Below are 72,089 nucleotides of genomic sequence, written 5' to 3'. Positions count from 1 at the left end.
GCCCAATGTGGGACTCAATCCCGGGACCCTGGGACCATGCTCTGAGCCAAAGGCAGACACTGAACCACTGAGCCACCCAGGTGTCCCCAGAAGTTTTTAATACTACATTGAAAATCCTAATTTTTAAAGTCTCATCTCATTTAAATGAATGAATGAATGAATGAGTAACAATAGCATGTGGCCCATCACCATCTGGTTCAAACAAAACCCCCTGGGCCACTGGTTTCCAGCTCTGAAACCAGCTCCACCCTTCCCCTTTGGCTGACAGGTGGGAGCCAGCCCAGCGCACATGGTCCATGGGGCAAGTCATGTTTTCACACTCTTTCTCTATGTGACCAAATCATTTTCAGTCACAATCAGGAAATGAAATGAATAAGAATACTGACTGGAAAAGAAAGCCAGAAAGTGAAATTTTCAGTTCCTGAACATATTTTATACATTCATGCCAGGAAAAAAAATAAAAAATAAATCAGGGACACCCAGCTGGCTCATTGATAGAGCGTGTGACTCTTGATCTCAGGGCTGTGGGTTTGAGCCCCATGTGGAGTGTGGAGATTACTTAAAAAACTAAAATCTTTACAGAATATTTGGGGATTTTCTAGATATCTTTAAAAAATATTCAAGTACAAAAGGGAAAATTTTTATTAATGTTGAAAAAAGGATAAAACCCCCATGTCCCCCATAATAACCTATCACAGTAATGACTGACTTTACAGTGTTTGCTTCTGAGCACGACCTTCATTGTGATTGATCTCTGCATATTCGTGTTAAAATTTGTCAATCTTTCTTTATTCACAGTTAACTGAAGAACACTTTTTGTTAATTTTTTTAATTTTGAAAAATTTCTTTCACATGGAGCAATGCTTATACAAATAGTTAGGAAAAATCTTGAGCTTGGGGAGACTGTCAGAGTTGTGAAAAATTCCATTTCACATCAGTTTCAGAAATCACAATGTCATCCATGTCTGTTTCTTTGGGATCAATTTTATCATATTCCCTTTTGTTTCTATTGAAAAAAAATTAAATACAAATAAAACTTCCACGTTGCCACAGGGATGACAGAAATGATGGAGCTCAAATTCTGTTTTCTTGTCTTCATAATCCCATGTTCCCACCATTTTGAATGCAGGTGTGGGAGACATGGGTTTTGCCAACCTGAGCATGAAGCTCTGTAAAACCACTCTCAGGGGGAGTGTGTGAGGCTGAGCCCCCCATTGTCCAGAGCTCACTGTTGGGCTCCAGAGTCCCCTTTATGTGGGATGCTGTATCTACTAAAGATAAATAACTAACACGTGCTAACTGGAAGCATACATATTATTTTAAAGATCCAATGTCAGCATTTGTTTAGAACACACACTGAAACAAGATACTGTAGGAGGGATATTTCTTCAACGATATTGTTCAGAATTGCCGGCACACGGTGATAGGAGAAAGCAGACCGAGATTGGGTTGGAGTGCGTGTTACCTAGTGCTAGATACCAACAGGGAAAGCGCTGCAAGAGACGTGTCCTCAGGCCTTTAAAAGGAAATAAAAATAATGATTAATTACTTTACTATTATACCAACTGTTAATTTATTACTTATTATAAACTAGGCATTGTGTTAAGTGTTTGATCTAGATTACCTCATTTAATTCTCACATCAAAAATGCTATAATTATTATTTCCATTATACAAATGAGAAAACTGAGGCTTATTAGATATGGTAAAGGTGGGAGGAAGCATGCTGATCACAGGGCTGTCTGAAGGCTCTGAGCTCCTGCTGCTGCCGCAGCCCCCCACCTGCCCACGGCCCCTGTCTGCCCACAGTCCCCCATCTGATGTTCACCTTTCTGCTTAAGGATTCTGGGAGTGGAGGCTGGATCTGGCTTTTCATCTCTACTTTGACAACCTGGGAGTCTGCAGGTGTATGGTTTAAACTTCATCATTTGGTGAGTGAGGTGAGAGGGTGGACAGATGTCACCTGGGTCCTTCCTATGGGGAAACACAGCCCCTTATTATGATAGCACGCTGCCCGCAGTAGCCTCAGGGACGTCAGAGAGCAAGAGGGCAGCTCCCTCAAGCTGCAAAATCATCTCCAGCATTTTGTGATGATCTTTTAAAGTGCTGGTTCTCCCCACCCTGGGGGGACATAGCTGTGTTGATTTCTGCAAAGAATAGTGTCCACTTGGGTCTCAAAGAGGCACATTGTCCCCCAGGCTCTCCCCCTTGAGGGACTCCGGAGGCCCTGAGAAGGCCGCGTCAATGGTCTGCATCTACATGCTCCACCTGTGGGCTGCGGGAAGGTCGTCAGACAGCTGGGGGCTCGGGCACCCTTCCCAGCTTCACCTTCTGCCTGTGAGCTCAGCTCATCAAAGAGCCCGCCCGGCATGTGGAGAGGGATTCCCATCAGAGGTGAGGGAGGACAGACCAGCACGGGGAATGAGGAAGATGGGAAGAAAGTACCGCTCAGAATCAACAAACAGGGCCAGAGAACAAAGGGCGGAGCTCTAGAAAGAGATAGCAATAATCTCTTGTGGGAAAGGTGAAGTGTGTGAAACCACTCTTCCATGCAAATCCTTGGGGTCTGTATTATTCTGGGGAGAGCGCAGGGACACCAGACAACTGCTGCCAAGGGCGCTACGGTCTCCAAATCAGAGTCCTCGCTCTGGTGGCACCCACCACCCAGCCATCCTTCCCTCCCCCCAGGTCCTGGACTATCTCTTCACCCCAACTGCATTCTATAGACCCGTCTGCTCCCTTCCCACTGCAGGTGTTTCCAGGGCTGAGCAATGCTCCCCTTTTGCGTAGGACTCACAGTAGCTCTCCCTTCAGGGTAGCTGGGGAGGGTGTGCTTCCTCAGTGTTTGCCTGTGGGCCCTGCTGACCTCTTCATCTGAGAGTGTCCATCAGGGGCCTGCTGCTGGCTCTGCCCCTTTTCAGCCAAATGCCCAGGGCAGGTTCACTGAACTGAGAACAGAGACAGCAGAGATACCACCGCAGTGAGTTGTCCTGAGGATCAGAGGAAACACCTGTCAGGCATTCACATAGCACCCGGAACATCATAAATGCTCAGTAAAAATGATCACTCCCGCTGGAACTCCCACATGGCTGGGACGTTGCACATAGGACAACTGCTTCCCACGAGGGCTTGGGTAGATGTCAAAGCCAAACCTGTGCATAGCTGATGACCCAACAATTCTACTTGCGGGGCGATAGCACCCTAGTCTTTGTTAGTTTCTAAGATCGCTGTTATGGGAGATGCAGTCTGAGTTCCAAAAAGCCAACAGGCAAAGCTTTGAAATACAACCCAGTTATAACTTGGGGACTGTCTGTACCATATTGTAATAGGTCTGTGGTTCGGTGCTTGTTGGTACTCAAATTCTTGAGCTTTACCACCCGCAGTTCTTGGCACGGCATGGCCAGGTTAGTCATGTAGTCATGTTTTGGAATTTTGGGCTCTGTCATTAGAAGAATAATTAAATCTTGGGTAGGAATTGGCTGACATCTCCAAATAGACAAGGGCAGGTCCCATGATGTGAGGCCCCGAGGCTCAGTTTCTTGGTATGACCCTGAAATTTAACCGTCAGGACACTATTACCTGCATCAGAATAAACTCTCATTTGGGGAAATTCAACTCAATGGTTTTTTTATTCTCCACTCAGTAGACTTTTTACAGTTGTTTGCAATGTTTAAAGAGCGGACAGGTGTGGCAGGTGTGGATAGGTGCGGGGCTCCTGTTACCCGGGACAGGACGAGCCTGCAGGGAAGCTCTCCTTGCCTGTCTCCCACCCGGGGCTGCCTATGGTCTGTCCCCCCCTGCCCTCATGTCCCCTGCAGCCCTTCCCTGTCCTGGTGTCCAGGGACTGGTTTCAGATTTCACCAGGAAGCACTCCCCAACCCCCACAACTTTCCAACCAACCACTAGGTAATACTTCCTTTACTCTGAAGCTCCATTTTTTAAAAAAAATCCCATTTTGTAAACTGCATTTTAAAACTATTGAATAAAGTCAACCTCTTCAGTTTGATTTTCAGGATCCTTCATGATGTAAGCCCAATGTAACGGTCTCAATGTCTCTCATTTGTCTTAAAGACTTAAAACATTTTCTCTTTGTTGTCTATTTAAGCCACTTCTCTTCCCAGAGTGTGTTCTCTGTTTATTTGTAAATGTACTCTCCACGTCGTCATGAATATTTATTCAGCATTTACTAAATGCTGGGAGGGGTCTCCACCACACACCTGCTCCCTGGGGCGCCTTCAGTCCTGCCTTCTGTGAGGAGCAGTGGGAGAAAATACTGATACTCTCAGAGGAGAGTCGAGAGATTCAGGTGGGGCCTCAGCTGGTTGGGTCACTTCATCTCTTGAGTTTCATTTGTGTACTTATCTGTAAAATGGGGATTATAGTGATCTTTTCCTTGAAAAGATTCATTTAAAAAAAATGATGAGGCAAAACCGCCTGGCATAACATATAACACACTCCATGTTATTTTATTCTTTTTCCTATGAAAAAATTTTGCTCTTTATTTCAATCCACTATGGCTGTCAGAGGGATATTCTTTTCTGTGTTACACTGAACATATTCTACACGAGCTCCTTTCCTTTCCTACACTACTGCTGGTGCCATCTTTCTAGCCCAACTCCCCTGTTTTCTGGGGGGCCCACTCCTGCTTTCCCATCCACCCTTATCCTATATTTCTTTCAGGATGGGATTCAAACCCCACCCTTTCATAATTATTAACAGGTCCTTACTCTTCTAGCATTTTCTTTTTCCTTTTTTTTTTTTTAAAGGATTTTATTTATTCATGAGAGACACAGAGAGAGGCAGAGACACAGGCAGAAGGAGAAACAGGCTCCCTGTAGGAAGCCCGATGTGGGATTCTTCCCAGGACCCCAGGGTCACAACCTGAGCCAAAGGCAGATGCTCAACCACTGAGCCACCCAGGAGTCCCTTAATTTTCACCTTAAATATGTTGATTTTATTTGTAAAAATAACTTCCAGAAAATAAAAAAAATGAATACAAAGTCCTACTATAATCTTAGGAACTAATATTAGAATTAACTTTTCAAATAGCGTTACCCATCAGCTAATTGAATGCACATGATGTTGCACTGCTGACGTCTTAGCCAAGATGGACATAGGACAGCAGACTGTCAGCCCAGGGTCAGTGAGACAAAGAATTAATTCTTTAGGACAGCACATACTCATATGGGGAGTTTCATTTTTGTTATTTATTTTACATTTTAGGAATAATGATCAGACTTGGAAATGGGTAAAAACAGAGAGAGCACCGAGTGTTCTTTTGGGCAAGCAGTCCTGCACGCAGTCTAGCTGATTGTCCAGGGAATTTGGGGCTGTTTCTTTATCTGAGGGTCTCCGACTGGTGGGGCTGTGTGATGGCTCTGGAGGGTAACGAGCAACGATGCAAGTTCTTCCTGTCCACAGTAACACAAACACTCTTGTCCGTAGAAATGAAAAGCCATATCGTCCCATAGAGATAAGGTATTAAGAAGTAAAAATGATATCTTATGATATTAACCAGTTTTGCACGTGTTAGCACAATCATATCAGCACTGCTAATTGCACGTACACATTCTCCAATATCTCTTACTAATCCCCCATTCATTAGTCAAATAAACACATTCTTTGACACATGTCCATTTCATGTTTGTTTGAGAGTCAAGATTTTACCTTTAAAGAAATTATAGCTTAGTAATATTGAAGGTTCCACCAAGAAGCTTGAGATTCCTTGACAAAACATCAAGTAAACTGTGTTTCTTGAATAGCTCACTTGTGTTTGCTCAATGGGGCCCATCCTTTCTTGGCTTCCAGAGTCAATTCCAAGTGACACCAGAACTTTAGCTTTGCTTACTCTCTGTTTCTCTGGCTTTTCCTCTCTCTCTACTGGTTTTGTGTTTTGTTTTTCTTCCGGACTTGCCCATAGCCAAGAATTTATTTTCACTTGGTTGCATCAATGATTGGGAATTTGGTTTTATAGCATAACCATTTGGTTAACTAGATGGTAGAAAGGAATTCTCTGTTGGTGAGAAACAATGTAGAATCTGGCTGATTGGTTTTTGTACCTTCTCAGTGAGACTTTCCCTGGCTTACCAGGCCTAACACTATAAGCTTTATCCCCAGGCCTCTAGCTCCAATTGACTGACACTGCTCTACAATTCATTTTTTTTTCTTAGAATTTATCATCTTTTTTCTCACTACATATTTTTAAAAAAGATTTAATTTTTTTATTTGAGAGATATTGGGGGAGGGGCAGAGGGAGAAGCAGACTCCATGCTGAGCAGGGAATGGAATGTGGGGCTGGATCCCAGGACCCTGAGATCATGGCCTGAGCCAAAGGCAGATAGATGCTTCACCTACTGAGCTCCCAGGTGCCCTTAACACACTATATAAACTTAAGCACTTGTTATGTCCACTGCGTATTGCCTCTCTGCCTTGGGGTCCAATGGAAGCTCACAAAGGGCAGGAGCTTTTGTTTTGTTTGCTGATATAATCCTCGGGTCAAGTAGATGCTCAACAATTAATGTGGAATTGATGCTGGCTGCGAGCACAGATAAGAAGTCACTACCAAGACAGTCAGCCTGACCAGTCTCTGAAAGATCCCCTCTCTCACTACGCTCCAGACTAGACAGTAGAAACATTATAGACACAGCAGCAGCCCCCACAAATCCACAGAGCCTAAGGCTGAATTTCTGAGATGATGCTCAGGCGAAGATGGTGGTGAGGATGAGAGATGAGGGGGGCTGAGCCCAGACATCATCACAGGGCACCCTCTCTGCCCTCTGGTCCTCAACTCCTTCTCGGTCTCTAAACTCAGCAAGGAAGCCAAGGGTGGGGGCCTTTGCCCTTCCCATTGCCAGAAACTGATAATCCCATGGAAGTGGGAGCTCACAGAGGAAATAAGTGAGACAGCTCTAGAGAGCAGGGTATCCAGAAACAGCCCTCACACTGCAAACCTATGTCTGAACACACAGAGAACATTTATAAAAATTAGATCACATAGTAAGTCAAAGGACAACTTGTCTGAAATGGACTGTTTCTTTGAAACATATAATTTCTAAAACGGACACTAGGAAGCCAGACAATCTGAATAGCCCTAGAAATTAAAGAATTAAGGAAATGGAGTTGGTAATTAAAACTTTCCCCAAAGGAAACCCCAGGCCCAGGTGGCTTCACTGTAAATTCTATTGAACATTTAAGGAAAAAATATTGATGATAGATAAGCTGTTTCATGTCATGGACAAGCTCCTAACTCGTTTAGTGAGACCACCATAAACCAAATATCAAAACCAGACAAACACAAGAAAAGAAAATCTCTGGATGAAACCCATCATGTACACAGATGTGAGTGTTTTAAACAAAATGTTAGCAAAACAAACCCTGCAACATATAAAGAGGATAATGTATCATGAGTAAGTGGGGTTTATTCCAGGAATAGTACAAGGTTCTACTGAAGATTTGGAAAGTCATTTTATTTAACTGATGATAAAAAGCAAAGGAGTAAATAAAAGAAACCTATTTAGTCTTTTTGGTATGCAGATAATCATTCTTCAAAATTCAGCGCCTGTTGGTGATAACAGAAGGCAAGTCCTCAGCTGGCTCCCAGAGACCTTCATTAGGATGCATGTAACCTGTGCAGCTTTCAGGCTTTTGGGGAGATTTGAGCTTATCTCAAGGCCAAAACTTATCCACATGTTTCTGTGACTAACTTGTAATTGACAGAGAAAGAGGGGCAGAGAGGGAGGGGCTGAGAGATTGATGATGCAGTTGTACTTCTTTTGGAAAGGGGTAGGTCCTGTTGGTTAAGCCCAACCACTGGGTGTACTAATGTGAAAAATGTGAGCTTCTTGTTCTTCTGTAGGAAGGAAACTCCAAGCCTTCTCTTCTCTTTATTTCCCTCTGGCCACGTCTAAGTGATTTGGGCTCCTGTAGCACGTGTGGTCCATGCTGCTCACTTGGTGGTCAGCACTGATTGTCCTTCCTGCACAAGCTAATGTGCATTCCTTTTCTTACCTATGACATGAAGGTAGCAACACCTGTCGGGGTTACTGTGAGTCTCCAAGCACGTTGGTATGTGGTGAGGCTTGAGGAACTCAAGTGTTGCATGCAATTCTGGGATACCAACCAAGTTGTGTGGGGATCAAAGCAGCATTAGAAACCTGTGTGCCGGGAGAGGAGACTGAGGCAGAGGCTGGGCCGCCCATGCCAGGTCATTCAGGAAAGAGATTCCTAGCTGGGATTTGTCCCGGCCCCTGGTGTGTGGGGCTGCTGGAGAGCAACAGGCTCCGCTGGCGAGCTGAGTGGGTTCCCAGCATGAATGTTGACTAGAACATTGATTTGGGGACCAGGACATGTCTTGGCCTGTGGTAGAGACACGGAAACTCTGGTTTTCAGGCAAAGACTGCGAAATGTGGTAGAGACCTTGCCAGTCACCATCTCTATATGGTCTGCTGACAACACAGGGTGTTTTCACTGTAGGAACAAATGGATATTTAAAAGTCTTGGGACATGGACATCTTTTATTGTTTTCAACTAATGTTCCCAGGTGACCAATAAGAGCAATGAGAGCAATCCTTAAGATTTTGTGTTTCCTTTTGTGATTGTGCTTTGATTTTTGTACCAAGAAAAAAGAAAAACCAAGCCTCTTGCTGAGAATTAAACCATGTTCTTGAAGAGGGAAGGAGAATGGGTTAGTAAATGGAACAGCACATGTGATTATAGACTGCTTGAGGTCATTTCCCCTGCCTTCTCATCCTTGTAGAATCCATTTTTGCCCAATTCCTGCGGCAGTCTGTGGGGGTGGAGCTCCCCAGGGTCATGGAGGGCAGCAGGAAGGCCATGACCCCTAGGGGCTGCCTCCAGCTCCACTTCCTCTTGGCACTCAGGAGACCTTGTCTGTCCACCTGGTCAGCCCCTCCCCTGGCCCATTGGATGGGCAGCTCACACCAGCTGATTCCAGATGGCATGCTGCTCTCACCCTGTCTCCTCAGCCCCGAAACCTCAGGGCCATTTTTTATTCTCGGCTTTAATTCCAACGTACTCTTTAGGAGCAAATCCTATTGGTTTTACCTGGAAAAAATCTTGTTCACCTGACCTTTCTTAGCATCTGTGCTGCTGCTTCCTTGTCAGTGCCATCCCCATCTCTACCTGGGAGAAGGCCACTGTTAGACGTCCTTGCACCCCTTGCTCTAGCAAGATGTTTGCTGGCAGCCGGAGTGATTCTCCCAAACATAACTGAGGTCATGTAATGCCCCTGTTCAGAGCCTTGCTTGTCTAATTAGCCAAAACTGATCTTCTTTGGGGGCCAGCAAGGCTCTTTGCAGTTGGGCGGGCTTTCCCCATCTCCTTCACTGCCTCTGGCCTTGCAGACCATCCTGCTACGCCTCCAACATGACTGGCCCCTTCTGTCCTCAAGGCCTCAGCCTGAACCTAGTGCCTCCATGCCTCTCGTTCCCTTTGCTCACATCCCTGCCTGAATATCCCCAGCTGAGCAAGTCCTCTCCCCAAACACCTTTAGTAAAATGGCACTCTTCCTGATATCAGGAAGGGAGACAGAACATGAAGACTCCTAACTCTGGGAAACGAACTAGGGGTGGTGGAAGGGGAGGAGGGCGGGGGGTGGAGGGGAATGGGTGACGGGCACTGAGGGGGACACTTGACAGGATGAGCACTGGGTGTTTTTCTGTATGTCGGTAAATTGAACACCAATAAAAATTAATTTATTAAAAAAAATGGCACTCAACACACTTTATCCCCTCCTCTGCTTTATTTTTTTCAAAGCATGTTCGATGTCTTTCAGTATATCTAGATCTGTTTATTCATTTGCCTACTGACTGTGTCTCCCATCAGAGTGTGTGTTTCTTGGGGGCCGAAGTTCACATAGGAATGCAGCTGAGCCTCGCTGGTGCCAGCATAAAGGAAACGCTTCATGAAAATGAATATTTCTCACTGGATTAAGAGTGGACATGAGGGTGGAGATGGTGGGTGGCCAGACCCTTCAGGAAGGCTGAAGTGGTTATTTTTGGAGATAAACTATTTTAGGGAAGAGATGAAATCTTTCAAAAGAAACTGCTGATAAAACCACTGACTTCCAGAAATGGCCAGTTCATATGCAGGTACCCGTCTACCGTGTGGAAAAGTAGTACTCCACTGTGCAGCCTGCAGCTCACCTGACGGGCTCTAGTCAGACTTGGGAAGCCCCAGCCTCCCCACCCCCCACCCCCCACCCCGCAGCTGTAAACATCTACTGCCCATCCCCCATAGCTCACATTGTTTATCCTTCCTTAAAAGCTGGGGATTTTCCAAGGATAAACACATTGCTGGCTGCTTACACAGACAGGCTTCCGTTCCTCCCTTCCCACTGTGGACGATCTAGAATGGATTTATGTTACATTTCTCAAGTGGTCTTTGCAAATGTTTTCTTACTGAGTCCCTCTGGTCCTTCTCTCTTCTGATCTCTCCTCCCACTCTTGTCAGGACAGCATGCAACAAAAGTTTAATTTCATCCCCAACCATTTAAAATGATGTCCCCAAATAAAGGGAAGGATTAATGGCAGAGAGACTAAGGACGTGTGCATTACAAGAATCCTCCTTAGAGCCCAGACTCTTTCACTGATTTCCTATGACCAATCATTCACCAGCCATCTTCCTGGTTCTGTTCTTATTCCAGTTACAGGAGCAAGGTAGGCACTGTGGCATGATGAGAACAATAGGATGTGCTTTAGTCTGGTCACGCTGACAGGTCACTGGGGGATGGGAATGGCATCGAGGATAGGCTCAGCAGATGAGAGGAGCAAAGGCTCTCTCTCATCCTTCTACTCAAGTCTATAGAGCAGACATACAGAAAATCTTTGGCTTGGACTTTCCTATGCTCTGGATGGGAGTCTGAAACTCCAATATATTGACCGGCATTATACATTTCTTCTCAAATGGCACTCCATTGGGTAATTTAGCTATGAATATTCACAAAGAACCTCCAATATCATTGTCTATAGAAGGAAATGGTGAAAAAATAGGAATAAAAAGAAAGCATCTGGATAATATAAACACAAGCACTTGAAGGCGCTGTGATAATTTAAATATATATCAAACACAATTCCAAATAAAAGCCTGCATAGTTTGTTTCCCATCTGCCATGTGAAAGGGGGTCTAAGGCATTTCCAAATGACCACGTGGAAAAGAAGGGAGACCTGACGGATGACGGGGGTCTGCCATTTCACTCTAGGCTAATGGCAAGCAAGCTTCGTTCTTGCCACAGAAAACTTGGTACAGAGCTCTTAGGAAGCTCCCCACCTGGGTGAATCCTCTCATCCTCTCTGGACCCTCTGGTGCTTTCCAGAAGCTTCTGGGCAGTCCATAAACAGTTATCACTGAGGTCATTGGGACAATGATAGAGGTCATGAGAAAGAAAACTCTGTTCTGCTTACTCTTGCTCTCAAGAGGAGTGGTTGAACCACATTGTGTTCAAAACTTACTTAACAAAACATGTTTGCCCCGAGCTACTCTGAAGCCAAGTGACAAATATATATGTATATAAATTATTTCTACACAAAATTCTTGTTTCAGGTGAGCACATAAATATCCCAATTGAGTTTTGACACAAACACAGTCCCTGTTTCTTCAGGTTTAGGGACTGTCTTTCTGGAATACAAATGACTGTATATCTCTTACCCAACAAAGGGATAATGATTTGTAAGAATTATTTTGGGGGGTATGGGAGGTAACAACAGTTAGTATAGCATCTAATTATTGATTTCATTTGGAGTTTGGAAAGGAAAACTTCCAGGTCGCTGGTTATCAATCCTTGTGGTGCCAATCCTCGTCATGTCTTCAGCTATCTTGAGGGATATATATACACATTCTCTGAAATGTCTCAAAACAAAATTATTTCTAATTGCTTCAAAACAACAAGTACAGAGTCCCTATCGGGCACCAAGGACTATCTAAAGGGCTTCGTATATTTTGACTTATATACTTAAGCCTCTAAATATCTCTAGGACATAAGAACTATTCCTATTCTAATTTTACAAAGGAGGAAACCAAGACAGAGATTAAGGAACTGACCAACATCACACAGCTAAAAATAACAGATCTGGGGGTTGAAGCCAGTCAGACCTCAAAGCACATGCTATTTTGCTTTCAGTAACATTCGTCTAGTTAGTGAAGTGTCTACACTGCATTGGGCCCTTCTGGCTGGTGGTGCTCAGCACCAGGTGTCTTGGGGATAGTGCTTCACTGCTGTGTAGGCCTCCCTGCTCCCACCCAGCTGGCCAGCCTGTGCACCCTGCAGAGATCATCAGGCCTCCTGCATCTCCTTGCTTATTATTAAGACAACAGGTTTATTGGGATGTAGTCACATACAATTTATCCACTTAAAATGTACAGTTCAATGGCTTTTAGTATATTCACAGAGTTGTACAACCCTCGCCATTGCCACTTGGAGACAATTGTCATCAGCCCACAAAGAAACCCGTTCCCCCCCTTAGCGGTCATTCCCGGCCCCTCCTCCAGCCCCTGGCAGGCACGCATCAGCTTTCTGTTTCTATGGATTTTCTGATTCTGAACATTTCATATAAACAGAGTCATGGAATACGTGGCCTTCCGTGTCGGATGTGTTAAGGTGCTGTTTGCAGGCTTCATCCACGCTGCAGCGCGTGGCATCCGTCTTACGGGCGCTCACCTGAGAGTGGAGCTGCTCGCTCAGACGCTAACTCTCTTTAACCTTTGAGGAAGCACCAGGCTGCTTTTCCTCCTTGCTTGTTGCCATTAAGCACTTCTCTTCTGCTGACTGTTTGCAAAAGTGACTTTTCTTCCTCAAAAATTAAGTTGACATTAGAAAGCAGGCATGCTGGAGTTTGTCTTCAATGGTCAAAGATTTAACATCTGGTGGGCTATAAATAGTCACTTTCGGTAACAGAAACCAAGTGGAAGGCCTACAGAGACCTCCAGGAATGGCCCCGCCATTTTCACACCATGACAGGGGTTCAATCATGATGGTGGCAGGAACAGCTAATGTGTGTTGAACACTATGGCCTATGAAGTATGCTAAATGTATTTATCATCTAATTTTAGATTCACTTAACCTTTAGATCCTTACATTCTAGAGGGTAAGATAAAAAAGTCATAAGAATGACAAACAGCTGTGGTTTCCATACTGAGGAGTAGATAAGAAAGAGAAAAGGCTCAGCATGAAGTCAGAAAAACTAAATAGAGAGACTCCCCTAAATGCAAAAGTGCTCTGAAGAGACTCACTTTGCCAGGTTGAAGGCGGTTTGCCCGCAGTATTTTATTGTCAGGAAGCAGGAAATGGAGCAAGTTACAGTCTTCTGGGTCTGCATGCTCAGGATACTATCTTGGGTTTTGAGTTTCCCCTAGCTACATAGAGTTTGTTGCCAAATAAAGTGGGATTGAAGCTAGTAAATATTAATTGAAAGAGAGAAATGAGGAACTGTTCTTATATAACATTTTTTTTAATTGGCTTTTGTTAAAAGTTTCCTGTTGCAGAGTGTCCATCTCTTGCCTAGTGTGAAAAGTCATTTGAGTGGATTTGCCTGCTATGAGCTGCTTCAAAGACCAGTGAGCACAGTTAAACTGCCATCAACGAGAAACAAGACTTACACAGTATTTTGTGATGTGTTCAAGGTAAAGATGGACAAATTTACAGTCATCACAATGAATGTAAAGGCCATGAAAGCCACTGCTTGCAAGGAGTGATTATAATTTGTATGCTAATAACATTTCCTATGAAAAAGAATTATAATAGATATTAGGAATAGATATCAGAAACCAAATAGGCCTCTTCTTGGCAATAAGAACGAAATTTATCAATTTGCTTCCGTATATTAGGTAAGGAAAAAAAGCAGTGGGTGTCTCATGGAAGAGAGTATTGTGTTGATTCTGATTTTATGTGATGCTGACCACATAGAAATTGCCCATTTAGATTAAAATTATGAATCTGCAACCATATAAAAATTTAAAAGCATAATAATTTTTTATGAGTTCTATGTTCCCCTTAGGATCAAGGCCATGGGAAGAAGCCCTATCCTACATTCTGCATTAGTCCTTGTGGTCCCGGGACCCGCTGCTTGCGGTTGTGTTCACTGCTCAGAAAACACGAGACCCTTCTGTTTAGCAGCCGATCCAGGAGCTAGATTTCAGCACACTGACTACATCTTCCTTCTCCGTGTCATACTTGTATGCTTTGGGTCCTGAAAAGAAGTAAATGTAGCCTACAAGAGACAAAGTGGAAAATGTTGTTATTGGAAATGGCTTGCAGATCTGCAAATGGAGGATTTGTAGGTGGCCTCAGGCGTAGCTGCAGTCCTGTGCATGGCTCTGGCAAGACCCTTATGACCTGGCACCCCTGGCTTCTCCGTCACTGCTCACCTTTCTTCCAGGGGCACTTGCCTGGGAATGTTTGTGCCTCTGCCCTCCTCCAGGAAGTCCTTCCTCCCTAGCCAAACCTCTAGCCTGTCCCCCAAACTCGCTGAAGTCCTGCCGTGCCATCTCCACTGTGGATACTGGCTTTCATCTTTCCTTTCTCAGCTTGCCTTTCGCTGGGCTGTGAGGCCTGTTGCACCACTCCGTACCACATTAGAGATAGTCAAGGTGACTAGTAATGTAATCTCTGCTGAAGGGGGCTTTTCCCAGGGTTAGTGGCCATTCTGCAAGCACAGAGAATGTGTCTGGAATCATCTGTGAACTTCTGAACAGAGTCCAGCTCTGTGCTCTAGGCTCAGGAAGGATGCGTTGACTGGTCTCCAAGATTTGGTCACATTTATCCTACCCTGTGTGCTTAAACCTTCCCCACGATGCATCATAGTTCAGGATCAGGTGATGGGGTGGGGAACAGGCTCTAGGAGGTGGACAGTGTGACAGTGTGTGCATTCTCAAGGGCAGAGAGGCAGTGTTGACCGGGTGGGCTTGAAGATGTACCTGGCTTAGGGACTCACACTCTACTTCTTAAGACTTTCTATTCACAGAGAGAGAGTCTTGATGGCAGACAGTTTTACATTCTTTCTAGACTCACTCTGGTTAGCTACATTTATAAGGGACTCAGGACCGAGGACCCCCATTTGGAAACCTGCTTTCTGTCATGTGAAAGCAGAGCCCAGATGTCTTGTTACGGTTTTTCCACAAAGGAAGTTTTGGGTGGAGATGCTCACCATTTAGTTCCACTGCAGCATCTATCTGGCCATTAACTCCCGAAAACTCCTCTTCAGTGTTCTTCGGGTAGTCTTTCTCCATTTTCCTTTTTCGCTCATCATAGCTGGAAGAAGTATTATTTCATAAATAATGTTAATAAGAGGTTTTTATTAATTGTAGGTGACAATGCGCTTGTCAGGCATCATTAGCCAGGGCTTACTTATGACTTACTTTAGATGCATATCTGTGTGTCTCTCTACCTCTCTGTGCCACACACATGCACCACACACACACACACACATACACACACACACTCATACATACATGCACACAGAGTTATCACTTCTCTCTCAAGTTCCTGAGATTCTAAGACTGCTCATTTGCTCCACATAGTCTGTGAACATATATATTCTTAGAATTAGTCTTAGAATTATTCTCTATATTATAGCAACATGTTCCTATAATTAAAAAAGATATGTTGCCTTTCAAAAGGAGCTCTACACATATTTTTACTGTTTTATTTACTGTTGCAATTATCCCCCACCTGCCTCCTAGGTAAAGAATTTCTGGGCTTGGATTATGCAAGAATCCATTGGAAGCCCTTCACAAGGGCTCTTATTCAGGGGCCCCTTGCTATGCATCTGTAGAGGAGGGATTGGACAAAAATGCACAATGAATGAATAAACACACATGTGAATAGTCAATAGATAAGTAGCAAGAAAGTCTCTGATGATTGAGCGTCTGCCTTTTACATTAGATGAATTGAATTAAAACATGCTTTTGTTTCCCAGAAGGATTATATAACTGACCAAATAGTAGATCAGGTTTCTTTTTCTGGATCAGCAACCACTGTGTGATGATAACCCCGAGGAATGTCTTGTACAGCTCTTTGCGATCCGCGCTGCCCCTTGAACAGAGGACTGGCTCATATGAATCAGCATGATGGCTGTGAGCTTGGCACGTAGGCACTTGGGCAGACTTGGTCTCAAGCATGACCAAGTTCCTTCTTCATCTGCACAGTGCCCTCGTCAGGGACATTTCTGGGGGGACACCCCACTCTTTTCCCACCAAAAGCTCAGACAGTTTCTGCTGGTGCCTGGGGCTCTGAGCTGTTTCCTGCAGCCACAGACGACACCCACCTTCTGCTGTATGCCTCTCCTATGGCCATGACCATGACCGTGCAGCCTGGGGACTGGTGTCCCTAGACGCTGAGCAAGCAGGACCGGACACAGGGCAGCAAGTATTCAGGCCAGCGTGACTAGTGGGTTGAGCTGCTCGGGGGAGTGTTGATGGGACTGTACGCTGACTGTCCCTGATGCCCTTGGCAGGAGGGTCAGTGAACCTTGCAGGCGCTCAGGGGAAAACTGTGGTGCAGGTCACTGTAGCGCAGACACAGATGGAGATCACTTCCTGTGTTTCCTTGTCCACAGAAGGGCCAAGACAGTGGTGGGGACAGGGCACCTGTGTCATCCCAGTGACTGCAATGGCTCAGGAGTGCAGTCAGGGACAAACTGGACAGAAAAAGGAGTAGCCTGGGCACATTGGCTCCCCGGTGACCCAGACTTGTTTCTTATTTTTTTTCCAGATATGTTTCATTCACTTCTTTCCAAAGCCTGAAATCTGGAGTCCTATATTAAAAATTGTTTACATATTTATCTTTGATCATGAGGCTGTTTTCTTCTCTCAGGTCTCCAAGACAGCTGTACACAGTGAACGGAGGCTCTGGCAGAGGGAGTGAGGAAGAAGATCCTTCAATATTGGTGGGTGGGATGCAGATGAGAGGGCAGAGTGACACCGAGGCTGCTTGCAGGTGCCGAGAGCTCAGGCAGGGCATTGGACAGCCAGGCCTGGACCCCAGCCTTTGTCTCGTGCTGCCCGCTGCTCAGGGAGAAAGGTGGCCTCACTTTCACGTCTCTGCTCTCTTCTGTCTGCACGGAACCGAAGATCCAAAGCTGAGCTTTCTAAACTAAGACTGCGCCTTACCTTTGAGCATGTTAAGCAAACATTTAGGAGGGATTTTAAGAACATAATCACCATTTATATTGTTTTATGGCAAAATATGTTCTCAGTTCCGAGCAGATGACGGAACAAAGACTATCTGGAGGGAGACTATTAAAGTAGGGTCTCCTGTATTCTGTTTAAATTGGATGGGGAAGACTGGAAGGAATCAAAGGACAGAGGAAATATCTTTTTATTCTTGAGAACAGAGAAACAGTTTAAATACAAGAGTGCATTTAAAAGAGAGAATAGTGACTATTAATCCAATAGAAAGATATGGAAGAAAGATTTTTTTTCTTTTATCTGTCTGCTTATTTCACTAAGGTGGGCGAGGGGGGGACACCAAAATATGATATATACCTGTTCAGAGGATAATGGAGGTCATACTATTATATATAAAATATATTTCATGGGGTGCCTGGGTGGCTCAGTTGGTCAAGTGGCTGACTCTCGATTTCAGCTTGGGTCATGATCTCAGGATCATGAGATGGACTCCACAGTGCATCGGGGCCCCTGCTTAGCGGGGAGCCTGCTGGAGAGTCTCTCCCCCTGGCTCTCCCCTCCATGCACCCATGCTATCTCTAAAACAAATAAAATCCTTAAAAAAATTTTAGGGAGAAATTTTAGAGAAGTAACATCTAGCTGGGAATTTTAATTCTCAATCACATTTATAAAAACCTGGGCAAAATCCTCAGGGAAATTATGAAATCACTGTTTCTTTTCTCCACCTCTTCTAACACTTATGTATTTAATAGATCCTTGCCTGTTGGCTAGCTTCCTCTCTGCCCTTTTCTTGTCCTGTAACTGCTTCCTAACAAAATCTATTTCAAAGTATCAGTCTGAAACACAAATCACCATTTTGGCATTAGATGATAACATAGAAATATTTCATTTGGACTTGTTTGGTAGGCATTACGTACATGGGACCTACAAAGTTACCATGGAGTTACCTATTTTTCATGGTACCAAGTAAGAACATTACCACCAAACCATCAAAAAAATTATCACTTATTTTCATTATCATTTCACAAAGAAAATAAACTTTATCACCAAAAAGGCAGAAAGGACACAATCTCAGCATAAAAGATGGTTCTTGCCAATAATGTGTCTTTATACTGACCCAGAATATACCCCCCTATATTTATAATATTGTTCTGTTCTTATTTTGCTGTGGATTGGTGGAAGCTTTGTGATAGTCTAGGCCTTGGCTTGTGGACAGGTATTTGAGGATTTCTGCTGTAGAGCAAAAAGCACACTGTACAATCAGATGGCCCTGGGTTTGAGCTGACTCTGTTACCTCCTGGCTCTGTGATCGGGGAAAGCACTCTGAGCTCTGATTTCTTTATCTGGAAAACAGTGCTCATGAGCCTGAGAGACAACTTATACACACACATGCACGCACACATGCACTCACAAGCCTGGCACATGTACACATCCAGGGCACCGAGAACCATTAACTGACCAGTAGGAGCTTGAGTAAACTTCATGATTCGATCTGAGCTCCTAAGTCATCAAGGAGTTTACTCTTTACCTAATCTTCAAACACACCTACCCTGGATAACATTCTGTAGTAGAGGTAAAGCTGAGAGGATGTGGAGAGAGAAGGGCTGGACAATGTGCAGGGAGTCCAGAGAATGCAGCCAAGAAGGGATTAGGATTGAGAAGGTCAACTGTTCTGTTGCAGATTTTGTGGAGGATAATAGAAAAGGAAGTTAAAAGACAGGGTGAGAATCATGAGTGGGGTATTTTGGTCAACAGCAAATTCATGGTGAAAATAATGAAGAAGACTATGTGTGCTGAATGGTGAGGGCCTCCACATCTGGACTCGGAAGGTGTGAAGTGCAGCCTCAGAAGGATCACTCGTTAGCTGAGTGACCTGAACTAATGATCTAAACTCTCTGAGATGCAATGTTTTTAACTGTTTCATGGAGATAGGAATTCTTCTTCTCAAGATTGTTGAGAAGGCATATGGGAGGATGACAGAATATGAGGATATACTCAGCAGGATTCCTAACACATAATAAAACATCAATAAATAATAGCTGGATTAGAATGTTAAGGAAAGAAATGCATTTTATTGTGTACCTACTACCTACTAGGGACTTGCTGAAAAGTGATTTCATTTGCTTGCATTTTCTCATGATTGACATCTTGTTTGTGAATCCTAAATACCAAGTAAAAACAATCGATCTGTAACTATGTTTATTTCCTTTATGGGCTTCTCTTTCATCATTGAATATTGATTAATGAGAATAGATATTATAGAAATCATTACTGGCAGTTAAACTTTACTGGCACTGTCATGGTGCCATAGATGTGAGGTGTTTTTTTCAGATTTATTATCTTACTCTCCACCTTGGTCATCTAAGGGCTTGGGCACTATTTTGGTAAAGTGCCTGCATGTTGTTTAATCTTATGCTCTGAATTTAGATTTATTAGGAATTTCTGGTGTGTCGATTATGAGGGTTTCTATCACAAATCACTGGCAAAACTGACCCCATCCTGCCTCCTTTGAAGTACTGAATAGAAAGTTGTGTCTGTGAAAGGAGGCTGAAGGAAAATGTGAGAAAGGATGGCAAAAGGAGGAATTTACTGGTAAGGTATCTAAAATACATGTTTTCAGAAAGTTTATTCAAGGAGACCTTTCTAGTGAAATGGAAACCTGGAGGTCCCTTATTCATAATCCACTTCCAGCCAGGAATTACATGGCTTTCAGGGAGGATGGGGCCTTTGTGATCTACACCAGAGAAGGAGAGAGGTCAGGGATAGGGGTGGGGGAGAATGAGAAGCTGCCATGTGCCATCCCAGATGCAGGTTAGGAACCCTGCCTAGAGGATTTTGAAACAAGACCATGTAACAATGTGAAAGACGTCGATGGCCTCAGTTACCACCTGATTGTGTGACAAAATGCAAATTTGTATTGCTCAGAATTCTCTGAGCCTACCACCTGAATAGAGAACTCTCTTCTGGACATTTCCATTCTTGGATTTCACCAACATAGCAACATAGCAAACTCCCCATGCACCAAGTGGAACTCCTGTTTATTCTTTTATTTGTGCTGTACTTTGTCATTGTATCACTTCCCCATTGAACGGCCTTGGCATCTCTCAGAAATCGGCTGAGCCTAGATATATGGGTTTATTTTATTCCATTGATCTCTATGTGTATTCTCATGTTCATATTATCCTGTCTTGATTACTCTTGCTTCATAGTGAGTTTTAAAATTGGTAAGTCTGAGTCCTCCAACTTTGTTCTTCTTTTTTAAGATATTTTGGATCCTGTAAATTTCCATATGAATTTTAAGATTAGCTTGTCAATTTCTACAAAGAAACCAGTTGTATTCTGATAGAGGTTGTGTTGAGTCCTATAGGTTAACTGTGGGGAGTATTGTCATTCAAAAAATATTAAGGCTTGGGGTGCCTGGTTGGCTCAGTTGGTGAAGCACCTGCCTTCAGCTCAGGTCATGATCTCCGGGTCCTGGGATTGAGTCTTGCATAGGGCTCCCTGCTCAGCCAGGAGTCTGCTTCTCCCTCTCCCTCTGCTCCTCCCAACTGCTTGTGCTTTTTCTTGCTCTCTCTCAAATAAATAAATAAAATCTTAAGAAATATATTAAGACTTCCAATCCATGGACATGAGATATATTTCCATTTAGATTGTTTAATTTCTTTCAGTAGTGTTTTGTAGTTTTCAGGCTATAAGTTTTCCACTTCTGTTAAATTTATTTCTAAATATTATTTTTCTCCTTGACACTATTAGAAGTGGAATTGTTTTCTTCATTTTTGGATTATTCGTTGAAGTATATGGAGATATAACTGATTTTTGCATATTGAACTCACACTCTGCATATTTGCTGATCTTAATCTTATTAGTTCTAACAAATTTTTTAGAGGATTCCTTAGGCCTTTCCTTACAAAAGATCACGTGACATAGGAATAGATTTACTTCCTTTCCAGTCTGACTGCCTTTTGTCTTATTCATTCTTGCTTAATTGCTCTAGCTGGAACTTTCAATATTATGTTGAATAGAAGTGGTGAGAGTGAACTTTTTTTTAAAGGTGTCTCAGAGGAGGTGACATTTATTTTTTTATTTTTAAAGATTTTACTTATTTATTCATGAGAGACACAGAGAGAGAGAGAGAGAGAGAGAGATGCAGAGACATAGATAGAGGGAGAAGTAGGCTCTAGGCAGGGAGCCCAATGTGGGACTCGATCCCAGGACTCCAGGATCACAACCTGAGCCAAAGGCAGATGCTCAACTGTTGAGCATCCGGAGCACCCAGGCATCCTGAGAGTGAAAATTTTTGTCTTGTTCCTGAATTTAGGGGGAAGGCATCCAGGCTTTCACCACCAAGTATGAGATCAGCTGTGGGTTTTTGTAGATACCTTTCATCAGGTTGAGAAAGTGTCCTTCTGTTTCTAGTTTATTTAGTAGTTTTTATTTTGTAACAGTGTTGGATTTTGTCAAATGCTTTTTCTGTGTTTATTGAGATGATCATATGGCTTTTGGTTTTTATTCTGTTGATACTGTGTATTACATTAATTGATTTTCAGAAGTCAAACCAATCTTGTATGCCTGGGAGAAATATTACTTGGTCATGGTGTGCAATTCTTTTTATATCCTGCTGGATTTGATTTGTTAGCATTTTTGGAGGATTTTCGCATCCATATTCACAAAAGATATTGCTTTGAAGTTTTATTTTCTTGTGATGCTGGTCTGGGTAATGCTGCCCTCACACAATGAGTTGGGGAATGGCCCCTCCTCCTCTATTTTTTAGATTATTATGTGATAAATTGGCATTAATTGCTCTTTAAATGTTTTGGTAGAATTCACTACTGAAGCATGTGGGCCTGGGGTTTTCTTCGTGCATAATTTTTTTTGATTATGAATTAAATCTCTTTACTTGTTTATAGATTGATTCAGGCTATTTCTTCTTGACTCAGCTTTATCACTTTTGTCTCCCTTGGAATTTGTCATTTCAGCTCAGTTATGAAATTTACTGGCATACAATTATTCATAGTGTTCCTTTATCATCCATTTAATGTCTGTAAGATTGCTAGTAATGTTCCCTTTTTCATTTCTGATTTTAATAATTTGAGCCATCTCTTTTTAACTAGGTCAATCCACTGAGAAATCTGTCAGTTTTGTCGATCTTTTCAAAGGACCAAACTTAGTTTTGTTGATTTTCTCAAATTGCTTATAATATTTTCTATTTCATTTATCTCCACCATAATCTTTGTTTCCTTCTTTCTACTTGCTTTAGGTTTCATTTGCTCTTTTTATACAGTGTCTTAGGTGGAAGGGCAAGTTATTGACTTGAGATCTTCTTTAATGGACGTTGAGAGCTATAGATTTCCCTTTGGTACTGCTTGCGCTGCATCCATGTTCTTAAATACTGTGTCCTTGTCTTCATTCATCTTTAAGTATTTTCAAATTTCTTTTGTGAGTTTCTCCTTGACACATTGGTTGTTTTAGAGTATGCTGATTTCCACATGTTTGTGCATTTTCCAGTTTTCCCTCTCGTATTAATTTCTAGCTTTATATCATTGTGATCAGAAAAGATATTTTGTATTATTTCAATTGTTTTTAATTTACTGAGACATGTGTGGTGGCCTAACATGTCACCTATTCTGTACTGTGTTCTATAAGTACTTGAGGAGAATGTGCATTCTGCCTTTGTGTGAGGTATTCTAGAGACACCTGTTAGGTGTCATTAGTTTACAGTGCTGTTCATGGCTCCTGTTCCTAATAGGTCTTGTTGTGTAGTTACTCTATTCACTACTAAAAGTGAAGTATTGAGGTTTTCAAATATTATTATTCAGTTGTTTTTTGTTTTCTTCCTTAATTTTTGTCAGGTTTTTGTTGTTGTTGTTTTGCTTCATGCATTTTCGGGGGTGTTGCTGGGTTGTTTTATCTTCTTGATAGATTGACCCTTTTATCACTAAAAAATGTCCCTCTGAATCCCTAGTAACCCTTTCTGTGTCCCCCCCCTTCTTTTCTAAAGTCTATTTTGCCTGATATTGGCTAAATATTAACATAGCCACTGTGGCTTTCTTATGGTTGGTATTTGCACAATAGATATTTTTCCCATCCTTTTGCTTTCAATCTATCTGTATCTTTGAATATAAAACATGTCTCACATTGACAGCATAAAGTTATGTCTTCCTTTTTTTCTTATCCAGTCCATTCTTATCTGCTGTTTGATTATATTGTTTAATCCATTCACTTTTAATGTTCTTGATATAATTGGATCTATACCTGTCACTTTACTTTTTTGTTTTTTACATGTCTCATGTCTTTTTGGTTCCTTTTTGCTCCTTAATGCTTTCTTTTGCATTAGTGAAAAATTTCAAATGTACCATTTTAACCTTCCATGATTTTTTCACTATATTTAAAAAAGTTATTTCCTTAGTGGTTGCTAGAGTTTATCAGATACCCTAACCTTCCATAATCTGCTTCAGATTTATAACAACTTAATTCCAGTGATATTCAGAAACATTACTCTTGTAAAGTCTATATCTTTGCCATCCCTTTGATGGTTGTTGTATATATTACATCTGTATGTGTTACAAACCCCCAACATACATTGTTCTAATTACTATTTTATACAATTTAATGTCTTCTTAAAAAGCTGAGAGAAGAAAGGAAAGTATACATTTATTGATTTTAATACATTAACCTTCTTATGTATCATTTCTATTTTCTTTTGTTGTTCCTGTGAATTTGAGTTACTGTTTGATATCATTTCCCTAGCTTAATACATTTTTCCTTTTCCTCACACCCTGCTCTTCTGTGCTGTTATTGGTAAATATACTATGTTTCTGAATGTTATAGGCCAAACAATACAATTTTACATACATAAATATATATTTTAAACAGTTAATTTTAAAGTTAGTTAAGAGAAGGAAAGAGAGGCAATACATCCTTATACTATCTTTCATGATTACATAATTTCATTTACTGGAGCTCTTTGGTTTTTATTTATGTGGATTCAAATTACTGTCCAGGGCCACTTGCCTTCATTCTGAATAACTTTATTTTGTATTTCTTGTAAGGCAAGTGTGCTAGCAACAGATTCTCTCAGATATTGTCTATCTGGTAATGTCTTATTTGGTCTCAATTTTTAAGATAGTTTAGCTGAATGTAGGATTCTTGGTTGAGAGTTATTTTCTTTGAGTACTTTTCTGATGTTTCCCACTGCTTTCTGGCCTCCCTGGTTTAGCCGACCTCCCATTTTATCCCCCTTTGCTCCAGGCACACTGATGCTAGAGGAATATTTTACAAACCTTACTGGGTTACTCCCTTATTTAGGCTACTTAAAGATATCCCTCTTTTTATATAAATTCATGCTGGTCTCCCTAGAAAGGTATAGGTCTCCATCATCTGCACCCTGCTTATCCTTGGGCCACATCTCCATTTTATCCACACTGCTATCACGCTGAACCATGTGAGGTCTTCCCCATGTATGCAGGTTATTTCATACACCAATGCCTTTGCTTCACTGCTGTCTCTGCCTGGAAGCCATGCTACCCTTCTGCTTCCTGCCTGGGAAACTCCTGCTCCCTTCTCAAGATGAAGGGCAGTCATCACTTCCTCTAAGAGTATGTTCTGGACATCTTGACTAGCGTTGGCCATTTAGTTTTTTCTTTGGCCCAATTTCCATCTAGTCTTCTCTCAGGTCACCTATCGTACTTGGATGGCTATTAATTATTTCCCTATACACATCCTCTCTGCTGTAGGCCTTATGGAGGGCATGGACAGCACCCAGTGTGAACTATTTATTGTGTGATGGGTGTCTCAGTTTTCTCACCCATTCCCACAGCCCTATGAAGAGATGCTATTTCTGCTTCTCTTGTGAAGATGATTAAACCAAAACAGAAAGGTAATCCAGATTGCCTGATGATCGCTGTGAGAGTTGAGGTGAACACTCTGTTACTCCTGCCCACATTCTCAGGCAGCAAACTCTGTGCTCTCTCTTGAGTGGTAAGGTCCTAGTACAGAGTCTGATACATAATCATGCCCAATATATGTAGATTGAAAGTGGTAGTTTGGTAATGCACTTTAAACAGTTTAAGATTAAAAAAGAAGATTTTAAACTCTACCCATCTTATTTCTATTACTTATTACTTATTTCTCTACAAAGTCTTTAAATAAACAGATCAATTTTCAGTATACTTGGGGCATCCAGGAAGGAGGGAACGTGTTCTGCTTTGCATTAATTATGTCTCCAGTCTGTCTGCATAGAAAGAGTGACTTAAGGATGGAAAGGGGCTGGGGCCTGTAGATCTGCATGTCATTTTACACAAAATTCAGAAAACACTGACTGTCTCCAAGGATGATGGAGTCTCTGGCACCCCTAGTCTCCAGGAACTCCCTAGTGTAGCCTCTGCTCTGCTGTTGCTCAGCAAGAGAGAATATCTATAGGGAGAAATTAGCCAAAGGTAATGGAAGTAATGTAAAGAAAGAGAGACTAGTTGGATCATTTGGGCCTGCCTGGAAGTGGAAAGGAAGGAGTAAAACCAAATGGATGTATAGGGAAGAAGCCCTTGTTGGTAAGTTTAAGCAGCACATCATGAAATGTGTGGTGGCATTAGCGTGGTAGAGCTCCCTTTTGGATTTCACCCTGTATTTCTCTGTGGCTGCTTCCCTATGAGTTACTACTGCATTGACATGGCTCTCACTCCTAGAGCCTGAACCAATCTGACCCCACACCAACACCCATCCTCAGTGGGGGGAGCTCTTCCATAGTTTTCTCATGGCACATCATTCACTAGAACTGGTCTCACCTTGGGAGTTCATGGAGACTCTCCCTGAAACAAGCATGTCCAGAGACTTCTCTTACCTTGGCACATCATTTGTGTCACACCCTGATGTAGCTTGAGGACCGAAGAAGGATGTGATGAATGACTAAGGGAAATAAGTCACACACTGTCAATTGAATTCTCAATCTATAACTTGAGGCTCTGGCCTTGTGAGTTTTGAGTATGACCATGTACTTTACTGACAGAACATTTGTCTCCTTTGGTTTTTCCTCCCATTTCCTCCTTCTTCCTGTTTAGAACAGGATGTAGTGACCAGATGTCACTGGCCACCTTGAGTCTTAGGGCAACCATGAGAGAGGCATCTACGTATTAACAGCAGAGCAAAATGTTAGAAGGAACTTGGGGCTTAGCGACCATGAGCTCACCTTGTCAGCTGTTAAGTCTGTTAAACTTCAGATATGTTAATATATAGAAAAACAGACCCTTAAGTGTTTCAGCCACAGCTACTTTTGGGTCTCTCTTATTATCTGCTGAACATAATTTCTAACCAATACATGGCTTCATGTGACAAGAAGATGTCATACATGTGAGGCTCTGCTAAAACAGGGCTATGAGGGTTATGGAGTTTGCGGGGACAGGGTTCACTATGGAGTGGCTAAAAACAGCCTTTTCTGAACTTCCAAGCTGTGGTCAAGGTTGTTTTATTCTTTAGTGCCTGAACAGTGCGTTGCAGTACATTTGGCAGAGGACCCTCATTGGTGAGAGGATTGTCTATGCTTTGCCAAAAGCTGGAGTTTCAGTGCAGTGTTGGGGCCTTTGGTCTTTAAAAAGGAAATTCCCTTTGAGCAGCTCTCTGCTCTCTTTTGCTGCTCAGAGTACCATTGAGGTTTAAATGATCATTTGTTAATAATCACAACTTTGTCAGCAGGATTTATTGATTACCATTTAAGTTCCTACAATTACTGAAAAGTTACTCTATTTGAGCATCTACTATGTGCCAGGCTCAGTGCTAGTGTCTACATGTGTTACTCACTTAATCCTCCCAATAACCTCAGAAATTTAATTTTAGAAGTGCCTAATACCTTCCCTTAATACCAAAATGAGTCTTTAACATTTGAGTTAATCCCCCAGACCAACTTTTTAATGAATCTGTCTTATCCAGATTACTGACTTTTCCTTAATAGACACTCACAAAAGCCTAGTTGGAAAGGTGCATTGTGATTTTCTTGGGGTGGAATCAGGCCTCATTAAAATCAGAGCCCCTCTCCCTCCTCAATCTTACATTTACAGAGGATTAAAAACCTCTCATCAAGTCTCTTGTGTTAGCTGCTAAGTCTCGCTTCTGCCTTGCTGGAGGTGCATGCTTTGCTGGTGAATAGTAGCTTAGCCCAAAAACCAGACGATGAATGGAGAACTGAAATAATGGGAGAGTGGATAATTCCCCCAGTGAGAGTCAGGCTGTGAGCAATCTTTAGGAAATTAACTGAATAATCATAATATAAATGTCTTCCCGCTCCCACACACATGCTTATACATGCATCTTTCAATCTCATTCTCTGAAAACTCACAATGGGAGGTGAGTTTCTTAATACCTATCTTCCTGTATGTCAGCACTGTGATTACAGCCACTTTATTTTAAAGAAAGACATGGGGGAATCTGCCCAGCAGATATTAGGGGCTTAATAAATACCATCAGGGTTTCAGAAAGGAAGCTCTGAAAGAAAAATAGCTGGCTTAGTGGTTTAATCATTGGACTGGAAGTGACATGTCAGGACACCACATGATAATGTGGGCAATGCTACCAGGGCTCTCAGTGGCCTGAATCAGCAGGATCTACATTTGTTTGGCATTCATTTCCAAAAAATAAATTTTCCATTTCATGAAATAGATATGTTCTCCAGTAATACTGTTTTCTCAGTGCCAAATTGGAGAAGATATCAGTCAGGTAGAAGAAGATCACACATGCTTATTTATAAATTTCTTTTATGCCATAGAAATGGCTATTGGAAATGGGTGATATTCCTGTAAAGCTATGATTCGGAATATAAGGAGAGTTGAAGAATTTCCCAGACAAACAAAAACTAAAGGTGTTTGTGATTACTAAACCAGCCCTTCAAGAAATATTGAAAGGGACTCTTTGAGTGAAAAGGAGACACTAAAGTGAAGGTATAAAGACAGCAAACACAAAAGCAGTAAAAATGAATGTTTTTTATAAATAATCAGTCAAGAAACTCACAAAAAAAGGATATAAAATACAGTCACATGTATCTAAAATGTGGGGAGGAGAGGACAAAAGAATGGGTTCAAACCTAATACAGACTGCTATGTGCTGAAAAGATCAGAGAAAACCTCCAGAAATAACCACAAAACAAATAAAATGGCACTAAATACATATTTATCGGTAATTACTTTGAATGTAAATGGAATAAATGCTCCAAGCATTTTTTAAAAGATTTTATTTATTTATTCATGAAAGACACACACACAGAGAGGCAGAGTCATGGGCAGAGGGAGAAGCAGGCCCCCCTGTGGAATCTGATGCGGGACTCCATCCCAGGACCTCAGGATCATAACCTGTCCCAAAGGCAGACACTCAACTACTGAGACACCCAGGTGTCCCAAAACACTCCAATCAAATGGATAAAAAAATAAGATTCATCTATATGCTGCCTACAAGGGACTCATTTTAGACATAAAGACATCTGCAGATTGAAAGTGAGAGGATGGAGAACCATCTATCATGCAAAAGAAAGCCAAGGTAGCAATATTTATATTGGACAAATAGATTTTAAAACAAAGACTGTAACAAGAGATGAAGAAAGGCACTATATAATCATCAAGGGGACAACCTGACAAGAAGACATAACAATTATAAATATTTATGCCCCCAAATTGGGAGCACCTGAATATATAAAACAATTCAAAACAAACATAAAGAAACTCACTGATAATAATACAGTAAGAGTAAGAGCTTTAACCCCCATTCCCAGTAATGTACAGGTCATCTAAGCAAAAAAATCAATGAAGAAACAAACGCTTTGAATGACACACGGGACAAGATAAACTTAACACACACACTGAGAGCATTTCATCTTAAAGCAGAATACACATTCTTCTCAAGTGCAGATGGGACATCCTCCAGCATAGATCACATACTGGGTCACAAACCAGCCCTCAACGAGTACAAAAAGACTGACATCATACCCTGCATATTATCAGACCACAACATGAAGAAACTTGAAGTCAACCACAAGAAAAAAATTTGAAGGACTACAAATACAGGGACATTAAACAACATGCTACTAAGGAAAGAATGCGTTGATCAGAAAATCAAAGAAGAAATAAAAGACTACACAGAAACAAATGAAAATGAATACACAGTGTTCTAAAACTTTTGGGATGCAGCAAAGGCAGTCCTAAGAGGGCAGTATATAGCAATACAGGCCTTCCTCATGAAGCACGAAAAATCTCAAATACGTACCCTAACCTTATACCTATGGGAGCTGCAGAAAGAACAGCAAGAAGTCTGAAGCCAGCAGAAGGAGGGAAATAATGAAGATTAGAGAAGAAATACATAATATAGAAACTAAAAAAAAAAAAAAAAAAGAACAGATCAATGAAACTGGGAGCAGGTTCTTTGAAAAAATTAATAAAATTAATAAACTGCTATCCAGACTTACCAAAAATACAAAGGACCCAAATAAGTAAAATCACAAATGAGAGAGGAGAGAGAAAATCTGCAACCACAGAAATACAAACAACTGTAAGAGAATATTATGCAAAGCTACGGGCCAACAAATTGGACAACCTGGAAGAAATGGATAAACTCCTAGAAACATATAAACTATCAAAACTGAAACAGCAAGAAATAGGAAAATTGAACAGATTTATAACCAACAAAGAAATTGAATCAATAATCAAAAAACTCCCAACAAACAAAAGTCCAGGGCCTGATGGCTTCACAGGTGAATTCTCTCAAATATTTAAAGAAGACTTAATACCTTCTTCACAAACTGTTCTAAAAAATGGAAAAGGAAAGAAAACTTCCAAATTCATTCTATGAAGCTAGCATTATCCTAATACCAAACCAGATAAAGACCCCACTAAAAAAAGAAAGCTACAGGTCAATATCCTTGATGAACATAGATGCAAAAATTCTCAATAAAATACCAGCAAACTGAATCCACAATATATTTAAAAAATTATTCACCATGATCAAGTGGGATTTATTCCTGGGCTGCAAGGGTGGATCAGTATTCTTAAATCAATCAGTGTGATATATCACATTAATAAAAGAAAGGATAAGATCCATATGATCATTCTAATAGATGCAGAAAAGGCATTGACAAAGTATAACATCATTCATGATAAAAACCCTCAAGGAAGTAGAGATAGATGGAACATACCTCAACATCATAAAGGCAGAGGCTACAAAAGAGCCAATGGGGAAAAACTGAGAGCTTTTTCTTTATGGTCAGAAACATGACAGGGATGTCTACTCTCACCACTGATTTTTTATTAAATATTTTATTTACTTATTTTTGGAGGAGAGGGGCAGAAGAAGAGGGAGAGAGAATCTTGAGCAGACTCCCTGTTGAGTGTGGAGCCTGATGAGGGGCTTGATCTCATGACTTTGAAATCATGACCTGAGCCAAAATCAAGAGTCGGATGCTTAACTTCATCTAGTGACCACTGAGTCACCTAGGTGCCCCTTACCACTGTCATTTAACATAGTACTGGAAGTCCTAGCCTCAGCAATCACACAACAAAAAGAAATAAAATTTATTCAGATCGGTAAGGAGTAAGTCAAACTGCTGCTATTTGCAGACAACATGGTGCTATATATAGAAAACCCAAAACTCCACCAAAAAACTGCTAGAACTGATAAATGAATTCAGTAAGGTTGCAAGATAAAAAAAAATCAGTGTATAGAAATGTGTTGAATTTCTATAAACCAATAATGAAGGAGCAGAAAGAGAAATTATAGGAACCCATACCATTTTCAATAGCACCAAAAGCAATAAGATACCTAGGAATCTACCTAACCAAGAAAGTGAAAGACCTTACTCTGAAAACTATAAAACACTGATAAAAGAAATTGAAGACACAAAGAAATGGAAAGACATTCCATGTGCATGGATTAGAAGAACAAATAATGTTAAAATGTCTATACTACCCAAAGGAATCTACATTAATGCAATCCCTACCCAAATATCAACAGCAGTTTTTACAGAACTGGAACAAACAAATGGAAGCACAAAAGACCCAAAACTGACCTTGAAAAAAACAGCAGAGCTGGAGGTGTCATAATTCTGGACTTCAAGTTATATTATAAAGCTGTGATCACCAAACCAGAATGGTACTGGCACAAAAATGGACACGGATCGATAGAATAGAGTAGAAAACCCAGAAATGAATCCACAACTGTGTGTCAACTAACCTTTGACAAAGCAGGAAAGAATATCCAATGAAAAAAATCTCTTCAACCAATGGTATTGGGAAAACTGGACATCCACATGCAAAGAATGAAACTGGACCACTTTCTTACAACATACACAAAAATAAATTCAAAATGAATGAAAGATCTAATTATGAGACAGGAAACCATCAAGGTCCTAGTGGAGAACACAGGCAGTAACCTTTTTGACATCAGCTGTAGCAACTTCTTATTAGATATATTTCCTGAGGCAAGGAAAATAAAAGCAAAAATAACTATTGGGACTTCATCAAAATTAAAAATTTCTACACAGAGAATTAAACAATCAACAAAACTAAAAGGTAACCTATGGAATAGGAGAAGATATTTGCAAACAACTGATGAAGGGTCGGTGTACAAAATATATAAAGAATTTATAAAACTCAATACCCCCAAAATGAACAATCCAATAAAAAATGGGCAGAAAACATGAAGAAACATTTTTCTAGGAAAGACATCCAGATGCTCAGTAGACACATGAAAAGCTCATTATCACTCATCATCAGGGAAATGCAAATCAAAACCACAATGAGATCCCACCTCACACCTGTCAGATCGGCTAAAATTAACAAGACAGGAAACAACAAATATTGGAGAGGATGTAGACAAAGGAGAACCCTCTTACACTGTTGGCAGGAATGCAAACTGGTGCAGCCACTCTGGAAAACAGTCTGGAGGTTCCTCAGAAAGTTAAAAATAGAGCTACCCTCGATCCAGCAATTGTCCTACTGGGTATTTACCCAAAGGATACAAAAATATGAATTTTAAGGGGTACATGCTCCCTGATGCTTATAGAAGCATTATCAACAATAGCTAAACTATGGAGAGAGCCCAGATGTCCATTGGCAGATGAATGGATAAAGAAATGTATACAGAATGGAATATTAGCCATAAAAAAGAATGAAATCTTGCCATTTGCAATGACATGGATGGAACTAGAGAGTATTATGCCAAGTGAAATAAACAAATATCATATGATTTAATTCACATGTAGAATTTAAGAAACAAATAAGCAAAGGGAAAAAAAAGAAAAGAGAGACAAATCCAGAAACAGACTCTGAACTACAGAGAACACACTGATGACCACCAGAGGGGAGGTGGTAGGGGGATGGGAGAAACAGATGGGAATGAAGGAGTGCATCTGTCAGGATGAGCACCAGGTGATGTATGGAAGTGTTGAGTCACAACATTCTAGACCTGAAACTAATATAGCACTGTATGTTATCTCACTGGAATTTAATAAAAATTCTAATAAAAGCTTAAATAAGTCACATAAAATAAAATGAAAACTCTTAGACCAAAGTTGGGTACTTTCCTGCTTCCAACCAGATCCTATCATGGACCTAAAGTATTTTGCATAGTCAAATACTTAGAATCTGTTTTGTTTTTACCTCTCTCTTCTGAAGTTCCAATGAACAAACACCATGACGTTAGAGCTGGGAGTAGGGGGGAGGTGTGCAGAAGCAGAGCCTGCCCACCCTTCACATAAGCCAGTTAAGGATAGGAACCCAGGAGGTGGGATGAGGTGAGCAGAGATTGGATGTCAGGGGGCACCTAACTCAGGTCTGCAAGATGGGCAGGGCAACTGTGTATGATCCGCTTCATGTAAGAAGAGTCTTCATGTGCTGGGTCAGATAAAAGGACTTTGCAATAAGGGCTTTACCTTTTGGCAGAGCTCTCCTTCAAAGATCCCCACAGTCATAACCACATCCTTTCTGCACGAAATCACAGAGTATTTTGGGATACATTGGTACCCACATAACAGCGAGTCAGTTCTGTGCTCAGGCAATCCCTGTGGCTAGTCATGTATTTGGGGATGCTGCATTCACTCTGTTAGGCCACTGGGGGTCCAGTTAATAAGTGCATGAAAGGCTAGGATGTTTCATGTGCCAGAGAACAAACAATGGGATTATTGAATGATGTCTCACTTATTTAGGTGGTTTCATGTCTTAGAGACCATGTCCACTGTGGGTAAAAGGCACCCCAGGAGCCAAGAGGAGCCAGTGGGCCTATAGCAAACTTGCTTTGCATTCTTTCCTGCAAAACGATTTTTCCTTCTTTTTGAATACATCTGGACTATCAAAAGGAGAAAAGCCATACCTGTAGTATTCATCTCCCACAAAGAAAAGGGTCTTCTGCACATCCTTGAGATAGACGGCAGCATCTATTCGCTGCACATACCTTGGGAAGCCAAAGTCATAAATAGTTCGAGGAGGACCTTGCATTTGGAATCCTCTTGTTATCCAGTAGTGGGGGCCTGAAAACAGTAATTAAAGTTTATAAAAACTCTGTACCACTTAATGATGCACTTCATTCATGAGAATTTCTAAGCAGGATCACAAATGGCAGTACTTTATGGGATATTTGCCACGGCTATAGCCCAATATATAAGTTTTTATTCAATTAAAACTACTCTGGAGGCAAAAATCTCTAGTGATGCCTTAGGAAAAGCAATAATTTTGATACCATTGTGTCTTAATTTAACACATTATTTTTTTTCAAGATACTTCTCATGTGTATAACCTCATTTCAGTCTCATGAAAGAGAAGCAGCTCATGACACACAAATGCTATGATTCTTTTTTTTTTTTAAATATTTTATTTGTTTATTCATGAGAGAGAGAGAAAGAGAGAGAGAGGCAGAGACACAGGCAGAGGGAGAAGCAGGCTCCTTGCAGGAAGCCCGATGTGGGCCTCGATTCACGGTCTCCAGGATCACACCCTGGGCTGAAGACAGCACTAAACTGCTGAGCCACCCAGGCTGCCCCTCAACTAGTTTTTTTTTTTTAAGATTTTATTTATTTATTCATGAGAGACACACACAAAGAGAGAGAGAGAGAGAGAGAGGCAGAGACACAGGCAGAGGGAGAAGCAGGCTCCATGCCGGGAGCCCGATGTGGGACTCGATCCCGGGACTCCAGGATCACGCCCTGGGCTGAAGGCAGGCACTTATCCGCTGGGCCACTCAGGGATCCCCAAATGCTATGATTCTTAAGCTGGGACTAGCCTGGGACCTTCATCCCTCAGCATCAAGAAAAATAAGCTGAAATTGACAATGACTACTTATTGGATCACGTCCATTGGCTAGCCACTGTCACATCTGTGAGGTTGACATTACTACAATCACTTCTCACAGGAGAGGAAGGCTCAGATGTTAGAGAACTCTCCACAATCACTCTAATAGTAAAGGGCTGGAGCCAGAGACTGACACTGTGCCCATCTCCTGACGTCACACGTGTCTTTCTACTCCCAGCTGTTTCCGAGCAGGACAGAGCAGCAAGGGCTTTGTTCTGCTTACTTGGGGCTCTCAGTAGGGGACACCATGCCACTCTGAGGGGCGGGGACAGCTTTGTAGCCCCCTGGGCACTGTGACTTAGCACGGAGCCTCTCTAGGGTAAAGCTTTGGCTCTGAGAGCATTTGAGAGCCATTGTCATTCCTGCCGTTGTTATAGTACAACAGAGTGATATTTCATGCCCATCCTGAGGAGGAGTGATGGGAGCACGCTCAGTGATCCCGGACCACATGCTGACAGTACTAGATGTTCCAAACCCGAACTGGGCACTGCACCCTGCTATTCCTTTCCTCTGGGGATCAGTAGGGTACCTTTGAAGAAGTACGCAGTGCCCCTCTCAGCCACTTCGTAAGCTGCGTCCACGTTGGACATAAGCTGGGGAAAGGAGCTGGTAATGGTGCTGGGCCGGATCCCTGCCATCAGGTGAACCTGCCGGCGCCAGAAAATCCTGTTGGGCAATCCACAAAAGATAGCAGGGTCAAGAGGTGATTCAGATCTTGGACCGACTGGACTTGGACTGACATATTCTACAAGCCACACTCCAGGGGCCATTTCTAAATGCCTCTTGCCTTTGCTTGCTTTTAAGGGTAATACATCATTTTTTGACCCGAGTTAACAGTTCTTTCCCCTTTTTGTTCTTCTGGCGCATCTGAAATCCCCTTTCCTTCATCTCCTTAAGGATGTTCAAAACATGGAAAGATATAGCAAGGCGATAACACTGGTGTTTTACACATGTAAGCTGTGCACCTTCCATTTCCAGGTATCCCTGGATACAGATGCCCTTTTCCTGTTCTGATCTTTTAAAAACTAAAATCTCACAAAGATAAAATGATCCTGGTGGACATTATGAATATTACAATTGAATCAAAACTGTAGTTGGGATATGTAAATTATTCCCAATAAAGCCAGCAAGAGCATTACCGATGATCAATTAAATTGCCTAAATGCTTATCTACCAAGGTGCTTATGTCCTTGAAATCGATGGCTAGCTAACAGAAAATCTGATACACACAAACTAACTCAAGTTTTAGCCACTCGTCCATCCACTCACCCAAAATTATGTCCATAAAACTGTGGCAGCATCACAAGGCTATTGGGCTGAAACATTCAATGTAAATGTGGTTCAGTTTGAATTTTGAAAATGAAAATCATTTTATAAAATATGAATAGTTTACTTGACTCTGTAGAAAGTAGAATCTATACATAAAATTATTTGTGGACAGGGAAACTATAATAAATTTTGACATTTAATTTCCTGGGTAGCTAGTGTAGGAATTCCAAAATCTTATGTTGCATTTTCCTATTCAGTTAATTTAACAAATATTTATAGGGTGCTCTCAGCGAGGACTGCAGCAGAGGTTGAGATGAGACGCAGAACAAGACCCAGGCCCTGCCCTCAGGGAGCTTACAGTCTGAGAGTGCAGACAGGACTACACTGAGGAAGCAGCTAGGACTACAGAGCTACAGAGGCAAGTTGAGGATGTGAACACAGAGCGTACCCCACAGGAGGGAGACTCCACTGCTGTCAGGGATTGGGTGACAGTGTCCCAGGTGAGGCTGTGTCAGCTGATGATGAATTTAGAAGAGCTGTATTGAGAGAGATGTGTCTTCATGTTTCCTAAAGCACATTGTGCTTTAGAAGATGTAGGCCTGAGTTCTAACTCTGACTGGCATCTCTAAAATCAAGCTTATCATCTCTTAGAAGCAAATAATGATACCTAGCCTGTCTCATGAGGTCATTCTGAGGACCCAAGGAGAGACGCATAGGAAAGTGATTAATCCATGAAGTGCCATAGTTTCAATGGACCATACTGTCCATTTGAAACATGATTATTTACGTAGGCCTTACCCACCTGCTAACTGGGCACCCACCATACATGATACACAGGGTGGCAGGCGTCTGTGTTGGGCATGCTGCCTCGCCCCATGCCCTACACATCACAGCCTTCTTTAGAATGTTTGTATTAACAGATGAAACACAGGCTCAGGGAGGCTGGTGGGCCCAAACATCGTCTGGTGGTTAGGGGCAGACAGAGCCGGCTTGGACTCCACCTGTCTCCATGTTCATCTTCACCTGATCTCATCTACTTGTTCAACCCCAGCCTTGTGATCTCTGCTTTCCTGTGTTCACAGCTTGACCAACCGTCCAGTCAGATCTAGGCTTCTCTGAAGGTGCGAGGGACAACCTTCCCCTTTCTCTTTGCCACCACGACATGAGCACAGGTTTGGAGAACCCAGCAGATCTGGGTAATGAAAACAGATAAACGCTTCATGTTCATAGCCTTTCATCTGGGTTTTGGTAATAATGGATTAATTGGGAACCTGATGAGAAATCCAAAAAAGCAAGTGTTTTTCACTTAATGCAGTATATGACTCTGAAATGCTTACTCTGTTCACGCCACTGTGCTAAGTGTTGACCCAGGCACTGAGGCGCATTTTGGGGGATGGCAGCAGCATGCATGAAGTGAGGAAGGCAGGCAGAGGAGGCTCTATCTGAACCACATCTCTGATGAGGTACAGCGGACTTCCTGCCCCTTTCTCCTTGGGCCCCTAAAGCAGGGAACTATTTTCTTTCATTTTTCATTTAAAAACCAACAGGTGGCTCTAGTCAAACTTCAGCCCTATGTTTCATTGGGCTTAACTAAGAGCACTGACATCCCAACGACCCAGTAGGAGAGGTGGTAAAATGTAATTAAGAGTGCTGCAAACTGAAAAGTATGCTTTTGGAAACTTTCACATGTAGTAGAATCTAAAATTCCTTCCTAAATGAACCTTGATTTAAGACATTGCAGGAATTATGAGGATTCAGTGGAAGTAGAGTGGTCCTTCTAAACCAAGAGTGATTTTATGGCCCTGGAGACACTTGGCAATGTTTGGTGACTGTTTTGCTTATCTTCCAATGGGTGGAGAACAGGGATGCCAATAAAACATGCCCCAGTGTGTGGGACAACCCAATCCAACACAGACTTAAAATATTAGCAATGCCAAAGTTAAGGAGCCCTGGTTTAAACAGTGTTATTATAACGTAAATAATTATAATGTATTATTATAACGTATTATAATGTATAACCATGAACATTAGGTAGAAATAAATACTATCCATCACTTATGTAAAGTAACACAAATTCCATAAGAATCTGTAATTATGAAAATTTTCAGTACCTAATGGTCAGTAACAAAACACCAGAACAATTTGGAGCTATAGATTACAATAATAAATTAAAATTGACCAAAAAACCTGAGTATAGTAACCTAATGCATCTGTAAATGGATTAAAAGAAAAACAATCTGAACTTATTGGAAGAGAGCAGCTGCGGGGCATGTTGGAACTGGTTGTGGAAATAGGTTTATCGATAGACTTTATCGATAGCGTATAATCTGATCTTTGGTAAGGAGGAAAAAACAATGGTGTCCATTGATAATAGGGATCTGCTGATTATATATTTAGTTGTTCTGTTGCTGTCTGTGCTCCCAGGAGCCAATACTGTGCCTGGATATAGTCAGTGCTCTATAAATATTTGTTGGCTCAATGAATGGGCACCAGGGAGTGAAAGCAACTCATTAGATCACCAATTTTCATGTTCGCTGAGATTTTCGTTCCTCTTTCCCAAAGAATAGCAGCTAACTCAAGGTTGAGATTAGTTCACTTGTGGCCTTCACCCGGGGCAGGGCCATGGATTATCTGTGTTTCTGTCCTCTGGCTTACATGGTGCCTGGAGCACCTGGGAACGTGACTTGCACTTGCTTCTTCCTGTGTCATGTGTAGTGCTCACCTCTCTTCCCTGCCATCTACGTAAGGAGCCTTTCACCTCCTTCTTGCTGGACCGTCAGGGTGATTCAGCTTGAGCTGAGTGGGGATCTTCATGCATCATCATCTTCAGCCCTTTACTCTCCTTGATCTGTTCTCTCTCATCCCGATCCCTGGTTTCAGGGGGAAGAAGGGTCTCTCTTCTTTTTGTTTTTGATGCTTGCAGTGCAATTGCTCTGCTGGGAGCTTGAAACCTGGTTTTATCATTGAATGTGTGACCTCGGGTGAGTCACTCAATTTTTGAGACTCAATTTCCTTCTGTCAAATAAAAGTGAGAATACTAATAACATGTGTTCTCATACTTTAAAGGATTAATTGCGATAATACATATGAAAGTGTCTTATAAGCTCTTGACTACTCTTACAATAATTTATATATCTTGTAAAAAGACATGTTTCACTCTACAAATGTATTGATTGGTGACTGGCAAAACTTAAAGTCTATCAATGGAGCTAAGTTTCTTTCTGAATTTGCCTCTCTGACATATTTTTGTCACTGGAAACTCTGAGGTACAAAGGGTCACGTCCTTGGCTGACATGCCACTCATTTTGGGATATTTCACTAACCAGGGCTGCTTATGTCAGAATGCTTTAGAGGCCAAGAAATCAGTTATCATTCATCTCATGGAGCCCTAGAAAAAAACAGCTTATGAAATTAAAATCCCAAGTGTAGGCAGTGCTTAAAAATAGTGAAAGCCGGGCAGCCCCGGTGGCCTAGCGGTTTAGCACCACCTTCAGCCCTGGGTGTGATCCTGGAGACCTGGGATCAAGTCCCACGTCAGGCTTCCTGCATGGAGCCTGCTTCTCCCTCTGCCTGTCTCTGCCTCTCTCCCTCTGTCTGTCATGAATAAATAAATAAAATCTTTAAAATAAAAAAAATAGTGAAAGCCATGCATAGTGCCCCTAACTTGTTAATCACGCCAGAGGAGGCTGTGGGGATCCCTATTTATTAGCCATAACCTGTGAGCTGTAAAGCCATAACCCCCAACCCTGGCCGGGAGGAGGGAGCTCAGAAGAGACAACGATGAGTCAGGGATTGTACCACACCTTCTGCCTGTTTGTCTGAATTCTTAATATATAACCCAGACTCAGTCTGAGCCAATACAGTGCTGCTTGTTGACTTTTTGTGATGCAATCTTACAGCCAGAAGAGACGTCCCCAGGGAGACTGACGGAGGACAAGGTCCCCTCAGTTGTGTGGGCTTCACTCCTGCCCGTGGACCCTGCAAAATGCCAGATTCCAAAAGTTCTGTCCACAGTAGGGGTTACTGATTTGCTGTCCCTCCATCCCCTGGTGCCATGCATTTCTGTGTCTCCACTGGCCCCTTGTCCTGTCTTCCCCAGGTCCAGGTATTTTCCAGTTCTGAAAAGTCCTCGTTGGACCCTGCTGCCTGCTGTAGCTCTGATCTGAACCCCCCTTCTCCTTGTTACAACACAACTGTCGGGTGAATGGTCTATACAGACCATTCCCTCCCGCTCCCTACCTTTTGCTCTTTGGCTCCTCAGAATCTGGATTCCTCCCTCAGTGCTCCTCTGACATGACACACGTACGTCGTCATGGCCAGTCTGTCCACCGGATGGTCCCAGCATCCTTTCCCACTATTGATTACTTTGAAGATTCATTTATTTATGTGAGATAGAGCACACATGAGCAGGAGGAGGGGCAGAGAGAGAGGGAGGAAATCCCAAGCAGCCTCCACATGGAGCACTGACCCAACACAGGGCTCAATCCCACAACCCTGAGATCACTACCTGAGCCAAAATCAAGAGTCAGATGCTGAATGGACTAAGCCACCCAGGATTCCTTGCACTATTGGTCATTTTGGAAAAAATGGCTTCTTTTCTTTGATTTATGTGAGGCCCCATTGAGGGATTCTGTCTCCAATGTCAAGTTGGTTAAAATTCCAGATGGAGAAATGACACTCTGGATGAAATGAGCAAGTGAAGAAAGCTGAGCACAGCACACAGCACATTGTAAGTGATCATGAAATACCAGCTCTTACTACTAGAGCTCATTTTCAGATCTCTACCTGCCTCCTCCATGTGAGAAGTTGGGCAGCCTGTGAAGCCTCCAGCTGTGAGTACTCCCCTGAGCGCTGGCTGCTTCTACAGGACCTGTTAGAATCGTCATTGTCTTGAATGCAGCATGTCTAATACTGAGTTTTTGTGTGTGCCCAGCAAATCTCCTTGATTTTCCTATCCATCTTTGACTCTTCTTTTGCAGTGTTTCCTGCACTGAATGAGCCTTCAAATCCTGCTGGCAGCTCCTTCAGGCCCCTCTTCATCCGTGTCTTCCTCTCCTACCTGCATAGCCTTAAAGATGCTCTCCTTTGCTGGCTAATCTAAGATGTATAACATCTTTCAAAATGTGACTGTTAGTGACTGACAGGTATTTTGAGAATAAAACAGAACGTGGACCAGCCTATCCAACAGTTTCAAGACACCACGATGATCTAAGAACTGTCTTCTCCTTGTAGCTGTTTGCCTGACTGGCACATGAGGGCCTGGAGCATCTGCTTTCCCCACAGACTCAAATGCATACCAGTCAGAAAGTTTGAGTTCATGCAAGTCAGAAAGCACTGCTTCTCTTAGGAGTTCCAGTGCAGGTTCAGGTGTTCTGAGTGACCCGACTGGCTCTAGACTAGGAGCCAGAAGACCCTCAGGAGGGGGTTCTGCTGGGCTGAGATGGATGGGGTGCAGCTTTCCTCTCTCCAACACAGGGATTTGGACAATCAGGCTTGATACTCATTCCTTCTGCAAAATGCTTTTACACTTCTGAGGTCTATTGCTGACTGTGATAATCTTGATTTTATGGGTAAAATTAAATTAGGTAAAACCCATGATGATCTGAGCAGGGCAACCACAGTTTTGGGGTCAGGAGGCCTGGGTGCTGGCCAGTCACCCTGTGACTCCAGGGCCCAGCTTCGGCCCTCCCAGCTCCATGTCCTTGGACAAGGTGCTTCTCCTTTCAGCATCTTGTGAAAAGGCAGCAGTAATTCCAACCTCATGGGGCCCTTGTGAGGTGTGAAAACAGTGCTTATCACAGGAAGTACCCACTCAAGGAAGCCCCTGTGATATCAGAGCACCTTGGTCCTAATAGGGGGACGGGGAGTGTGCATGTGGCAGACCCAGGGCTGAAAGGAGAGCTCTACTCACTCCCTGCCTCTGGCTCCTCCTCCTCTGGAACTGCCTGCCCTACTGCACTCCAGGCCACAGACAGGTCAGAGGCCATCGGGCTGACTGAACACAGGTCCCTGTGCCGGCAGCCTTGCTCCCTCCCTCCCCCTACTCCTCCTCTGACCTCTCATTTCTCAAGGTCTCCTGAACCTGGCCTCCCTTCCTACTGTTACCATCCTCACCATCTGCAGCCATGACCCGGTCAAATAGCCAGTAGCCTTTGCTAAATGCTCATAGTTTGATACTAGAGGGTTTTTAAACATTTTTTGCTTTTTAAAGAAAACAGTCATAATTATACATAAGGGCATAGTATCTTTGACATCATGGTTTCCTTTGCATCTCTTACAACTGCCGATATTTACCACAAGAGTAAGCTCTGTGCTATAGGGCAGCCTGCATCTCACTTCTTCATTGCCTAACCAGTGCTCCCTGCCCTGTCTGGGCTGACTATCAGCTGACACCACCACCCCTCGATGAGGCTCCTGTGCACCAGGCTCCATCTGCTCTGTGCCCTGCCTATGGTTCCTGGGTCAATGCCTACCAATTCTGTTCTGTTTTACTTTTTGGTAACAATAGAAAGAAAGTCAATAATCAATAAGTCTCAATAAAAATCATTAAAAAAATAATAAAAAATATTTCAAGTTGTTTCTAAGCCTTAATCCACTGTACAGATTTTCCGATTCTCGTTCCTTAATGTAGCGTCTGCTGTTTGAGTGCTCACTGTGTGTTTGGCACATTATTTGCTGGGGGCCCTCTGCTCAGCAAGAAGAAAGGCTAGAATTTAAACCAACTCAGTCTCAGGCTAAAACCTGGGTTCTGAGCTCTACTCTAATCTGTTTCTGAGAAGTGGATACCCAACCACTGTTGAAGATTTTCTAATTTTCAAAAATTAGAAACAATTTACAGGCTTAAAAGTACAGCATTGGTTGAATATGTGACGATGTATCTGCTCATATATACAATGAAGATGACAAAAAAAAAAAAAAAACCTCACCGACATGGAAAAATGAGATATTGCTGAGTGAAAAGAGTTTACAAATCAGCATATCTAATTAAAATCCCATCTTTGTGCATATCCCTGATCCCTCCTGTGCTTAGACTATATCTTTCTATACAGAAAAAAATCTGGAGGGAAATGCATATCTAAAAATGTGATTACTCTGTTATGGGCTGAACATCTGTGTCTCTACCAGATTCATAAATTGAAGCCTAACGCCCAGGGAGATGGGATGGTATTAGTCAGACAGGAGCAGTGGGGTAGCCAGGGTTATCTGAAGCCCTGCTGGGGGATCCCTGGTCTGATGTAATTAGTACCCTTATAAGGAGAGACATCAGAGAGATCACCCCCTCTACCCACAATGGGGAGACAAAAAAGTCCTGTGAGCACACGGGATCATGGCAGTGTTTTTGAATGTCTCACTCCCTTATGTAACTGAGGTGTGCAAAGACAGAGTGAGTACTGGTCCTTTAGATCTCCAGCCACTACGGTAGTGCTTGGCCCTCCAGTTGGGCTCAATAACCACTCTTCCAGTGAAGAAAAGGGATAAAAAGCATTCAGCCATGCTATTCCTGAGCTACCTCTGACTATTCTCCTGTGAATGAATTCTGTCCCCAATAAAAGGAGGACTGGGGGTGAGTGTTGGTAGGTCTTTTCCTCCAAGAAAAGAAGTGATCACAGCCATCAGTGTCATGGACACAGCCCTAATGCTCCCTGGGAGCCCAGAGTGCCAGGAGAAAAGGGGCTATCGGATGTCGATGCATGAGATTTCCAACCATCTGCATATTTGACCTTAATCATGATCTCATCCCACTAATTGTACTTTATCTAGCTATGACTGGTAAATCTGCCCAATTTGGCTTTCACACATGACCTATGACCTAAAATGAATGATTTGCCGTAATGCTTCCATTCTAGCACTTGAACAAAACCTTAGAACGTGAAACTTAAAATTTAATTCTCCTTCACCCTTGTGTGAATTTTCCAACCTCCTTGGAGTTTTTCCAATGACTACTCACCACCTCTCACCATTTATCAGTCATTCAAAAAAAATAACATTGTTGTCAATTAGACATACTTCAACTAGGAAATGTATCACCAAAAACCATTTCTTGTCTTCGAATGAAAACTTCAACATTAATTTCAAACCTGAAAGGCTTAATCAAATTATATTTCTGTTCTTTCCTTATTACACTCATCTTGAATTTATTTCTATTTAATTTCCCTGAATGATGTCATGATAGTAAAAATATTAATAAAGATCAACCAGTACTCCCGCAGATCAACTCACACAGCTGTAAACACAGCTATTCATACAGTATTGTCATTAAAGATCCTAGCTTTCTCAACATTATGAATTACTCAATATCATATGCCATTAAATTATTTATTTTTTAATTAAAAATTTTTTTAGATAGGTAGAGTGCATAAGCCGGGGGAGGGGCAGAGAGAAGCTCAAGCAGACTCCCTGCTGAATGCCTGGGCTCAATCCCAGGACCCTGAGATCACAACCTGAGCCAAAACCAAGAGGTAGACGCTTAACCAACTACACCACCCGGATACCCCTCCTATGCCATTATGTTTAAATACCAACTTCACCTTGCCATCCTTTATAACTCACAGAACTACTAAAACTTCCATTAATCATCCCAAAAGAAACGTTCCTAAAATGACAGTCTTAGGTGCTCAAACCTCAGGGTATTCTTCACGAGCTGTACGGGATAGCCAACACCTATCAATATTCCTCCCTCCCCTGTGCTGACAGCTCATTGCGTTGAAAAGTCAAGGGACCTTGAGAAAGAGGGGTTTCAGCAGAGCAGTGGCTTTGAAATTAGCTACTCATCTATGCATCCCTCTGACTATCCATCCATCCATCTGTCTGTCCATCTATCCAATCCCTATTACCTAATATTTATTGAGTATATACTGTGTACTCTTACTAGGGATACAGTGATGAACAAGACAGACAACCATCAGATAAGCCTGGGCTGGTGTAACTCAGCCACTTGGTGAAACTGTTACCTCAGGAAAGCACCTGAGATTCTCATTGTTCTCATTGAGCTTCTATCTGCATCTGTAAATTGGGGATTCTAATCTCTCCTTTGTATTTAGAATAAGTACTTGATGTGTATGGAAAGTTACTGTGTCCATTGCCAAGAGCATGGTAGCTGCCCCACAAATAGTGGTTTGGCAGTTCTGTGTCTCCGCAGAGATCCCTGCCTCCCACTCTACTGCCCACACGATGGTGTTTCTGCATGCTCCTCACACGTGGCAGCAGCAAGGACCTCTAGAGGGATGTGAAGGGCTGAGGCTTGGGAAGACTTAGTGCCTCATCTTAGGCTTACCGGTCTCTGAAGAGCAGGAGCTCCTTTCCCAGCATCGTCACAGCATCAAAGGATGAGCTGGAGTCACAGAGGTCGGGGATGGATGGACTTTGGGGTGGTGCGTGGGGCACGGTGGGCTTTCCCAGGAGTGTTTTCCGGGGTCCTAGGATTCAAAGTGACTTGGTCAACATGGTACCAGGACTCTTAGAGTCTGTCCACTGCTCTAGCGACCCCCTTGGACTGCATGAGACAGGCGGTAAGGTGCATGGCTGTCCATGGCAGGCAGACCCATGTTCAAATCCAGCTTTGCTAGTCCTGCAGTTGTACCATAAGCAGGAACATCACCCAGCCGCTGCAAGCCTCTGTTTCTTCCTTTGTGAAATGGGAGGGGGCCAGGACAGTCCCTGCCTCAGAGGGCTTTGGTGAGAAATCACATCTGTGAAGCACTCGGTAGAGTGCTTGGCATGTAGTAAATGTTAAAAAAAATGGGATCCATTATTTTGTTACCACACATAGCTTCCTTGACAGCTGCAAGTGCTCTAAATTAAAGATTTTTTTAAGAAGTTGCCACTGATTATTCCTTGGTAATTGAATTCTTTGTTCTCAATAACTTCTTTGTGTATTTCGTATCATTTTCATCTATTTCTGGGCATCCTGGACTGATCAGCCTTTTATCAGGTGCCCAGGAAACCCTGAGTGAATTCTTGGGCCAGGAGGTACACTGCAGGCACCCGCTATTAAAGGCACCCCCTGCTGGATCCTTCTGTAGAGCAGCCGGGCCCTGGGAGAGCTGCCAGCGAGTTGTCATCCTAGTCCGTGCTCCTGAGGACTATCTACTGTCTACAGAACACTGCTGGTGCTGCCTGAGCCATTGGCCCCGGCAGGTCCCTGCTCTGGAGCAGAGTACATCTGTGGTGACCAGGGGTGAGGGGCAGGGAGGAAGGGAGGAACAGGAAGGGCCAGGGGTGTGAGAGTTGGAGAAGAGCCGGGGTACAGAAGGCTCAGCAATGGGGCGAGGCTCTGGAAGGTGGTCAGCGCAGAAATGGGCTGCCAGTCTTTGAACATTTACTATGTGCCAAGTCGTCTACGAAGGGTCAGAGGCAGCAGGGTGGCCAGCGGTGAGTGATGTGCACACTCCCTGGTGATACAGAAGCACGTCTGTGCACTTCGTTCACCTGTGCAAAAGTGGCCACATCAAAATATGTGCTTCAGCCCCTGGCCCCATGACGGTGGCCATCAGACGCTGGAGATGGTCTGAGCAGACGGATCTACGGGGGCAGGCAAACATTTGGGCTCAGTCCTTCTCGGTGGAGCCAGGGATTGCTTTCCTTGGAGTCGAGCCCTCGGTGTTCTGAGCCAGGTTCCCACAATGGAGACACTCAGGCAGGAGGACCCAACCCGCGCGGCCCACGCCCGCGGCCCTGAGGTGGGCAGAGTTGGCTGAATAGTTCTTTGGATGAGATTTGACTCCCGCGAGGAGGCGCAGTCTGCAGAAGGGCATGCTCCATGCTGCACCGATGCTGCACCGATGCTGCATGGATGCTGCACCGCCAGGTGCGCAGGGACTGACCGGATGCCAGAGCCTCCGCTGGGGGAAGGCAGAGGAGCCATTCCCCGACCTTAGGAGAAGGTCCGTTTCCTAGAGTTGTCTGCCTTTTATCTGTGAAAGCAAAAGTGTCAAGATCTAGGAGTGCTCCAAGATCTCCTCTCACCCAGGACTTCATGGGTCTGTCAGGGTGCTAAGGAAGGCAGGATACAGAGCTCCCAATAATCCTTCGTTACCTTTGAAAGAACGCTAACTCCTAAGACAATTTGATTCTTGGGATAGTTATTCTCTGAGCCTCAACTTTCTCAGCTCTTCAGGGAGGAAAACACTTGATCACGCCAAACAGGCCGGTCGTCAGGCCAGGTGAGAGGGTGACTCACTCAAACCCGAGTAGTTGAGTGCAGGCTGTCTGTGCACCTAGCAGTGTAGGTTTTAGCATCACCCTTGCTTTTTTTAGGATGATAAGGTCAATTATCTGCAGGTGGGTCAGAACAATATAGAAACTACAAAATATACCCATCTTCTTCCAGGATCTAAATTCTGACCTATACTCAACAAACAAACAAACAAACAAACAAAACAAAACAAAAAAACCCCACCAAAACCCCAGGCAAATGATTTCATTTTCTATGGCTGGTGAGGGACCAGCATGCCCTAGAGGAAAGATGCACAATTTAATTGTGCATCTTACAAAAGAAAGCTGTAGTCATGTCAGGTGAAAAATCTCTTCCTAAAAAGGCACAGGTGAGACCGCAGTCCCCAGCTTCCACTTTACCTGTGCAAGTAACTCCTGGCAATGTATACTTTCTCTAAATTGGAGACCGAATGCCTGTGGCTTTCCGGGCTAGTAGCCAAAGGAGGGTAGTGACTATACCGTACAATGCCTGGATCCCTTTCACATCATCCTTGGGCAGGTGGAATCCGTAGGGATGCTGGTACTTATACGTTGGGTACATCAGCGCTGATGGGTCTGTGGAATGGGCCAGGCCCAGTGCATGGCCAAATTCGTGAGCAGCAACGGTGAATAAATTGAAACCTATGCAGTAGGACACACAAAAAAGACAGCATCAACATGGGGTTTTGTTTTCAATGTTTTCTGTCTTTACAGGATAATTTATGCCCAAATCCTAGTAAACTTGTTTTCTTCTCATAACCAGTTTATCAAAGGTTGGTAGGTTATCTGGTAGTGAGCTTTGGTGATGTGACTCTGGCGCTTTCCCCCTTGGCTAGAAGGACCTTGAAGTGGGGAAGGTTGGAAGTGTAAATCAATCCATTTTGTTCCTTGTCAGTGATGTTTGGTTGGTAGATACAGGGGCCTGATGGGAGCTACCAGGGGCAACGAGATCCAGGTCTGGCCACAGATGCTTCACCAGATCCCTGCTGGTACATGCTACCCCCATCATTCACACACACTCAAGACGTCCGGGGTATTCTGAAGCTTTAACACCCATTCCCATCACACTGCTTGAGACAGCACGGATTCCCTGGGGTCGTCTCTGAACATAGCCTATTTCCACCAATGAGTAAGAGACAATAAATGCTGCATAGTTAAAGGACAGAGGGCCATGTGGAGGAGGCCTCTCAGCTCCTCGGTACCATATGCACGAACCAGAGCTCAGACAAGTCTACAGCACGGGGGGCGGGGGGAGGGCTTTTCCCTTTTGGATTTTTGGCTTACTTGTTTTTCCTAGCCAGCCTCCCTAGTTAACGGGTGGCTTGGGACGTTGAACCTCAGGGTGTCATGGTGATGGCCCCGAAGAAGGTACAATATTTTCCAGGTTATGGTGAATTGTGCATATATACCATTCATTCCCATAGTCCACTTCTCAGCATTGTCGAAATGGGTATCCCCTCCCAGGCCTTCTCCGGGTGCAAACGCATGGGCGAGAGTCCCTCGGGGTCCGTCGAATGGGTAGGAATCCCCGTGATCTAGACAGGTGGGCAGAAACGCCAACAGCAGTTAGGCCTGGCAAGTTTAAGGCATCCTCACATTACAGGGAGTGGACACCTCTTTGTTAACAGCGTTGACACTTCCCATACAAATAGATTTACTTTCCAATATTCGTTTTTTATAAGAAGTTCACATGTCAATAAGCAATCGTCAATTGATAAATGAAGAGGGATATTTGTCATTTCAAAGATAGTTAACATTAAAAAAAAAAAATGTTCTTTTGTGACTGTTTTTGTTGCAGTGTCTATCGGCTGACTCCTGGCACTCCATGGATTGTGCCCACACGGCAGATTACAAAAGAAGTAGGGAGCAAGACCTACTGGTTGGGGTGCAAGTGTGTAGGCTGATTCAGTGAAGACAGCACATCGAGCAGATGTGTTTTCTGTCTCTTTCCACCAGACAATGTAAGGAGGTGTCCAAAAGGAGAGAGAGTTCCTCTGTAATTTCAACATGCTTTCCTTGTAAAACACAAGCAAGCAATAAAGGTGTCTACAATCATAACTTTTAGAGCTTTATATGTTTTTGTTTTACTTATATTTACATAAGTATATATAAAATATAAAATATATTTACTTATATTTAACTAACAGGTGATTATAACTAACCTGTTAACTAACAGGTTATTACAATAAAAAAGGAGGAAGAACAAAGCGAGGCATGTTGCAGAAACCGTATTTCACGGTCTCTCACGGGGCCTGGTGCACCGGGTGCCAGGGTTCTGGGTGGGCCCTATGGACCCTGTTCCTGGCAGCTCCGCGCCCACTCAGGCTGTGCTGTGGGGAGAGGGTACACATTGGCAAGCTCAGGGGAGTGTTAGCGTCCCAGCCTCCAAACCTGCTTTGAACCACACCAGCCTGCCCCTTCCCCAGGGTGACCCCCTTGTGCAGGAGGTCACGCCCAGGGCCCCCTCTGAAAGTTTCACACTGGGGACCTGCATCACTTCCTGTCTCCTGGCTTCGGCGCATGTACCTCCCAGGATGTGAGGCTGAACTCAGCGTGGAGACAGGGGCCCTTCCACGTGGTGTCTGGGGAGGGAGGATCGGAGCACTTGCTCACCTCCGCTTCGTGGAAGCTGAGAAAGCAAACGAATTTTGTGGCTCTCCCTTTATCTGCTCCTTTGACAGGTGGCCCTGGAAAGGGCTCTGTGCAGACCACTTGGTGCCCAGTTACCAGGCTGAGACGAGGGCAAGGTGCAGCAGGCCTGCAGGCTCCAGAGGCTGTGGGTGAGACGGCAGCACCGCTGTGCTGACCGCTGCTGGGGGAGGTGGTCAGAGCTCCGGTGGGGGTTTCCTTCACTGGGGACTCAAGGTGGGAGATTCTTGGTGAATATGGAAGGGGGGTTGTAGTGGTGACCATGGGGCGAGGGTTCAGGTGGCCTCCCAGCCAACGGGGAGGCTAAACAGGACAGACTCTGTCTCTGATGAGGCAGCAGAACAGGGAGAGCTGAGTCCACTCTGCCACCTGGTCTAGGACTTCCCTGGCTCTATTTTCTGGCCAGACACAAGCATGACTTGACCATGACCTTGGCCTCTGCCCTTCACACCATGTGTGGAAGAAGATCTAGTGGATCCCTTGCACTAAATGTTGGAAAGGAAGATATGTTGGAACATGTCTCCTGTGGATTAGGAAGGCAAGATCCAAGATGCACCACAGTACCTCCGGTTTCAAAAGATATCATAATGTCCGCTTCTCCCGAGTTCACGCGGATGAAGCTCAGAGGCACAGCGCTGCCCCAGGCCTGCAAGGCCATCTCCACCGCTTTGTCCACCTCAGCAGGACTCATGGAGGATGTGTATTTGGAAATTCTGTGAAAACAGAAGGAACATATTTTCCTTTTGGCGAGTGCTCCTAGTGAAGAAGGCAAGCCTTACATTGAGGTGGTACTAAAAATCGAAGGGTTGGATGTGAATCTACAATGTAGGCATTTTTCTCCCAAATAGTAAATCTTGGTTTGCTTTCCTATGTGTTGAGTTACTGGAACATGCAGAATAACCGGGAAGATCAAGGGGGAAGTGAAAGAGTTGAGATCACCTGCTGCAGAAGCGGTTTGGCCCTCATTGCTCTTAGATCAGCCTGAATTGTAAAGATGATAACCCAGTATCATTTCACAAGAACCCGTTTCCCCTAAAACGGTTTAATTGAGAAGGGAAAACCTCTTTTGCCCCAAAAGGGACTGAAAATTTTCTATGTAAAAAACAGTGAGTTGTGAGGTTTTGCACATTCTTATTCAAAGGCCTTTGCGATTTCCCCAGTGGGGGATGTTTGTTCTTAAGATAATGCCTATCTTAAAGAGGATGCTTTAAGCTTGGACACTAAGGCTTGAGTCTGTCCTGAAGTCCTGGGTGACAATGACACCTAGAGGCAGAACAGTGTAGAGCTTTCTGGACAAACCGTAGGTGGAGCCAGTTGGTGTTCTGGACGTGCTGCCCTGAGCCCAGGGGCTGGGAGTCCCAGACTGCAAGGAAAGGAGGGGGCAGGGGAAGGAAACTGACCCCGGAACCTTGCTGGGGGGGACCTTGAGCTCAGAGCACAACCTGGGTGCAGAGCGAGGGGTCCTGCTGGAGCCGACCTGGGGAGCAGCCCCTGCCCTATATCCTTTGTCTCTCCAGCTCCTCATCCTGTGTACATCGTAGGTGCTTAGCAAACTCTTCCTAAACGGATGGACTCTGAATAAAAGCCAGTGGTTTTTAAAGCCTCCTGAGTGGCGGTCCAGCTAGCGCCTGTGAGAACTACCTGAGAAGCTGCGTAAATAAATGTGCGGGGTGACCCGCACACCTGCACCGTGGCAGGTACCCGGATTACTGCGATAGAGGTGGTGCTGTCTCAACCACCAGTCACCGGAAAGGGACCAGGTCCTATGGAGGGCATGGCTAGCAGTGACCTCGGCGGTGGATGGAGGAACTCGAGGATCTTTCACGGAGATGGAGATTGGGCAGTGCAGCGGGGACAGGGGGTGACATAGAGGCGATGGGGAGCGGTAACCACAAATACTCTGAGCATGTGCCCCCTGTAGACATGGGCCCCAGCAAGTCCGTTCTTACAATGGCTGTGAGATATGACCGTGCTGTGCGTGTCATGCCCTCTCTGACCCCAGACGTCTGCACACAGCACTAAGCCACAGTCTAGTCCAATCCTCCGGTTCTGTTAGAGGAAGTTATCCTGAGGTCCAGTGTCTGCATCAGGTGCCAAGTGGCCTCTAGGGCTTTCTGGGGCTGGGGTCTGCCTGGGAGGGAGCAGGTGGGCAGTGGGAGTGTGCTGAGGGGCTTGGGGGACCTGTCTAGGGAGTAGTATCACAACAATATACTTCTCTGAGTCTCAGATCAGCTGGATGGACGGCTCTGGTCTTTGCTGTGCATACTCACATTCTGTAAGACAGTTTAAGAAAATGATGGGAAGACTTCATGGGTTTATATGTTTCCTGTTCAACTCCACGTGGGGCGCTTCTTCCCCAAATATTTAGATTTTTGCCGCATTCTTGGGTGTTAGCAGGGTGATAACTGTGTTCAGAGTGCCACCATCTGGACTCGGGCTCGTAGCCACCAATGGGCAGCCTCTGTGGCTCTGCCCTGCTGCCCTCCCTTGGGCCACCAGGACTGGGGACGAACTGCTGAGCCCTAACCTCTCATTCGAGGGCTTGGCTGATGTCCTGTGCTGTAAACACTCTCACTGGAGAGAGTTTCAAGCCACCAACCTGCCAGCCCTGTGTGCACAGTTGGGAAGAGACAAGCGGCAGCACATCCATGGTACGGATAAAACTGCACCAATGACCTCATGAACGCCGATGGTAGTAACGTGTGGCGTGGTGAACAGGTAGCAACGTTTGATCACATTTCTAGTTCTATCTAGCACACACAATGTAATATTTAGCAATTTGTGTAGAAATATAATTTATTTCATTGCAGGTTTTATAGCTTAATTTTTAATAATGGCTCTGTTTACCGACAGCTTGCGGGATTCTAGGGCAGTTAACAACAAGCTGCAAAATTCCCGAGAGCGTTAAGGAGACTTCTGTGACCGTGAGGGGGCAGCTCCAGAACAGCCCTTCAGGGACTAAGCGGTCCGGCCTCACCCTGTACCCCGCTCTCAGCCAGATTTGCTTATCCTAAGAACAAAATCTGGCGGAAGCCTGGAGTGGCTCTCTGCGGCCCAGGGTGGCACCCACCCACTGGGCCACCCCCCAGCACACCTCTATCTGCCCGGACTCCGCCTGCCCTGGGAAAACGCTCCAGTTAGCCAGGCCTGGTGCAAGAATGCAAGCATGGGCCGCCCTCTTGCAATGCCACATCTGTCCAGCAGGTGCAAAGCCCATGCAACAGTGTCCCTGGCCTCCAAACCCAGCTCAGGCATTCAGGCGGACAGGGGGTCCTCCAGGAAGGAGGCCTGCTGGCCCAGGAATGGATCCCTGCCCTCCCTCCAGGTGCAACCACAGTTTTCTGCTTAGACCTGCGAGCTCACACTTGTCACTTGAGGACTTGATGATCTGTTTGCTTGTGTGTCTACCAACAGGGACTGTGAGGGTGGGGGGAGGAGATCTACTCACTTTCGTATCTCCAAAATTGAATGTCTATAGTAGGCATTTAATAAATCATCAATAAATAATTTTTGGAATTAATAAAAAAGTTACTTTGTTAATAGGTGAACTTTATTGTTTCCTTCTGATTGAGGAGGAACTTGTTTTAAGAAAATGGGTTGGTACTGTCAGGCTATTAATCCTAAACTAGGTTATTTTTCTTTAAAGACAAGTGTGTTGTCTCTCTGATTAATAACATTATTTGTAAAGCCCGAAACGGCTGGCCATTATGGTAATCCTGAGATGGTGTTTTGTAGTGAGTCCTCCAATGTCACTGTCTAAACGTTAGCCATAAAATTGCTTCCTAATGATTGTGATGAGTCAGGATTTTTACACAGATTGGAAGGAAGGAATTTCTAAAAGATAAGAAAAGGAGAGAGGGGGATTTCTCTCTGACTTTGGAAAGACTCCATCTCATTACCTGTATGTCAAAGTATTTTTTTTCCATTTGGGTTCACCTGGGAAGAGGCGATAGTTTGCCACGTCGGGAACTCCGCAGCGGGGCCTCTTGATCATGTCCATCGTGGGCCGGTCCAGCTTGCCAGTGATGCGGAGGCCGAAGAAGGCTTGCAGCTCCTTGATCTTCTTGATCAGGGCTCTGCCTCCTGGCGCCCCCATCTCGCCGACCTGGGGCCCTGCCTTGCTTGTGTAATACTTGTCAAGATATGCCTGGAACGGAGAGGCAGGCTGACATGTCTGCGATACAGTCTCCAGGAGAGACTCAAGCTCAGGTTAGAAAGGGACAATATTCTCGACAAGTTAAAAACAGCATGGACAGTATATTCCCATCTGTGAGAAATATTAGATATATTTGCACAGATAAAGCTTTGACAGGTACATGCCGCATTATTAACAATTGTTATGTATGGGAAGTGGGGATTGTAGTCTCTTTACTCACTTGCATTTTATAGTTTTCCTATGAGGTCTTGTTATTTTAAGAGGAAAAAATAATGGGAGGAAAATAATGTGGACATTTTCCCCGCAGGTCACTTATTTGTCATTGAAATCTTCACCCAATTTGCAAAACCAAGACTATTCTATTTCCCTAGAAGGCAGTCCTTGGTACCATGTTTTCATTGTACATTGTGCAAGATTGACATTTTTTAAAATTTATTTATGATAGTCACACACAGAGAGAGAGAGAGGCAGAGACACAGGCAGAGGGAGAAGCAGGCTCCATGCACCGGGAGCCTGATGTGGGATTTGATCCCAGGTCTCCAGGATTGCGCCCTGGGCCAAAGGCAGGCGCCAAACCGCTGCGCCACCCAGGGATCCCAGATTATAGGCTTTTTGTCACATTAAGGCTTAAAACCTCTAAACTGATCATTCAAGACTTTTCTAGGACTTCCTGGGTGGAGTGAGAGTCCTACAAGTGCCTGGCCAGAGCCTGTGGTTGGCACAGGGATTTCAACTACCCACCTGATTTCAGGGAAGCACAGAGCAGCAAAAGATTTACTTGTATATTTTACTTCATATAAAATTTTATATTTATGTATTATATAGGAAGAATTTATTTACTGTATGTAAATATTTATCACATTAGCCATATTTATATTCTATATAAATTGTGTGTATGATTTATGTTATGTGTACAAATTTATGTACAAAAATAATAAAACATTGAAACAACTTAATATCTAACAATAGGGGATTTGTTGGATAGATTATTATAGATTCATATGAAGTGATACTAGGCCTCTAGGATTACATTTTTGGAAAATATTTAATGGCATGCAGTAATGCACTCAATATAATGACAATATACTGAGAAAAGTGGAGGTGAAGTCTTTATACAGATTATAATATATATATTTTAAATATTTTATTTATTTATTCATGAGAGACACAGAGAGAGGCAGAGACATAGGCAGAGGGAGAAGCAGGCTCCATGCAAGGATCCTGATGTGGGACTCAATCCGGGGTCTCCAGGATCAGGCCCTGGGCTGAAGGTGGCGCTAAGCTGCTGAGCCGCCCGGGGCCACCCTTTACCTCTGGTTCTAACACTATGGGTGACGATTTATTTTCATCCTTTCCTACATCCCAAAATTTTCTGCTGTGAATGTGGATTGCAGTTTCTCAGTAAAAAGGTAAAAGAAGAGATGCGCTGGCTTGTGTGGACAAGGTGCTCCGTATGCTTCCTGGGGGCCAACCAATCCTCAGCTCCTGCCTGGCTGGCAGGGGAACCTCACTTCCCTGGTGGTGGTTCCTTGTGAGAATCTTCATGGGACGAGGATCCAGGAGGAGGAGGGGTGGGAGGGTGTGTAGCGCGGAGCCTGGGTGAAGAGCTCTGGGAAACAGCCGTGGCCCTGAGGGCGGCTCATTCCCATCTCTGGGCATGCCATTGTAAGCATTTCTGTTTCTGGTTTTTTCTTTGTGAGATGACGATTCTTGGAGCCTTTTGTCTTTGCTCAAATTAATGCTGTGATAGCATGACACTCACACCAGGTCTGAATTATGCTTTTTCAGACATAAGCTCTGTGTAGAACAGATGCTCTGTACTTCCTGAGACAGTCTGAGTTTCAAAAAATTCTGTCCCCTTGGTAGTTTCTGTGTTTTGGTTTACAAAATATGGTCACGTAAGAGAAGATGCTCACGACCTATTAAGCAGAAAGAAGTTTACAACTATTCCTACAGGATAAGCCATGTGTGAACAAAGTGTGTGCATACGGATACGCACACTGATGAATACTCATGCACGCGGACTGGAATGAGAAAGGGAGGATCCTCAAAAACTCAGTAATCAGAAAGAATAATATTTAATGCAACACTAAAAAAATTAATGCAGAAAAATCCACGATGAATAAAACATCAATATTTTAGATACAGGCAGGTTATGATCCTTAGCATTCCTCACCCCGGTCTCAGCCTGGAGTCAGAGCAAGGTGTTTTGAGAAACACAGATGAAGGGATGAGTAGTGGTTTTATCTCAGTGATCGAACTGAGGATGATTCTTTTCTCGTTACTTACATTTTATGATTTTCCTGCTGTGAACATATATAATTCTACAATAATTTTTTTTTTCTTTAAAACATGCAGAAGATGTTAGACCTACAGCTGAAAGGTTTCAGTCTGGCCAGAAAAGAGAGGATTAAAACAGTACCTGCCATGGTTCTGGACTTGGAGTACATGCTCCGTTAATATTTAGGCTCCTCTCTTTCAGGGAAAATATGAGTATTTTCTTTTTCTTCTTTGAAGACTCATCAGATGTTCTGAGTATTAAGAGCCCAAGTTATTTGGGAACTTTCTTGCCTACGTTTTTGACAAGCTTGTAGCATCTTTCCAGACTCAAGACACTCAGGGAGGCACTTTGATGAGCACTGAGAATTGCATTTGTGTTCATTCTAACACTTGGGTATTGTTGGCTCAATGCCTGGCCCTGTTGGCGTTGGGGGTGAAGGGTTTTAGGTCCCCCCAGAGTCATCCTATTTGCTCTCACCTTTCCCACTCCTTGGTTCTTAAAATTACAGGATGTTAGGGTTGGCTCTTGGGTTTGAGATAGTGAAGTAATGGAGGCCCAGGGGGTCAGTCTCAGTTACTGGCCCAGCTCCTCAGCAACAGCTCTTCATCCAGTGTGTGTTCCTGGCATCCTTCTTGAGAATTAAGAACTTAAACTGAGTCAAGTGTGCTTCAAAACAAGGTGAAGTCCAAGAAAGCATTTCTTCAACATTTCCTTCTGTTTTTGCTGAGCCCCAGAGAGGGAATCATGAAGACTGGGATGCTGTGTGAGGAATCCTAGCTTCTAACAAGCTCAGGCAATGCCCTTCACATGTTTTCAGGGCTCTCATCTACAACATGAGGTTGGCATTTGTTCTACTGACCATACCAGCGCAGGATCCAGGAAGGTCCTCAGTGTGAAAATGTTTGAGTGGCTGGCATATTTTAAATGTGTTACACCCTTTCACATACTAATTCCTCCTCTGGAAATCTGTGCTGAAAAAAATATCCTTTAGCTCAGGCTGGTGTACAGAGGCGTTCACAGCAACACTGTTCATGTGGAAATAATCTATGGATCCAGCAAAGGAAGCAATTAAATAAATTATACCTTACTTATATTCTGGAATATTTGTAATTCTTTAAGGTGATGTTTATGAAAATAGCATAAAAATAAAACTTTTCTCATGCAATCATAATCAGCGACAAAGTTAGGAACCAAACATAATAATTTAAAAATCTTTTCATGCACAGAAAGTAAAATGGTAGTAAAAAGTTCTAGATTTAACAGTCTGTATTTGGAAGCTTTCAATTTTAATCTTTATCTTTAATAACAAGTTTATAATAATGTGATGATGAAAGTTTACATGATTTTTAAGGACAGTTTAACAAGGTGTTATATGTTGTTTTATTTATTTTCATTTTTTAAAAAGATTTTATTTATCTATTCATGAGAGACACAGAAAGAGAAGCAGAGACATAGGCAGAGGGAGGGAGGTGGGAGGGATCCTGATGTGGGACTTGATTCTGGGACCCTGGGATCAAGCCCTGAGCCAAAGGCAGACGCTCAATCACTGAGTCACCCAGGTGTCCCTATATGTTTTTTTTTTATTTTTATTTATTTATGATAGTCACAGAGAGAGAGAGAGAGAGGCAGAGACATAGGCAGAGGGAGAAGCAGGCTCCATGCACCGGGAGCTTGATGTGGGATTCGATCCCGGGTCTCCAGGATCGCGCCCTGGGCCAAAGGCAAGCGCCAAACCACTGCGCCACCCAGGGATCCCCCCTATATGTTGTTTTAAATATTGTATTTATATTACTGGTTTTTAAATGCAAATAAAAATAGAATAAAACTCTGGTTTAAGACTAAGTGTTTTATTAGTCATCATTTTCAAAGCCTTTATGCTCATCAGAAAAACAGAAGTTAAAGAACACAAGTGGACATTAAGTACGTAAACTAAAATTCTGTTCATCTTTTTAAGTGTAGATTATTGTGCTAGTGAGTTTGGGAGGAAGCATATGGCATTTAGAAAATTTGCCTGTTTCATGTTTGTAGATGCAAGAAATGGTCTGTTCTCCCTGGAAAGAAGGGAGCCATGTGGAAGCTGATTATCCTGACCCTGGCTCGCGGGCCCCCTGGTCCACTGGCCACCTGGCTATGGAACCCAGCCAGTCTCCATGAATGTTCTCCCAGCTCCCACCACCAGCCTGACAAATAGCTAGGCTCCTTGCCCCTCAGGGTCATGCAACTGGGTCATTCTTACAGTTTAGGTTCACCTCGAATATCATTTCCACAGAGAAGCCTTCCTGAACTACTTGGGTGAACCTACCCCCCCCCCCACCACCCCCGCCCGCATTGTCCCAGTCACTATCATCCTGGCTCATTTTTCCCAATATCACTTATCACTTTGAAATAATCTCGGGTGCTTGTTGATTGACTATCTCCTCCCAGCACCTTCCCCTCTCACACCTCCATTATCCCCATGTAAGTGCCCCAAGAACAGGGTTTGACTTGTTTTGTTCATTGACGTTTCTCCAGTTTTTCGAACAGACTCTGGCACAGAGCACACCATCAGCTGTCAGTAAATAATCATTGAACGGATGAACTTAAACTGCATATTTTCATATGGCTTCATTTGTTGTGTTGTAAGGTGGTTACATATAGAAGCCTCCTTATTCACAGAGAATATGATCCAAAGCTCCCAGTGGGTGCCTGAAACTGCAGATAGTACTGAACCCTGTAAACACTGTTTTTTTCCTATATGTACGTACCGTAAAGTTTAATTATAAATTAATTGCACGGTGAGAGATTAGCAACAATAACTAATAATAACATAGAACAACTATAACAATGTACTGTGATGAAAGTTATGTGAATGTGGGCTCTCTCTCAAAAAATCTTACTGTACTCACACTTCTTGTGATGATATGAGGTGATAGTGTGGGCAAATGCATGATGTGGGTGCTGTGATGTGACAGGGGAACCACGTGGGTGCTGTGATGTGGCAGGTGCCTGAAGTGGGTGAAGCTACTAATGCACCTTCTGATATGTTAGAAGGAGAACCATCCACTTTCCCACCAGGAATGACTGTGTTTAACTGAAACGATGTGAAGCAGATGGGGGAGGGGGCTGCTGTATTTCTATAAACCACAGGGTGGGATGTTAATTCTTTCTAGTCCCTGGGACTCACTTTAGAGGTTTTCCCAGATCACTCTAGCCTGCCAAAGAGGATGCCTTTTTCCTGGCAGAGCTGGTGGCTGGGGCTGTTGCAGGAGCAGGTGCCTTTCTCATGTTTCCCTGGCCCTTGGTTGAAGGTCTTTCTGTGAGTTAAGTGGTGAGGGAGCCCAAGAAGGGCAAACTTACTTTGGAGCAGAAGTAGTAAGGGATCCTCAGCATTCCAAGGCTACTTCATTCTTCCTGAATACTCCTAGCAAGCATATCCTTTCCTGAGACCTTCTGGTCTTATGCGTGCATAGACTGCTCGGGGGCCAGCTACTTTTCCCTGTGAAGGGTGGTAGTATTTGCAGTGCTGCGGGACTCCACCACTGTGGGACAGGAGCAGTGAATGACATGTAGGTGAATATGCATGGCTGGTTTAGCCCGATGACTATCGTTTGTCCGGACTGGGACTAGAATCACGGTCTTCGGCTCTCTCGCATGGATTCTGGCCTCAGCATGACCCTCCTTCCAGACGTCACAAAGGCTATAGTTTCTCAGTCAGAACGGCATGATGCTAGCAGATGGATAATTATAGGTGGGGAGACAGGACCCCAAACTACAACATGATACCATCGAAACACGATTTGAAATATACCTCGGAATTCTGAGATACATTATCTTGAATTTAGTTTATCTAACAATGGCCTCAAATCAAAGGAAGTGCAGTTTAGCAGTTCTCTTCTCGGCATCTGCTACCTTGATTATAAGCAGGGTTGATATTAAAATGTTTAATGACAGGCATGGTGGGGGCTGACTCATCAGAATGGATGGATGGGTCGTGCAAACAGTCAGTGTGAGTGCGTGCAAATCAGCTCTGCAGTGCAACCACCGAAGCACTGCCCAGTGTAGCTTGGCAGGTGGGAAAGCATTGTGGCGGCTAGGCTGGCAATCATAGATGCACTCACATCTGACAGATGATTGAGAGAGAGGCCCTGGCCCAAAAAACATCTCATCTGCACACTGCTCACTAATGTTGAGTTCCATCGTTAGACAGTTTTTCCTCCAAGATTTTAAAGTAATCCCTACACTCCACATGGGGCTTGAACCCACAACCCTGACATCAAGTCGCACACTCTACCGATGGAACCAGTCAGGTGCCCCTAGGGATGTCTCCTTAGATTACAGATTGCCTCTTTCCTTTCAGTGCAAAACTCACTTGGGAGCTAATAGACGTTGAATCATTTTGAGTCCCATAATCGTTGCAAAAATTCTAGCGTGAATTATTTGTATCCCATCCTTTCCAACCAGTTCAGAAAGATCTTCAAAGAGGAAAGTATGTAAGCAAGGTACTTAGAAACATGCTTTAGAGAGGACAGGCTTGTGAGGAGCAGGTAGGCACCCAGGACAAACCTTGTTCACTTTGGATTTTGATCTCATTTGCACTCAACACTGGAGCTGTTTGCTACTGCGTGAACACAGGAAATCTTTCTGCTGTGACCGCCAGGAAGCTGAGCACTACGTTTACAACCTATCCTGTGTGTGCGGCACTTACACCTCAGGTTTTATTTTTCTGGCCTTATTCCGACATTACTCCTCAAATTCCTTATCTTTTTGTCTTGCATGTATTTGTGCAAGCTGTTTCAGCTTCCTTATGGAGCAAGCTACCCAGCTACTTGTTTATTTGGTCAGGCCACAAGGGCTCCTAGTGCACCAGACATGGGCCTTAAACCTCCAGGATGGAGCCTCTCCTGGGCTCCAGGGCATTTGTGAGATGACCTTAAAACAGTAACAGATTTTCCCTTGATTTCTCCTTATACCCTCGTAGGTTTTCCAGGGCAGGAGGAGGAAGAGGGAATTGCGTAAAGATTTACAAACCTGTGCGAGGTGGTAGTTGTTCTGGGTCGTCCTGGGGGCGGCTGCAGATACGGAGGGGGCCGCAGTGCAGAACTCGAGGGCTGCGCCGAGCAGCAGAGCCAAGCCGCACGTGGGGAGCACCGTCATCTCCTCGGGGCGCCTCGTGCTTATATCAGCCTGGGGTGAGGCAGACACTGCACATTTGCACTCTGGCCTTGAGCTGCTTTTATAGCATCAAACAGGTCTGCACCCTTGGAGCAAGGATGAATCATGTCTCAAAAGGTAATTATACAGCTCATTTCTTTCCCTGATGACGGGGTAACAGGACAGTGCATGGGAGTCAGGGAGACCTTCATTCTCTGCGATTCGCCAAGTCACAGAGGCAGAGATACAGTCTGTTTGCATGAAGTTTGTCAGCTGCTTGCACGAATTGGGGTGTACCTGATTGATTTTAACCCAATCTAATAGAAACATTTGATGGGTCTCAGCTCGGGGGCCTTTTTCCATTCCACTGACAGAAGAGGTCAATGATTAAAATAGAGTTTAATCCATCTTTGGTAATTGTGCCCCTCCCCCCAAATCTGATCCAGCTGCCTGTATCTCCTGCATCCACTTGGGCATTTCCCAATAATGAGCACTATTCCCAAGGATGGTTCTGGGCATGCAGGATCCTGAATCATCAAGGAAACACTGCATTATACAGTGCTGACTTAGGGCAGAAAGCAGGCTGACAGCTGTCAGAAAAGCCTTGAATAAGTGAATGCACGAGATGCATCTTAGTTAACTGAAGCATTGGAAGAACTATGCATTCTCTGTGCACTCTGATTAGCTGGGTTCATATTCTTTCTCCTGGATCCAATTAACATAGATCTTGATCTAGAGACAGCGTGGAAAAATGGTTTATATGGTGGGAAAAGCACTTTGACATCAAAGTGAGATCCAGTTTTAAGATACTTCCTAGCTGGGTGACCTTGGGCAGGTTATTTAACCTCTCTGGACATCACGGTTGTTTTTTTATTATAACATAATACTGTGTTATAATGCAAAACACTGCAAACACTGACAACAATACTGTGTGTAAGCTCAGTGTTGTCAGAGAAGCAGATAGTGTGCTATCCAATGGCCACTTGGCATCCAGGAGACAAATCCCAGCTCTGACACCTGTCCGTGGGCTTGGAGCACGGCACCTGATCTCATTCAGCTGTGGTATTTTCATCTGTAAAATATGGGGGAAGATACCCACGTTGTTGGATTGTTGTAAAGGAGCAAATCAAGGTGTAAGGAAGGCCTTGGCAGAGTGTTCAGTGGACACCAGTTCCTGCAAAATCACGTTTGATTTATCTTTTCACGTTGGTGCCAGGCTCCTGGCGGGTTGGAGCAAGTGCCTTTGGAATGGATGAATGGATTTGATCAGTGATTCCCAAAGTGTAGTTCCTGGCCCTGCAGCATCACTGTTAACCTGGAACTTGTTGGAAATGCTAATTCTCAGGCCCAACCCAGACTCACTGAATCAGAAGCCCTGGGAATGGGCCCCAAGGGTTGTGTTTTCACTAACATGCAAAAGTTGGAAAACACTGTGTTAGCTGAGCAGATAGCATCGTGGGGATGGGATGAAAGAAAAAATGTATCAAAAGTGCCAAGAATATCCCAGTCACAGAGAGCACTCAGTGCTCCTCTTGCCATCAGAGCAGTGCTTTTACTGGTGACATTCTTCTTGTTTGAATGTAATTTGGGAAGTTTGTTGCATATAATTTATCACATATACTTGCTAAGCAGACAAAATGTATAAATGTATAAAATGTATAAAAGCCTTCTCACTTAAACTAGATTTGAGGTCATTTCCATAGTGACCATTCTCTCTCTCTCTCTCTCTCTCTCTCTCTTGCATTCTGATACACTACCCCAGGTCTACTGGAGCTCAGATCCTGTGTCCTTGGCAGTACGGGGAGCACACACACCTGTGCCTATGCCCTGCGCTGCACTGGGGCACACAGGACCTGTGTGGCTGGCACACAGACTGTTGGGCTCCTTGGCTCTCCTGCTGTGTCTTGCCCCACAGAACATGGCTAAGCAGACCGAGCAGCTCCCTGATGCTCTTTCTCATTGCAAACAATCCAGTTGTTATTCTGGTTTTTACATTTTAATCTCTAGTAATCTAGCTTTCATAAAGGATTGAAGTTCTGGATTTCCAAGGAGTCCAGTCCCAGCCTGGGAAAATGCCTCACAGTGGGGCCACCTTTTAGCAGTTAGGCAGCAGCTAGCCTCAGCCCACACCCAGGTTCTGTACTTCCTTCAGACTCTTCCAGGAAATACACCCTGCTTTGAACGGTGGGCTTCTAAAAATTGTTCATTTATTTAGCTTGTAGTTCATGTAATATTTTATAATTATATTATGACTTGAAGTTTTCACATTTTTATTAAGATTAGAGAAAAATCTTACTGCTGTAGTAGATTTGGGGGGAGGGGCAGAAGGAGGAGCAGGAAGAAAACAGGTCTATCCATTTAGTAGAGAGAAGGAAACAGCCTTTTGATCTAGCCATCGTTATCATTAAAATGAGCTATTGAAGAAGTTTATGGAGTTGCCTCCAGAAGACTGACTACGAGATAGAGATGCTTGAGGGTGGCTTGACTTACTTGCGGTTCTGCCTGTTGGCTTGGGTTCCGGGTGTACATGGACAAGTTAGATTGGATGATTCTTTCACATTATGTACATATATATAATAACATATGTATAAAATACATATATATATGTATTTTATATATGATTATAATATATACAAATAAAAACATATAAAATACAGATTGCACTATATTCAACATATAGACAGTACAGTTTTTCAATAAATTCATAGTCCATTTCATTCATTCACATTCATTTATTTCATTAATTCACATTCAATTCCTCTGTTGAGCATCAATTACTCTTCGGGCTCCGGATATGCGAAGACACGAGGCAGTTCTCACGTCCCAGGAGCTCAGACTGAGAACCTGGAATAAGATCGTAGATGAATACAGAGTGACTGTAACAAAAATGAGACTTCACATTGCAAGCAGCTAGAATCCTTCCAGAAAGCAATCATGCCACACATACCAAGAGCCGTGAGAGGGGCTGTACTATGTGGGTAATAGTCCATCCCTAAGAGTTTTCACTAAGAAAGTCATTAAAAAGAAGAGAAACAGAAATGTTTATTTTATGTCTAGTTGTACAACAAAGACGTGGAAGGCCGCTCAGTGTCTGAAAGAAAGGAAGTGGTTATAGACGTTATGACAACTCAATATTATATAATTAAGTCATTAGAAATAAGATAGCAAGGCATAAAGTACTAGGATGGACAATCTTAAATAAAAAGAGCAAACTCCAGAATTGAATAGATTTGGTGCTGTGTTTGCTAAAGAAAAGAAGGAAAGTTGGAAGGAAAGCCACCACAGGACTGGAACCCTTGGGGTCAGGTGCTCAGACTTTTTACTTCACACTTTTGGTGAACTTTCCTTTAATGCCACCCAATGTTTTAAAAATGGTAAGTGGAGGGATTCCTGGGTAGCTCAGTGGTTGAGCGTCTACCTTTGGCTCAGGTCATGATCCTGGGATCAGCCCATCGGGTTCCCTGCATGGAGCCCGCTTCTCCCTCTGCCTATGTCTCTGGCTCTCTCTCTGTGTCTCTCATGAATAAACAAATAAAATCTTTAAAAAATAAATAAAAACACTAAGTGGAAATTTGAACATCTCTCCACATACTTTTTACATCTAGTTTGCATTTGCACAAACAGAAGGCATGTGCGATCAACTTGGCTGTGCATTTTGCTTTTCCTTTGTCGGCCATGGATGAAAAGCACCTGCATTTACAAGGCACACTGGTTCTGGGCTCAGTGCTGGATGCACAAGCAGTAAACAGAAACTTGTTCCTGCCTGTCAGGGTCTTAGAGCCCCTGAGAGAGACCCGGCTGTACACTCCAAGTACCCTGCAGTGTACTTAGTAGAATAATCTTTAGGTCCAAAGGAGAACAGAAGATGGAAACTCAGTCTGCCTGGGCTTCTGAGGATGGGGAGGGTGGGGGACAGAGGCTCAGGGTGGCCTTTCGGTCCCACTACAGACCCCCCAGCAGGGTGGGTCAGGGGAAAGGACAGGTGGTCAGGGTGATGGGGATGAAGGAGGTTGGAGCTGAGGGGATCGAGGGATGAGATGTCAAGGAGCACCTGCTCTAGGAAGTCGAAGGTATTTTCACACCCAGGGTGACATGGGGGCAGTGTCAGGAGATGGGGCAGAAAAGATGGGCAGAGACCTGTCTGTTGGAAGATCCTTCTCACCTGCAGTTCTGTTGATGAGAATGGAAGACACAGGCCAGGACCCACACTGGAGATGGAGGGGCAGGAGTGAGATGAGGCTCCAGGGCTCAGAGTGCAATCGTGGTAAGCAAGACACAGAAGGTGCATGGTGAGCAGAGCAGCTCAGACAGAGTCTGCCCCAGGAGCTGCCATGGGAGCCACTACGGAGTGACAGAGGCTTCTGAGGACTTGCTGAGTTTGTTCAAAGGGTGAGGAGTGCCTGAGCAAGGCACTGTGTGGGGGGCTACGGCATCTGGGCGTTGGCAGTACATGACGGGAAGCCAGGAGAGGGTTTCTTGTCTGAGTGGCAGTGCCAGGTCTGCATCAGAAGAAGGGCTGCCCTGGAAAGATGCACAGCATAGATGGGTGGTGTGTAGGAGTGGGGGTGAGGGGTCACCAAGGAGGAATATGGAAGGCCCAGCCAGGGGGCTGATGGCATGTGTGTCCTGCATCATGAACCATGGAAGACAGACATGTCCATGTAGTTAGCAGTTGTTTGTTGGTATAAAATCCCAGGCTGTAATGCCATGATCACTGACGTGAGCACTTGAGGTTGAATGGAAATGTGTTTACCACTGCACACGGGGAAGGAGGAGTGTCTTAAGTCCATCAGAGCACATTCCACCTGCCCAGCAGCTCTAGTGAGCCACTTCACTAAATTAGACGTGTATTTCAGGGCACAAGTCAGCAGTTTCTGCAAGTGGGTGGCTGCCAGCGGTTCCTTTTGACGTCTCCAGTCTCCCTCTAGGTTTTATCTACATGTAAACACTGAGCCATTTTGAAGGCAAGACACACTCTAACTCTACCACCCTCTCACCACTTCCCCCTCCTTAATTTTCTTTTACAAAGGTCCAAAAATGGAGTGGAGTGTCCTCTGCATGTGCCAGCACTGTTGCAGGTGCAGGAAAAGAAGCGGGAAGCGAGCATAGGAGCAGGGATCTGAATGTGCTGAAAATGCTATCTCGTTAGTATTTAGGGGGAAGGATGCTCCGGGTAGAGGAAATAGTGGATACAAAGGACCTGACTTGGGAAGGAGTCTGGTGTCTGGGGCAGAGGCAGGAGTGGGGTGGCTGGGGCAGGGTGAGTGTGAGGATTGCCATCTGAGGGAGTCCGAGTGCCCTCAGGGTCATCCCATCTGCAGTGGACTCTCTACTGGAGGGAGAGGAACCGCGGGGTTTTCAAGTAGATGTGCCATCGGCTTTAATGGGCCTGAAGGGGTGGGTCTGGCCCAGGGTGGAAGCAGGGACACCAGGTGGGCTGCTCCGTGTGCAGGCAAAAGGTGGTGGTCATTAGCCTGGTGGTTCTCAAGCTGTGGCCCCTGGAACAGATGCATCCACGTCACTTGGGAGCTTGTATATTCCTGGCCCCACTCTAGACCTACTGAATTAGAAACCCTGGTGATAGGGGTCCAGCAACCCGTGTTTCAAAAAGCTTGCAGGAGATTCTGATACATGCCTTGGTATGAGGACCACTGACTCAGACTCATGGGTAACAGTTGTCCAGGCTAGGGTGCGTGGAGGTCATAGGGCTGAAGGATGGCGAGAATGCGGCGTGTGCGGTAGAGGAGTCAGAATGAATCCTATTCTGTCTGAGAAGTGGTGAACGGGATGCAGGACAGCCTGGTGATTTTGTGCTGCAGTCTGGGGCAGTCAGCCTGGGTTTAGACTCTAACTCCATCGCTAGGTACCCGTGTGACTTTGGGCAGTGCACTCACCGTCTCCTGTGCGAGTGGTCTCCAAGACAACCATCTGGGTGCAGTGACCCCCGGAGTAGGAGGAGGAGCTCCCTGGGTCATTGTTCAGAAAAAGGACAAAAGCCAGTAACGGGTACATTAATGACAAGGTTACCACTGTGGGCGTTTGGGCCTCTAGCGCACGAAGGACCCTCTGAGGCCTGGTACGTGGCAGACACTTCAGAACTGTCCCCTGGGAGGGTGAGCTGGGCTGTTTATCCATTCACCCCTGTCCTCACTGAAGTTGCTTTCAAGACATTCATTCCCAAGAGCATCCAGACTGTCCCACATGGGTTAGGTATGCACCTGTGACCAGAGCATGCCCTCCAAAGGAGATGGGGATTGCCTGTGACCTCTGCAACCGGGTAACCTCTGAGGTGGGCCGAAGGGGCAGGAGTGGGTCACGGACAGGTTCTGAGATGTAGACCTCTATGCCTCAATCTTTTCATCTGCAAAGTGGGAATGACAATCACAATGCATCCCTTAATAGGCATGTTGTGAGGATTAAAAGTTAGGGCATATGAAGCTTTCAGAACTGTGTTGGACTCATACCCAACACTCAGTGGATATCATTTGTGAATTTTTGCCAAGATATGGGGGACCAGAGAAGCTGTGAATTTGTGAGCTGGGGAACTCAAGGGTTCTGTGTTGGCTGTGACCTGTGGCTGCAGGTGGACAGTGGGATGCAAGTCCATGTCCCCTAAGAGGTGAAGGGCCTGGAGCAGGGATACTCCAGGAACAATACACACACCTTGCACCCAGATTTTGGTTTCCAAAACCACCTCCACAAAGAGGAACTAGGACTTCTTGGAAATGGCAGATTCTAGAGCTGAGGATGGAAATTAAAAGAAGAACCTAGAACATCTTGTGGTGCTGTGTAATGTGGAGATGGAAACATGCCAAAAGACCCAAGGCAGTGTGGTAGAGCCTCCTCCAGCGGAGTCTGGGACACTGTCAGCCTCAAAACACAGAAGGATAGCAAAGGGTATTATTAGTCCTAAACGAAATAGGAGCCCGTGAGTCTACCCTGATATAAACACACACACACATAGTGGAGAGAAGAGAAAGCTCTTCCTTTCAACTAATAAACAGGCACAAAAAGAATGATGACTTTAGAAACCATGGAAGGAAAGTTTCCATAGGAACTTTGGAAGCCATCTTAGCACTGATGGAGGCAAGAAACATCAGGGGATTGCTGAAGCTGACAGGTGAGAGCAGGTGAAGAAAGGGATTTTTACAGAGTTACAGGTGCCATCACACAAAGTGTGTATCAGGTACCAAGGGGAGAAGCTACCACCACCTGGAATGGGATAAATAGACACCGTGGGCCACCCAATAGGTGGCGAAGAAAAGAACAAAGTGTCTGTAACACTCTGGCCAGAAATACATAACCTGAGCCTGTTCACAAGGATGCTTCAGGCAAACCCAAACTGAGAGACTTTCTATGAAATAATGGCTATAATTTTTAAACAACGTCAAGGTCATGACAGTGAAGGAAGGACAGGAGCTGCCCTGGGTTGAGAAAAAACAGAGGAATGAGACAACTTGGTGCCACATGGATCCTTGGATAAAAGGACATTACTGGCATAAGTCAACAGAATCGGAATAAGACCACGGGGTAAGAATTCTTTTACTGTTCTTGCAGCTTCTCTGTAAGTTTGAAGCTTCTAGAAAATTAAATATTTAAAAAAATCATAAAAAACGATGATCTAAACAGCTTCCTGTCCTCCTCACCTCCTTTCTCCTCCTTCACTTCACCCTTGGGTCACTAACGCTCCCTCTTGACCTGTCTCCCTGCATTAGTCTCGCAACTTTCTGACTCAAACTCTGTCCTGTTACCAAGGTAACATTTTAAGCATGAAATAGAGTCATGCTACTCTGTACCTAACTTTCAAGGGCTCCACAGACCTGTAAGAAAATGCCCATTGTGCTTTGCATGGCATTCCTGTCCTGGCCTCACTTCACTGGCCTCCCTCGCTGCGGCCTTCGCTGCATCCGTCCTAAACTCCATGTCACCCGTGAGTCCTGCCAGGAGCTCCCATGCTGCTCTGCCTTTCCTATTTCGTGCTCTCTACGGAAGGGTTCCCTGGGGCATGTCGATCTCGCCTGCCTGTCTCTCTGGATGTGGCTAACCATCACCTCTGCACCTGTGGCCTAATTCGCTGGCGCTGCTGGGCGATTTGTCTGTCCCCTTCCACTGTGCCCCATGCTCAAGAAAGCTGACGTCCAGCAAATGTGCTTGTTGAGGCAGAACATCCAATAGATTCACAAAATATATTTTGTTGGATAAATCAACCCATTTGTTGAATGAAAGAACAAATCACTTGGTAAAAGTGGAAGAAGGATGAAAAGTTGGTATTTAAGAATATCACATAGTCATTTCTCTACATTTGAGAAAAAGTTCAAACGTAATGTGGTTTGAATGGAAATATTTGATTTTCGTGGTACCCATGATTTGTGTATTGTCATAGACTGGGCATCCGTGGAAGTGGACCCAGATATGGGCATTAGTGTAGAGAAGTTGCTGGGGTCACCACACGGGGAAAGGCAGGGGAGGAGAGCCTGGGGCGGGGGAGGGGAGACTGTCTTGAGTCAGTCTCAGGACAGTCTCCCCCCTTCCCCAGGGGGCAGCTCTGCAGCTGACAGGGCCCTTGGAGCTGTCCCAGTCACGGGTGCAGTCTTCCCTGGGAAGGGGACATGGCTTCAGGGGATGGACATCTCGTGAGTTGAAGGAGTTGAGGAAAGGATGAATGACTGCTGTGCTCCCGATGTCTGGGGGAGGCAATCCACCCCTTGGTTGATAGGGGCATCCGGACGCTGTGCCACAGCATCCACCAATATATGAGCACAGGGTTGGGTGGATTGGGCTGCATGAGCATGGAGTGTGACTGGGGTGATTAAGGATCCTCTAGGCTTCACGGAGCTCCAGGGATGGTGTGGGAGGCTTTCCAGCCCGGGGCGCAACCCAGTCCTTGCACAAGCTCCAGGGCAGGCTAGCGGCAGCAGCAGGTCCTTCTGTCTGCAGTCAGAGGAGCAGAGCGCGTCCTTCTGCTCCGGAAGCAGAATGCTGGAGGCTGTCAGTCAACTGGACCCTATGTCACCTGAGAAAGAGCAGAGTGCAAGGAAGACAAGGACAACTAGGTCCTATGGTGGCTGCAAAACTCATGCTGTGGATGAACTTAAAATAAACTTGACAATAATGACTTAAAATAACCCTATTCCAGCCTCATCACTCCTCAGGGCCCATTACTGATGCTTAATGCTTCTGTCCCAAGGATAGAAAAAATAGATATTGAAATTCTGTAAATGCAGTCACATAAACCCCTTCAGAGAGAGGATTCTGGTAGAATTGGGAAGTCATTGGATATGAAGACTTGTATTTTTGGGTAAGCAAAGTGGTGGGTAAAGTGCCATGGGAGTAGCAGTGATTGCAAAGAAGTAGAATAAAGTGTCACTGTCCTGGACTGCACTGTCATAGGGATTCCCAAACACAGACCTTTCCGTCCAGTGTCCACAGCAATTACAATATACTTTGTATTCACCCAGCTTCTCAAGTACTTTTATTTTAATGTCTATGAGGACAGAGCCACAGATCTCTCTATTCTGCAATCCCAAAGTACTTCTGTAAATAAATGCTTTCTCCAGACCCACAAAATAGTTACATAAAATCTCAATTTTGTTTTATAAGCACTTTCCCTAATTTATAAGCACTGTCCCATATTGGGACAGATTCAAAGGAAACCATTCCCTTGTTACGATTCACTTACAATTAACCCAATTCTAAACGGGGGCAACATTCCATTTTGGGAAGGCACCGTTAGTCTGTTTGAGACACAAGTGATGTTTTTGTAAAAAAGCAGGAGTCCTGGCAAGCTCTTTTTGGAACACCTACTCTTTGGACAGGTCTATTTATGCACCATGATGGGAAGTCTCAGTTACTAAGTTATAGATTTCTCTGACTGTTCATATCTACACAAGACAAGTAGGCACGACAGCTGTGTGGTCCTGGGCAAGTGAACTCCTCTAAGCTCTAGTTTCTTCACTATGAAATAGGATATGGAGACCCCACTACATGGAGTTGGAGCGATTGAAGGCAATGGTGTACGTCGATGCTTGGCACTTTGCCTGGAGCATGGAAAGTGCTGGATAGTGTCTGCTGTTATTATATAGCTTTACATATATTATATATTACATACCATCATATATTATGTTCATATACAACATACAATTATAATTTAATATCATAGATAATAATTACTATAATCCTAAGATATGATTTATCTGTCAAAGCCTCCCAATTTAACTCCCTTTTTGATTTGGATGCCTTCGAACAGCTTAGAACTGCTAACACACACATACAGGGTAATGAGAGGTTATAAGAATATTCTGTTTTTCTTCTCTTTCTTTTCCTGATTTTTCCTTCCCAAACTTTTAAACATATCCCAAATGTATCTTTCCTTCCCCTCTTCCTTTCCCACCACTCCACAGTTAAGAAGCATTGTCTTTGAGGACACGTGGCTCACTTTTTTCCCTTTCTCTTGGTCCTCCCTATCTTCCCTGGAACAATGATTAAGAGGTTTCTGTCAGCAAAAGATGGAAGAATTGCTGCCTGAAGTAGACAGATGTCACAGTCACTACGCACTTGACAAATGGCCACCTGCCTGGCACCAGCGATATGGCAGAAACAGGACCAGCTCCACTCTTCAGGAGCTCGGTGGCTGGTCCGAGAGACGGCCCTACAGATAGGGCAGTCACAGAATGGGAGTCAGGGGCAGGCATGGGATGTCATGTCGCTAGTGATGGCAGAAGTCAGGGAAGTCTTGCTGTGCGTGTTGGGATGGGCAGCATGAACCAGCCTGAGGAAAGGAAGGTGTCAGGTGGTCTGGTTTGTGCAAGAACGTGACAAGCCAGAGTTCTCGCAGCAGAAAGGGCAGGTGGAATGGCAGGACACGGGCAGGAGAGGCTAGCGGCCCGGATCACCAGGAGTCTTGTGCACCCCACCCAGTGCTTGAACTTCATCTTGGAGATGAGGTGAGGGATAAACACTGAGGGGTT

General features: G+C 44.0%; 1 protein-coding gene across 1 annotated transcript; it reads right to left on the bottom strand.

Annotated features, from left to right (window-relative positions):
- Nucleotides 1-14,120: 14,120 nt before the first annotated feature.
- Nucleotides 14,121-61,125, bottom strand: MMP20 (matrix metallopeptidase 20). Its single transcript, XM_041772928.1, has 10 exons — nucleotides 61,000-61,125; nucleotides 53,455-53,702; nucleotides 50,120-50,268; nucleotides 48,316-48,441; nucleotides 47,387-47,548; nucleotides 44,988-45,129; nucleotides 34,974-35,110; nucleotides 33,471-33,627; nucleotides 15,158-15,261; nucleotides 14,121-14,221 (listed from the first exon to the last, which is right to left on the bottom strand). The coding sequence occupies exons 1-10, from the start codon at nucleotides 61,123-61,125 to the stop codon at nucleotides 14,121-14,123; spliced, it is 1,452 nt and encodes a 483-aa protein (XP_041628862.1).
- Between the last annotated feature and the right edge of the window lie 10,964 nt (nucleotides 61,126-72,089).

Source organism: Vulpes lagopus, chromosome 10, assembly GCF_018345385.1.
Source record: "Vulpes lagopus strain Blue_001 chromosome 10, ASM1834538v1, whole genome shotgun sequence".
In the NCBI taxonomy this organism is placed as follows: Eukaryota; Metazoa; Chordata; class Mammalia; order Carnivora; family Canidae; genus Vulpes; species Vulpes lagopus.
The sequence above is the reverse complement of the archived record's forward strand: the minus strand, read 5'-3'. Positions and strand labels throughout refer to the sequence as shown.

Excerpts from the sequence above, each read along its gene's own strand:
- MMP20 (XM_041772928.1), bottom strand. The coding sequence starts at position 61,125 with ATGACGGTGCTCCCCACGTGCGGCTTGGCTCTGCTGCTCGGCGCAGCC. Across the intron at positions 53,703-60,999 it reads ACAACTACCACCTCGCACAG|GCATATCTTGACAAGTATTA; the intron begins GTTTGTAAATCT and ends TCTCCGTTCCAG. Across the intron at positions 50,269-53,454 it reads AAAAATACTTTGACATACAG|AATTTCCAAATACACATCCT; the intron begins GTAATGAGATGG and ends CTGTTTTCACAG.